Source organism: Myxocyprinus asiaticus, chromosome 11 (assembly GCF_019703515.2).
Source record: "Myxocyprinus asiaticus isolate MX2 ecotype Aquarium Trade chromosome 11, UBuf_Myxa_2, whole genome shotgun sequence".
NCBI lineage: Eukaryota > Metazoa > Chordata > Actinopteri > Cypriniformes > Catostomidae > Myxocyprinus > Myxocyprinus asiaticus.
In genome coordinates this window covers 20767994-20840082 of record NC_059354.1, presented here as the reverse complement: position 1 = coordinate 20840082, position 72089 = coordinate 20767994, and the positions used below count along the sequence as shown (strand labels likewise).

Below are 72089 nucleotides of genomic sequence, written 5' to 3'. Positions count from 1 at the left end.
ACAATTAAACAAACAATAATCAATCAACTGAATTACCAAATGTACTAAATAACATTCAATGACTGTCCAGATTCACAAATACCTTAAACTTTTCATTGTCGAATGAATTCAAAGTAGAGATGAATTGAAGATTATTGGGAAATCCACAAACAGAAGATATTCACAGTTCAAATAAGACTCTTGAGTTTTTGGCTCACCATCAAACTTTCCAGACAGTTCGTGCAGAAACATCCACGATGAAATGTTCTCTATCCTAGTTGAAAACGTGGTCCAACTCGAACAAACACATATATACAAAAACTGGCCTGCACAAAGCAGAAAAACATTCTCAGAAACATTTCAGACAATTATTTTACTTTTCTTAACTCCTAATACATTCATTAGTTTAGCTCTAAATGCTATGCCTTGTGGTAGCATTTACACAACACAGTTTCTCAACTAAGTTTACTCAAACAAGTTTACGTTTCTGATTCTCATTTATATTTAGATTAAAAGATTAAACTTACCAATTTCCTCGATAATTAACTAAACTTGTTATATTCTTCCAGGTTTTATCCAGATGAACAGTGAAATAAATAACTTCATCACTCAGCTTTATCTCGATTAGACATCAAGATTCACTCACAGGTAAGTATTTTTCTCTTTTTCTAGAGCTTTAATTTAAGATTAAACTAATCTTTTCTATTTTTAAGACTTTTGCTACTATAAATTCCTAACAGCGCAGTTGATCACCATCTCGTTGCTCTTCGCTTCTTCCTCTGTTCTGTGTTTGTCAGCGGCTACAGCAAGATTGGCTGATTGGATAAATCACATTTGCAGCGCTGATCCAGACTCTTATTGGTCAAGTTTATCTGCAATATGTTTTACATATATTTGCAAGTATTAATAATAAATATACAATTTTGCATATTTTTCTGACTCTTTGGTTTTCATTCTGTTTCTAGTTACTTGTCCTTAGTTTCTTCACATATTTTAGTTAAATATGCACTTTAGTTAGTTTTAAATTTATAACTTAGAATACAATTTACTCTGATTTTACATCTGGGTTACATATAGCAAACACAAATTGTTAACAATGGTGATTGTGTAATCAGTGAGTAGGCTAATGGCACGCCCCCTGTAACATGTCTGATGTAGCTGGATGAACCAAATTCTTAATTCAAAGGGGCATGGTGCCCTGTCAGGCTTGGGCATTTGCTGGATTTTTTCAAAACCTATGGGATTAAGAAAAATCTGATGTTTTGGCAAAAAGAGAGCAATAGCTCTGACAAAAATAGACTACAACTGTCATGCAAATGTAATTCTGAAGGCTTACTTGTGACAAAGGTTTTGGTTTCTTGGTTGCTATTCCTCCAATCATGATCATGTTAGTCATGATCAGTCATGGGAATTCAAAGGCAAAGTCAAACGCATAAACCAGAGAGCTGCACAGCTCATGATCTCCATCATAGATGTTTTTCTCTTTAGTAGATGTGAGGCAATTTTATCTGCTTCGGCATGCAAAAGTTTACAACCCATGGGTTGTAGCAGACTGCGTACCAGGTACATACACCTCTGCCAAAAATCCATCTGGTCTGTAAATTCGGTAACATATTGTAGAACATAAGAGGGTGGACTTGGACACTGGCTTGCAAGAGTGTCAACACCATAAGGAAGGTTTATTTGCATATAAATAGCTGAAATGGAGATATATTCACTAACAATAACTCCGACAGTCTGAAACGGGTCTGTGAGAATAGCATCAAAGTTGTAGTCTTGCAGTTTCTTCATCAAGTCTTTGTTGAAAAGCTGACCCTCTGCGTTCCTCACTATAAACTTTTGAAGAAGGCCCATTTGAGTGAAGAACCAACAGTTTCTTTGCTTCACAGTCTATACTTTTCAGTGGTCACACTCAAATTGATGCTTTTCAGCACAACACAAATCACACTCAGGAACACTCTGCTCTGTGCAGCTCTCTCTCTCTCTCTCTTTCTGTTGACTTGGCTGTCTTTTATCTCCCCCAACTCTCACTGTGAACATGGAAATGGTAATTAGTCACAATTAATCTCAGGTGGATGTCCTTACCACTTTCTCTCTCCCCAGATGGGCGTTAGACCACGCCCTCACCTCCACATACCCCTACTGCCTGACTCAGGCCAGGGAACCGTCCGGACTGCCCCCCCTTTTCTGGACAGGAAGTCCGCGACAGCCATCTGTGACCCTGGTCTGTGGACCACCTCGAACTTAAATGGCTGAAGTGCCAGATACCAACGGGTGATCCGGGTGTTGGCATCCTTCATGCGATGGAGCCATTGGAGTGGGCCGTGGTCCAAACACAGGGTGAATGCTCGTCCCTACAAATAGTAGCGGAGAGTGAGGACTGCCCACTTGATGGCCAAACACTCCTTCTCTATGGTGCTGTACTTCGTCTCTCTCATAGAGAGCTTTCGACTAATGTACAGCACCAGGCGCTCCTCCCCCTCCACCACTTGGGACTGAACAACACCCAGCCCCCTGTCTGATGCATCTGTCTGTAAAACAAAAGGGAGAAAGGAATGTCGCCGTTTGACCTCAAACGGCCCTTGCCACATTGCGAGTAATTTAGTGCTCGATGTGGGCAGTACTACAAGTACTTTATCTCCCGGTGCAAATTCCCATAACCGAGCTCCCCTGTTATACAGCCGGGACTGGCGTTCTTGTGCCTGTAGCAAATTTTCCTGTGATAGTCGCCCCAGTGGGTGGAGTTTTGCTCTCAGGTCAAGAACGTAATTAATTTAATTTTTGCTCTGTGAAGGTCCCTGCTCCAAATTTTCCTTCATGACGTCTAAGATGCCACGGAGCTTACGCACATATAGCAATTCAAATGGGAAAACCCCGTGGAGGCTTGCGGGACCTCTCGCACTGCAAATAACAGGGGTTAGAGCCACTTAACCCAATTCCGAGCATCTTCATGCACGAACTTATGAATCATATTTTGATGGTTGACCATCAATTACTTTTACTTGGTCAAACGTGTGCTTAAGAGTCTCGTCTCACGTCTGCTCCAAGGGGAAATCCCCAGCGAGAATTCCTCTAAGGTCTGCGGAAGCCGAGGCTTCCCCCTCCCTCACGTCATCCTGACACGGAGCTAACTTAGATGGCCCCAGCTTCACATTCTCCATCAGTGCATTGCACACCCCAGGCCATACCACTGTATTACAGGACCCAACCACACACAACCCCTTTAACAATTTGGGAAAAGCCAGCCAATTAGTACCTAAATTTAGTGGATGGGTGAGGCGGGAACTAACCACAGCCTCAGTGTTATGCTTTTGACCCTGAAATAGAATCGTGATGATCACTGCAGGATAATCGTAAATATCCCCGTGCACAGACCTCACCTTCACCTGATTATTTGTATCCAGTGCCTCATTTTGAACCAAGCATTGATGAATGGAGGTTTGGTTACAACCTGAATCCACCAAGGCTTGGTATGTACCCCCCCAATACTCACAGGTATTTGGTATGTCCCGTCTTGATCAGGGGCGGCCTGTGGAGTGTCAGGGACCTGGATCAACGTCCCCACCTCCATCATGGGGCACTGTATGCGGATGTGTCCTGGCTCCCCGCAACTCCAACAGACCAGCCCAAACCTCACGCCCACACCAGTGGTGGCAGCTTCCCCCACCTGAGAGGAAGAATGTGTACAGCTGGAGGAGAAAGAGACAGGAGTGTTAGTACACTCCTAAGGCTGGGGCACCAGTCTCGGGGGATTGTTCCACCTTTTCCAGGGTAATGGGATTGGTCAGAAAGAAGGAGGGGAGTGGGTAGGTGAGGGGGAGGGACCGGGACCACAGAGAGAGAGAGAGGGGGGCTCGCCAGCCCCCGGGTACACCGCTAAATGGTCCTCCACCAACTGCACTGTTTCATCCAGCGACGCCGGTCAATGGCACTGGACCCACTCCGCAGTTCCTTTCGGTAGTTTGGAGATTAATTGTTCCAGTACCATGAGATCGATGACACCCCCGACATCGCTGGGCTCCTTGGCCAGCACCCACCGCCAGCAGGCATCATGGAGCTGTTAAGCGAAGGCAAACGGGCGGCTGACTCTGCTCAGCATTAGGGTTTGGAACCGCTGGCAATGCTCTTCGGGACTGCGGCCGACCTGCTGCAGGATGGCTTTCTTCAGCTCAGGATACCTCAAGAGGTTGTCAACCGGGAGTTGTTGGGCCATGAGTTAGGCCTCCCCTGTCAGCAGCGGTAGGAGGTGGACTGCCCATTGTGCCTGTGGCCATTCCAGAGCTTGGGCCATGCGCTCGAAGAGCTCCAGAAAGGCCTCCGGCTCATTTTGCACCCCCATCTTCACCAAGCTCTGCAACGCCTGTCGGTCCTCTTCTTGGCCTCGAAGGAGCACCTCGAAGCGCTCCTTCCTCCTTATCCTGGGTTTTGGCACCAGTGTAACAGATGTTCTTATTTGGATCAAAAGGAGGAAGCAGGACACAGCAAGATCCAACTCAAAAGGGCTTCATTTCCCACAGCTTCACAGTCTATATATATTCCACTTTTCAGTGGTCACACTCAAATTTATTCTTTTCAGCACAATACAAATCGCACTTAGGAACATTCTGCTCAGTGCAGCTCTCTCTCTCTTTCAGTGGACTGAGCCGTCTTTTATCTCCCCCGACTCTCACTGTGAACTTGTAAATGGTAATTAGTCACAATTCATCTCAGGTGGATGTCCTTACCACTTTCTCCCCAGACGGGTGCTTGACCACGTCCTCACCTCCACAGTACCCCACCAGAATTACTGTATACAATTAGAGTTCTTAGATAAAAAAAAATTAATGAAAGATTTGCTAAAAATATAAATTACTAAAAATTGATCGTTTGATTGAAAATATTGTTTACAATTAAAGACATTTAATGTGTCCAGATATCTGTAGATCTTTGTAAAGAGATGACGTTTCAGAAATGTCTTAACTTGTTTCTTCTCTCAAAGACCTATGGAAAGGCTCAAAGAGGTCCCACCTCCTCGACCCACTTATACCAATGGATATAATCATCATCTAATTAACTTGCCATTTTCACAACTCCTTTAAGATTTCTCCAAATTTCCATCTCCATTATTCGTAAATATTCGTAAATATTTATAAATGATTCAAATCAGCTCAATGATAGTAAAAAGGCCTATTGGTTTTTACTTAAATATTGAATAGGCAGGTTGCAACCAAGGGTCATTCTACAGTGTATTAAGATCTCACAGAAACAACCTGTGTCAACAAGAGATGGCTAAACTGGATTCTTATCCCGGGTAGGATACTGGCCAGTCAAACTAGTAAATTTGCTGTTTCTCTTCGTATTTGAGGATGATGACAGACGGCAGCAGAAGCAAACAGATAGATATTAGAAAGACTTACCTTTCTTGGCATCCATTCCTCCAGCTGTGATCATGTTAAGCATCATTGGCCATGAACATTCAAAGGCAAAGTCATAACGAATAAACCAGAGAGCTGCATGGCTCAAAATCTCAATAGCTCGATAGCAATGGGTTGCAGCAGAGCCCTAACCAGGTTCACACTTCTTTGCCAAAAATGTATGTTGTCAGTATACTGAGTAAACAGTTGCGGAACATAAGAGGCTGGAACTGGACATTGACTGGCAAGAGTGTCAACACCACAAGGATGGTTAACTTGCATATAAATGGCTGGAATGAAGATATATTCTGCAACAACAACTCTGACAGGCTCAATGGGGTCTGTGAGAATAGCATCAAAGTTGTAGTTTTGTTTCATTATCAAGTCCTCATTGAAGAGCAAGTCAAGTAATTTTTATTTGTATAGCGCCTTTCACAACAAACATCGTTTCAAAGCAGCTTTACAGAAGATCAGGCATTAACAGAAGATAAAACTGTAATATCTATAATGTCTTAGAGTCGTCATTGTGTAGTTTGATAAAATACGATTGTGAATTGTTTAAAATAAGTAATTACATAATAATTGTATTTATAACCCCAGTGAGCAAGCCGAAGGTGACTGTGGCAAGGAACACAAAACTCCATAAGATGTTGGTTAATGGAGAAAAATAACCTTGGGAGAAACCAGACTCACTGTGGGTGCCAGTTCCCCTCTGGCTAACATCATGAATATAATGCCAATATTACTTATGTATAGTGCAAGTCATGGTTTAAAATTATTAAACTAAGTAAGTGTTAAGGGTCAGTGTTTAAAACAAAGATTTTGTATGAACTGTAAGATTAATGACTAATGTCTTTGAAGTCCATCCTGGTTTAACTGCAGAAGTTCACATAGATGTAATTGTCCTTGTTAGTTGGCTAATGAAGGGTTATGTTGGCAATTAATTGATAGTCTATGTATTCCATTTCTAGAGTGTAGTCCATCATTAGACCGAGGTGATGCAGGCAGAGATCAGTTAGGTGCATCGCAGTTCAACCTGGCCAGTAATTTCGGTGAGGTTTATCCTAAGTCCAAGGTTCAGGCTATGGCATTTTAAGTATCCCATGTCTTATGGTTGGAGTTGGCATCAGTTCATCCTCTGGAGTCCATCGTAATAGACTGAAGAGATGTTTGGCTGGCACCGGCTGATATTAGTCATCATCACACAGTGACACTTAGCAGTGGAGTCCAACACCTAGCAGGAATGAAGCTGGATCTGGCCGGTTCTGGTGACCTCAGGATAGGAGTCCTGAGGTTGAGACAGGGAAACAAATAAAATAATATTAGCGTAGATGCCATTCAATTTATTGCAGAGTTATAGATCATGATCACTGTTTCTGGTTCTGGCAGGCCTAATTAAAGCAGCCTAATTGTGAGTTGAAGGATAAATTAGGTGTATGCCTGGCTAAATAGATGAGTCTTTAGTCTAGACTTAAACTGAGTGAGTGTGTCTGCATTTCGAACAGTGTTAGGGAGACTATTCCATAGTTTAGGAGCCAAATATGAAAAGGATCTACCTCCTTTTGTGGATTTTGATATTTTAGGAACAATTAACAGGCCAGAATTTTGCGATCGTAATGAACGTGATGGAATATAGCATGGTAGAAGGTCACTTAAGTACTGTGGAGCTAGACCATTCAAAGCTTTGTTCGTAGTTAACAGAATTTTAAAATTAATATGATATTTAAGAGCAGTCCTTCAAAGTTCCGTTTTGAATGATCTTTGAGCATTTCCAAAGTGTAGATGAAAACTTGAAACCTAGCCAGATCTGTAGATACATCTACACTGAAAATGTTACTCAAATCTGCATTTAATCCCTCCTGTAGCTGGGCCTTGGTGTAGGGTACTGGATATGCCAGAGTGGTGGTATGTTCTGATGGACCCATGCTCAGACTTGCATCATGTTTCCTCTACACCTCCTGGTTTCCTCTACACCAAAGCTCCTCAACCATATGCTCCATCCCTGTCCAATGGCTGCCATCTGATGGAACAACCAACAACCTTCCAGCCTGAGCTGAGCCCAGGCAGAGAAGACACAACAGCATTGTAAAAGCAGCCATTCTAACAATTACATCATTCAAAATTAATAATTAAGAGCATACAGAATTAATTGGTTGTAGAGGCAACAGTTTGCAAGCTCTTGAATTTGCACTTCCCAGCAGAGGATTTTATCCTAAAAGGGAGTTGCTACAACCAACAAAGAAGGTAGGGCCTGAAACAATTAAGCTCCACTCTTCTGTGACAGACCACTCCCTCTGTATAACTGTAAACTCAATAGAAAAACAAACACTGCAAGAAAGAAAAAGGTTTGCATAGACATATATCTGTGGTTTGACAAAGATATCATAAATGATTAAAACTGGGTCATATGTGAAAAAAGAAGAATTTCACTGTATATGTGCAAATGTATAATGTGTGATAAATAAAGAAAATGAATGAATGAATGATGAAGTAATATATCAGCTGTAATAGTGACAGAACATAAAAAGTGAGGCCAGAGCTGGAAATGAAGAAAGAAGTTCAATAAAAGTGTAGAGCTCATTGACCTGAGTATAGATACTGATACTAAGATACAGCCCAGGTACAGATTAACTCTACTGATTTTTACAAAGGTGTTTGTACACATAAGCCTTTGCATTTTAAGTAACTATTTATGTTCTATTTATCTCACAAACCTTATGAATAAGGAATCTCTTAAAACGGTACATTGGTACAGTTATAAGTCACATTCCTTACATCAAAAGCTTTCATGTTTTTGTACATAAACTGGGACTAATAACACAGTAGGAGTGTAACAAACTTCATGCCAGGAGGGGACGGAGAACTGGTTTCTTCCACTCTCAGGTAAGGCTTTTAATTAATAAACTCCAGTGCTTTACAGCTTCACAATAACACATTAGCTTCACAACAGGTCACTTTGACTCTGACTCTCTCTGTCTTCTTGCCACTGGCATGGTCCCTTTTATACCGCTCTCCCCAAGCTCACTGCAATTGGAAACAGGTGTTAATCATTATCTGGCTCAGGTGTATGCACCTTACCATTTTCTCTCTCTCTGGATGAACGTTCGACCATGCCCCCACTGCCAGAGAGTGTTATTCTTTTGTACTTACAATGGCTTTTATTGAGCTTGTACTTACCCTTTGCAATTCAGTTCCAGTGCTGTTTCTATTTGTAAACCACTAGATGGCATTATGAGAAATCTGTTTAAGATGATTCTTGATTTTTTTAGTTTCACTTTTGCTGATTAATATCCAGAGCTCTTATGTGAATCATAATTTGCTAAACTAATTATCAGTCCTATTAAGTAGCAAGCCAAATTTAGATTAATGAACCATAAATCCAGTGGCGGCCCATGCATTTTAAGTCTTGGCCTTCAGTGCGATTCATGCCATTAAGAAAACACTGTTTCACAATTAATAAGACACCCTATGCCTATGGACATCATACATCACAGACAAATAATAATATCAATTGACAATTTTAAAACAAGTCCACGCACGAAAGCCAAAACCAAGAAGGTCTAACACCAGGAAAAAGCTATCTAATAATATTTGCAATCTAAATGTAGCTTGAATGATTTTTGCTTTTTGATTACTTTTCAAAACTTAAACTGACACTGAATGCTCCAGCCAGCCTAATTTACACATAGAAAATTCCTGATGTTGCTATAACAATGCAAAAAGCACTTACCAATTTACTTGAAGTGAAAATCAGCCCTCCTTTCCTGTTTACATCTCAAGTTTGTAAATCCATAAGGATCTCTTTCTCAATGTCGATAGCGGCAGTGATGACAGCTGACTCGTCAGCTAGATCTCGCGCTCTGCACTTTCATATTACGTACATCACTTAAAGCGTGACTGCGTCACTCAAGGCCAGCTAGAAGGCCTGGACTGGGACATATCCTAAAGACCACAACCACCAAGAACAAATAAATTAATCTGATTGGCTGATGAATCTGACAATCTGACTTCAGATGCCTATTCACTGCCGTGTTGAGGGATTCTGCAGAAATTCTGAAGGCCTGACAGGGTGGAGCTCAAACTCAAGCACTGCTTCAGCTAAAGCGCTCGGCTTTGGGCATGCAATTTGTGAACCAGTCGTCACACTTCGCTTGTAAGGATCAAGGAATAAATTCTGATTGGATAAACTATTCGTTGTTTGCTATTCGTTTTTAGATGAATTAGAATCTTATTTCTCATTGATTTTTTAAGTATGCATCAGTAACTGCTTTTTTGGCCAATATTGCCAACAACCTCTTGTGCTGTGGAAGAGGGGTTTTCAACTTCTTCCTTCATGTAGAAGTGCAAAAGATTGCCATATCAAGTCAACCAGAATGTTTGATTAATATAAATACTGTAAATTTGGCACCTTTCATACATCTCTCAGATTAACTATTTCCTTTAACACATCATTTGCAATGGTTTCCCATTTACCCTGGTACGCCAGCAATGCTGTTTACTCTGTAAAATGTGAAAAAGGTCCACTTAACAAAATTGTAAATGTAAAGAACGTTTTTTTTTTTTTTTTTTTTTAAAGCTTTGAATTGGAACACACATCAACTACAAGGTTAATATTTATCATTATATTCAAAGGGAACTCTTTTTACATGTAACAGTTTAAATAACCATTATTTATTAATTGAGTCTGTTTGCCAAGACCCCCATTACAGAGAGTGTGACTCTATGTAATTTATGTCAACTCTAAGTGACATCCTAGACCTCTCACACAATTTCAATCTGCACTAATTTATCTGTGACTCGCACAGCAGGTTTTTACAAAACACTCTGGCCAAGCCCAAGCAGAGATAAAATCAATCACATTTGCTTTACTTGCTATCTCTGTTAAGTGCATGGTCATGCTTGCATTGCAGTTGGGATCAAAACTCCGTAAATTGTTATGAAATATGGTTTTCTGACAAATAGCATGTATCCTTTATGCTCTAAACGCACAGGTACTGAAGGTGCTGTAGCCCCTATTGTATCTGTTAATATTCTTCTTCTTCTTCTTCTTCTTCTTCTTCTTCCTAATGGGAGGCTATGTCAGCCCATAAAACCGTATGCAGGAAAATAATTACATTTGGCACACTGATAGGGGTGGGCATGAATAGAAACTATACCAAATTTGGGGTCTCTAGGACATACTCTATAGTGCCACCACCATGTCAAAAATTCACTTTTCTTTGTGTGTATCTTTTGAACCGTATGTCCTAGAAACTAATTTTTGCATCTGATTACTCTCCTCTTGATGATTCAAATGAACCTCATACATTAAAACTCCACCCATTACAGTGGCCGCCATCTAGGACTATGATGTTTATTGTTTTTTCACTACCATTCTTTGAAATTTCGTCTGATTTGCCCACAAAATGGCTCAAAATAATCTCCAGACCAAGCCACACAGAATGAATAATACAGAATTGTGATTTTAGACTCTGCTGAAAAGTTATACAAAAACAAAATAAACTAGGTGGGCATGAAATAGGGTGTGAGGCTGTATCTCAACAGTGTTTTTTTCTATTGAAACAAAACTTGGTATGCTTCATCAAGACCATGACCTGAGGGTACATGCAAAGTTTGGAGACAGCGCCTCCTATTGGTCAAAAGGGTTGGGAGGGTTACTTTTGAAACATATTTCACTACAGATTACAGAATACATGCTGTAAAATGTAATTTGTAACGTATTCCGTTAGATTACTCAAGGTCAGTAATGTATTCTAAATACTTTGGATCACTTCTTCAGCACTGGTAGATTTTTTCACTTGTTTGACTATAAAAACTCTGCCAGTACAGTAAGACAAAATACACTTGTTAAAAATACATTCTCTGAAAAACCTAAATATCTTATGCAGTGTTGTTTCTGAAACAAGATCAATTAAATTGATCTTGTTTTAAGGATTTTGAGATATTTTTACAGGAAAACAATACAAAAATTGTTATCAAGAATATGATTTTTGCCTTAAGGTCTTACAAAAAAAAAAAAAAAGAAATTATGATCCAATGTGAATTTTCTTGATAAAATATGATTGTGTCTGGTAACATGTGCATGTAAAATGGCTAGAAATAGCATTTTAGCTAAGCGTAAATTTACACAAGGTTTATTTCTATTTCTTCTGCAGCAAACATACTTCAAATGTAATTCTCTGCTCGTATGAATGTAATACAACATAAGTAAGTGTTTCACTGCTGTTCAAATGCACTTTGGATCACATCATTTATATGTATAAATGTTTTCCATCTGAAATATTATATATGTATGTATACAGTGGCATGCAAAAGTTTGGGTACCCCTGGTCAAAATTTCTGGTGCTGTGAATAGTTAAGAGAGTAGAAGATGAAATGATCTCCAAAAGACATAAAGATGAAACATTATTTTCAACATTTTAAGCAATATTAGTGTATTATTTTTATTTTGTACAATTTTAGAGTGAAAAAAGGGAAAGGAGCACCATGCAAATGTTTGGGCACCCCAAGAGATTTGAGCTCTCAGATAACTTTTACCAAGGTCTCAGACCTTAATTAGCTTGTTAGGGCTATGGCTTGTTCACAATCATCGTTTGGAAAGGCCAAGTGATGCAAATTTCAAAGCTTTATACATACTCTGACTCCTTAAATCTTGTCCCAACAATCAGCAGCCATGGGCTCCTCTAAGCAGCTGCCTAGCACTCTGAAAATTAAAATAATTGATGCCCACAAAGCAGGAGAAGGCTATAAGCAGACAGCAAAGCATTTTCAGTTAGCCGTTTCCTCAGTTCATAATGTAATTAAGAAATGGCAGTTAACAGGAACGGTGGAGTTCAAGTTGAGGTCTGGAAGACCAAGAAATCTTTCCTCGTAGGATTGCTAGAAAGGCAAATCAAAACACCTGTTTGACTGCAAAAGACCTTAAGGAAGATTTAGCAGACTCTGGAGTAGTGGTGCACTGTTCTACTGTGCAGCGACACTGTGGCAGTGGGGGCGTGGTCAAGCGTCCATCCAGAGAGAGAGAAAGCGGTAAGGGCGCTTGCACTTGAGCTAAATTACTGTATGTCTAACACCTGACTCTAATTACAGTGAACATGGGGAGAGCGGCATAAAAGAGCCACACCGCCAGCAGACCAGAGAGAGAGAGTCTGGGTCTTGAAGCTCTTCGTGAAGCTAAAGTGTTATTGTGAAGCTAAAAGTTTTATTGTGAAGCTAGAATCTTACTGTGAAGCTAAAGAGTATTGTGAGAGCGTGAAGCTGACGTGTTGTGGCAACCCTGTAACTCCATTAAAGACCCTTACCTGAGTGAAAGAAACCTGGTTCCCCATGTCCTCCCTGGCAAAAACCTTTACACTGGTGCCAAAACCCGGGAATTGAGCCCAGGATGGAAGCGAATCGCCCAGTAGAGTCCCGCCAGCTGTCAGAGATCCTCCAATCCCTTGCTGGCCTTCACCAAGCACACCAACAATCCCTGCTTGAGCTCCGACAAGACCAAGAACATCCTTTTTTGAAATCCTACGAGCTCAAGCAGAGGACCAGCAGGTGATCCAGAGCCTCCTCAGCCAGGAGACCGCCCCAGCCGCGACCCCAGACACCACAACCCCCTTGCCCTCGCCCACGCTACAGAAGATGGGGGCGGCAGATGATCCTGAAGCATTCTTGGGTTTGTTTGAATGCACCGCGGAGATCTGGGCCTGGCCGCGCGGCCAGTGGGCGGCGAGGCTCATACATTACTGTCCGGGGAAGCCCAGCTCGCAGCTCAACATCTACCGGCAGCAAGTCTCCTGGCCTATGAAGATCTAAAAAAGGCCATCTTGCAACAGGTGGGCCGGAGCCTGGAAGAGAATTGCCAGCTCTTCCGGAGCATGGAGTTTGATAGGACTGACCGCCTATCAAACATTTGATAGGATGACCCGTTCGTCTTCGCCCAGCGGCTTTGAGACGCCTGCCGAAGATGGCTGCTGGTAGGGGACCGCGACTTCGAGGGAGTCATCAATCAGGTGGTACTGGAGTAGCTAACACATCGACTACCGAAAGGGACGGCGGAGTGGGTCCAGTGCCACCGCCCGGCGTCACTGGAGGAGGCTGTCCGGCTCGCGGAGGACCACTTGGCGGCATTCCCGAGGGCGGAAGACCCCTCCTACACTCTCTCTCCTCCCCCTGTCTCCTCCCCCTCCCCTCTTCCCCCTCACTCTGCTCTCTCTCCAGGGCCAGTTCCTGCCCCGCGCAGGCGAGGAGGACCGCCACCGAGACCAGTTCCCTGGGCGAGGGGAGCGCCCCCCTCGACTCCTATGATGCCCCGCTCTTCTCCCCCTCAGGTGGGGGCGTCTGCCGACGCAGGTGCAGGCGTAGCGCCTGGGCCAGCCTGCTGGAGTTGCAGAGACCCGGGACACTTCCGAGATCAGTGCCCTGTGATGGAGCTGGGGACAGTGGTTCGGGTCTCCGACATTCCGCAGGCTGCCCCTGACCGGGCCGGTGTGTACCGGATTCCGGAAAGGGTCAGGGGGGGTACTCAACAAGCATTGGTGGATACAGGTTGTAATCAAACCACTATCCACCAACGCTTGGTTCAACACGAGGCTTTGGACACAACTAAAATGGTGAGGGATAAGTGTGTGCATGGGGATATTCACAAGTACCCGATGGTGACCCTTGTGATTAAATTCTGGGGGAAAAAGCTGGAGGCCGCAGTTAGTTCCCGCCTCACCCATCCGCTGATTTTGGGGACTGATTGGCCTGATTTTAGAAATCTATTGGAAGGTATTTTCGTGGATAGGTCCTGCACTAAAGTAAGGAGATGTGAAATATGCGATGCTCTGGCAGGGGAGGCGGAGCCGGGGCCATCCTCGTCAGTTCCATGTCAGAATGACGAGAGGAAGGGAGAGGCTACAGCCCCTCCCATCCTCAGGGGATTTCCCAAAAAGGATTTCCCTTTGGAGCAATCACGAGACGAAACCCTCAAGCACGCCTTTGACCAAGTGAGAGTGGTCGATGGTCAACAACTCCAGACGAACATCGCACTTTCATATCCCTATTTTGCAATTATAAACGAGCGGTTGTATAGAGTGATGCAGGAAACAAAAGAAGATACAACCCAGCTCTTGATACCAAGGAGCCGTCGGGAAATGCTGTTCCAGGCGGCTCATTATAATCCCATGGCAGGTCACTTAGGGGAAAGAAAAACACGTAGCCATCTAATATCCCATTTTATTGGCCGGGCATTGGCGGCGATGTCCGCAGGTGGTGTGCGGCTTGCCACGAATGTCAGCTGGTAAATCTACCGGCCACCCCAAAAGCGCCATTGCGCCCCCTTCCGTTGATCGAGGTCCCCTTTGAGATAATTGGAATGGACCTCGTCGGGCCATTAGAGCAGTCAGCACACAGACATCGCTTTGTATTGGTCCTAGTGGACTATGCAACGCGATACCTGGAAGCAGTGCCTCTACGCAACATCTCAGCACGCAGTGTAGCGGAGGCGCTCTTCAAAATAATCTTCCGGGTGGGGATTCCGAAAGAAATCCTCACCTATCAAGGCACAACATTTTTGTCATGGACACTACGCAAGCTGTACGAGTTATTGGGCATTAAATTGGTTCGCACCAGCGTGTACCATCCACAAACAGATGGCCTGGTGGAACAATTTAATAAAACCCTTAAAAATATTATTCGTAAGTTTGTGCACGAGGATGCTAGAAATTGGGATAAGTGGCTCGACCCCCTGTTGTTTGCAGTACGGGAGGTCCCGCAAGCCCCGTGGTGTGCTTGATGTCTTGCGGGAAGCCTGGGAGGTGGGACCTTCAAATAGTAAGAATGAAATTCAGTACGTTCTTGATCTTACACAGGAGAATTTGCTCCAAGCTAAGGGAATTTGCACCGGATAAAGTGGGAATTTGCACCAGATAAAGTGCTTGTATTGCTTCCCACATCGAGCTCTAAATTACTCGCCAAGTGGCAAGGAACCTTTGAGGTCACACGACAGGTGGGGGAGCTCGATTATGAGGTTAAACGAACCGATAGAGGGGGCGCACGTCAAATATACCACCTCAACCTCCTGAAATTGTGGAGGGAGGTGGTCCCTGTGACATTGGTTACGGTAGTTCCGGAGAGGGCGGAGCTCGGGCCAGAGGTGAATTCAAAACATAATCATTTCACCCCGGTCACTTGCGGAGACCACCTCTCACCGAGTCAACTTGTAGAGGTTGCTAGGTTGCAACAGGAGTTCGCGGATGTGTTCTCCCCTCTACCAGGACGTATGAACCTCATCGAGACCAAGCCGGGGGTCGTGGTACGTTGCCGCCACTACCGATTACCCGAGCACAAAAAGAAAATTGTTCGGGAAGAGTTGGATGCAATGCTCAATATGGGGGTAATAGAAGAATCCCACAGCGATTCGTCCAGCCCGGATGTTCTAGTGCCTAAGAGCGACGGGTTTGTACGGTTCTGTGTGGATTATATAAAAGTCAACGCGGTGTCTAAATTTGATGCATACCCAATGCCTTGCGTTGATGAGTTGCTTGATCGGTTAGGCACTGCTCGATTTTATTCAACATTGGATTTGATGAAGGGTTATTGGCAGATCCCCTTGACATCAATTTCCCGTGAAAAACAGCCTTCTCCACACCGTTTGGATTACACCAATTTGTGACACTTCCGTTCGGCTTGTTTGTGGACCCGGCTACATTTCAGCGTCTCATGGACCGAATCCTCAGACCGCATTCAACTTACGCCGCTGCCTATTTAGATGACATCATCATTTACAGCAATGATTGGCAGCGGCACATGCAGCATTTGAGGGCGGTTCTGAGATCGCTGCGATGAGCGGGACTCACGGCAAACCCAAAGAAGTGCACGATTGGACGGGTGGATGTACGGTATCTGGGGTTCCACTTGGGCCACGGGCAGGTGCGTCCCCAAATTGATAAGACAGCGGCGATTGCGACCTGCCCGAGGCCCAAGACCAAAAAGGGGGTGAGACAGTTCCTGGGGCTGGCTGGCTATTATAGGAGATTCGTACCTATTTATTCGGACATCACCAGCCCGCTGACTGATCTCACTAAAAGGGAGCTCCAGACCCGGTCCAGTGGACGGAGCAGTGTCAGCAGGCGTTCACGCAAGTTAAAGCCGCACTTTGCGGGGGGCCGCTTTTACATTCACCCGATTTCTCTCTCCTTTTTGTCTTACAGACGGACGCTTCAGACAGGGGGTTGGGCGCCGTACTCTCGCAGGTGGTGGAGGGGGAGGAGCGCCTGCTGCTGTACATTAGCCGCAAGCTCTCATTAAGGGAAACTAAGTACAGCACCGTGGAAAAAGAATGTCTTGCCATCAAGTGGGCAGTCCTCACTCTCCGATACTACCTGTTGGGGCAGGCCTTCACCCTCTGTTCGGATCACACCCCACTCCAATGGCTTCACCGCATGAAAGACATCAATGCGCGGATCACCCTTTGGTATCAAGCTCTTCAGCCATTTAAGTTCAAGGTGGTCCACAGACCAGGGGCGCAGATGGCTGCCAGCGAATTCCTTTCCAGAAATTGGGGGGGGAGTGGTAGGCAGGCCGGATGCCTCCCCGGCCTGAGTCGGGCGGCGGGGATATGTGGCAGTGGGGGCATGGTCAAGTGTCCGTCCAGAGAGAGAGAAAGCGGTAAGGGCGATTGAACCTGAGCTAAATTATGTCTAACACATGTCTCTAATTACAGTGAGCATGGGGAGAGCGGCATAAAAGAGCCACACCACCAGCAGACCAGAGAGAGAGAGTCTGGGTCTTGAAGCTCTTCATGAAGCTAAAGTGTTATTGTGAAGCTAAAAGTGTTATTGTGAAGCTAGAATCTTACTGTGAAGCTAAAGAGTATTGTGAGAGCGTGAAGCTGACATGTTGTGGCAACTGTAACTCCATTAAAGACCCTTACTTGAGTGAAAGAAACCTGGTTCCCCGTGTCCTCCCTGGCAAAAACCTTTACAAACACCTGCACAAATATGACCTTCATGGAAGAGTCATGAGAAGAAAACATTTCCTGCATCCTCACCACAAATTTCAGCATCAGAAGTTTGCAAATGAACATCTAAACAAGCCTGATGCATTTTGGAAACAAGTCCTGCGGACTGATGAATTTAAAATATAACTTTTCGCAATGAGCAAAGGTACACTATATTGCCAAAAGTATTCGCTCACCCATCCAAATAATTGAATTCAGGTGTTCCAATCACTTCCATGGCCACAGGTATATAAAATGAAGCACCTAGGCATGCAGACTGCTTCTACAAACATTTGTGAAAGAATGGGCCGCTCTCAGGAGCTCAGTGAATTCCAGCGTGGTACTGTGATAGGATGCCACCTGTGCAACAAGTCCAGTTGTGAAATTTCCTCGCTACTAAATATTCCACAGTCAACTGTCAGTGGTATTATAACAAAGTGGAAGCGATTGGGAATGACAGCAACTCAGCCACGAAGTGGTAGGCCACGTAAAATGACAGAGCGGGGTCAGCGGATGCTGAGGCGCATAGTGCGCAGAGGTCGCCAACTTTCTGCAGAGTCAGTCGCTACAGACCTCCAAAGTTCATGTGGCCTTCAGATTAGCTCAAGAACAGTGCGTAGAGAGCTTCATGGAATGGGTTTCCATGGCCGAGCAGCTGCATCCAAGCCATACATCACCAAGTGCAATGTAAAGCGTCGGATGCAGTGGTGTAAAGCACGCCGCCACTGGACTCTAGAGCAGTGGAGATGCGTTCTCTGGAGTGACGAATCACGCTTCTCCATCTGGCAATCTGATGGACGAGTCTGGGTTTGGCGGTTGCCAGGAGAACGGTACTTGTCTGACTGCATTGTGCCAACTGTGAAGTTTGGTGGAGGGGGGATTATGGTGTGGGGTTGTTTTTCAGGAGCTGGGCTTGGCCCCTTAGTTCCAGTGAAAGGAACTCTGAATGCTTCAGCATACCAAGAGATTTTGGACAATTCCATGCTCCCAACTTTGTGGGAACAGTTTGGGGATGGCCCCTTCCTGTTCCAACATGACTGCGCACCAGTGCACAAAGCAAGGTCCATAAAGACATGCATGAGCGAGTTTGGTGTGGAAGAACTTGACTGGCCTGTACAGAGTCCTGACCTCAACCCGATAGAGCACCTTTGGGATGAATTAGAGCAAAGACTGCGAGCCAGACCTTCTCGTCCAACATCAGTGTCTGACCTCACAAATGCGCTTCTGGAAGAATGGTCAAAAATTCCCATAAACACACTCCTAAACCTTGTGGAAAGCCTTCCCAGAAGAGTTGAAGCTGTTATAGCTGCAAAGGGTGGGCCAACGTCATAATAAACCCTATGGATTAAGAATGGGATGTCACTTAAGTTCATATGCGTCTAAAGGCAGGTGAGCGAATACTTTTGGCAATATAGTGTATGTTTGGAGAAAAAAGGGTGCAGAATTTCATGAAAAGAACACCTCTCCAAATGTTAAGCACAGGGGTGGATCGATCATGCTTTGGGCTAGTGTTGATGCCAGTAGCACAGGGGAACATTTCACTGGTAGAGGAAATAATGGATTAAATTAAATACCAGCAAATTCTGGAAGCAAATATCACACCATCTGTAAAAAATGCTGAAGATGAAAAGAGGTTTTCTTCTAAAACAGGATAATGATCCTAAACACACCTCAAAATCCACAATGGACTACCTCAAGAGGCGCAAGCTGAAGGTTTTGCCATGGCCCTCACAGTTCCCCTACCTAAACATCATCAAAAATCTGTGGATAGACCTCAAAAGAGCAGTGCATGCAAGATGGCCCAAGAACTAGAAGACTTTTGCAAGGAAGAATGGGCGAAAATCCCCCAAACAAAAATTGAAAGACACTTAGCTGGCTACAAAAAGCTTTTACAAGCTGTGATACTTGCCAGGGGGTGTTACAAAGTACTGACCATGCAGGGTGCCCAAACTTTTGCTTCGGGCCCTTTTCCTTTTTTGTTATTTTGAAACTGTAAAAGATGAATATAAAAAAGTAAAATTGCTTAAAATATTAAAGAAATGTGTCATCTTTAACTTTAAGCCTTTTGGAAATCAGGCCATCTTTTGGTCGCTTAGCTATTCACAGCAACAGAAATTTTGATCAGGGGTGCCCAAACATTTGCATGCCACTGTATATACTAAATATTAAATGAAACAAATGACAATAAAATGCAAAGTAATCTCTTCAGTAATCAAAATACTTTTTGAATGTAACTGTATTCTAATTACTAATGATTTAAATTGTAACTGTAGTGGAATACAGTTACTTATATTTTGTATTTTAAATACGTAATCCTGTTACATGTATTTCATTATTCCCCAACCCTGTGGGTCAAAAGATGTGAAAAAGTGCTCTTTTTGCCCATAACTTTTAAACATTATGTCCTAATATCATGAGGTTGGTGTCTATGGATGGTGTCTACGGTTATGAGGATTTCAATAATACTAAATTTTCCCATATCAGCCATACTGTCCGTCCACCAAATTGGATTTTATTAAAAAGTGATTTATCTTTTAAAAGCATTGTCAGATTAAAAATAAATTTTGTATGCATCAAGGACATTATGTCCTGAAGATAACTGAGCAATTTGGAGACAGCACCATCTATAGTTCAAAATATAACCTACACTAGCGTGCTGACTCTAAACTCTGGATGTCTGTTTGCTATGGCTAAGCCATGACACTCAAGTGGCTTAGAGTGTTGAATACTTTACTATAATTACAAAGGTTATGGGTTCAATCCCTGCCTCTGCAAGTCATGTGGTAAAACTTCTATAGTTCTGGTGATTTTGTATTGTGCTTACTGGGTTGCTGGTGTTTTCCCACAATCAAATACTGAATTTGATTTCTGTTGAAAAGTTATATCGATACAAAAATGATCATTGAGACTGTTGTGCTTGGCAGTGATTAATTCTCCACTTGATATGTCCCTTTGGTTACTAACAATGTTGGGGCTCTGTGGTGCAGTGGAAAGCATACCGACTAGGAAGGCATAGGTTTGAATCTATTCTGAGGTGATTTGGAACATTGTGTGTGTTTGATCAGTGTTGTGCAGTTGGTGCTTGGCCCTGTAATTACTGCTTGCAGCTATATTTTTTATTTTATTTTGTTTACAGATACACAAAATGCTGTGTATAATTTTGTACAGCTTACAAAATGGTGCATAATATATTTAAGCATTTTGTTTCATGCAATTGTTAATTGCTGTGTGCATCATATTGCCACATGGTGCAATTGACACATTTATCCAAGAGTTGTCCTAGAGACTCACTGTTGTACTGCTCATGGTTATCCTGCATATACTGTATCTCCAGTACTGCATACACAGAGGGCACATCTCATTGCATGCTTGCAATTTTTTGCTCTGTCCACAGTTGAATATTTCTGGGTTTGGATATAGCATTCATTTATGTGCATTCTGTATGATGTTGTGGCTGTTTAGCACTACATTTTTACCTTGCAATGAACATTAATAAAGTCAGAGTCTTTACTATCTTTATCAGAAATACTATTAATTTATACAGGGATCATAAAGTAGAACATAAAGTCGACCCTTTGCTAGACTAGGCTTACTATAATCACTTGAGTCCTCAGATGGTTGGAACCTGATATTTTGAGGGTTTATTTTAGACACGTGGTGGTGCTATTGACACATTTATCTTCGCGCATTCGCGGAGTACACTGCATTGGTGTTGCACTGCTCAGTTTAATTGAATTTATACTCCAGTAATGCAAACACGTAGGACATCTCATTGCTTAATTTTGTGTGTGCAGCTGTAATTTTATGTTCTTTTTTATGTTGCTGCTGTTTTGCACTACATTTCTGATAGGCATCAATAAATAATGTGCCTCTCTCCAATGCTATTATTGTCTAATACTATAGTTCTCATATATTAGAATATATAAATAAAATGGGCACATATTAAACAAGACTAGGCTATAGGTTTACTATATTTGCATGGACTGCCTGAGCAAGGCACCACTTTGCTCGTTACTTTATCAAAAAAAAAAAAAAAAAAAAACAACAACAACAAAAAAAAAACATAAATATTTGTATTTTCTTTTCCTTTCTTTCTACCTTTCTGAATATCTTTACTTATTATCGAGTGACAAACAAATCTAACTTAACAATTAATGAATTAGTTATGTTGTCGGTATTTATTTCTTTTTTTGCTACTAAACATCTGAAGTAAAAAAAAAAAAAAAAAAAAAAGCAGACACAGGTCTACAATGGGTTAAAACTTTACGTCTAGCAAAATACTGAGTCCCTCACAGGCGCTAAATCTGAAGAGCACTTCAAAGAGGGATTCTCACATCACCACACACACACACACACACACACACACATCACTCACTCACTCTCTCTCTCTCTCGCAAATCACACTACAGACGAACAAGCTAAGATGTTAAGCTTTTTGTAAAAGATTTACTCTACCTGGGGGCTGTAGGGAACTTTAATCAGAACAAACTGCGATAAGAAGAAGACACAAGGAGGAACGAGGAGCCGCATCAATCACGCGACATGCTGCGAAGCTTCGTTTCTTCACACTGGTTGGACTCGGCGCGTTTCGTGAGGCATCTCTGAGTCACTCGGACACTACTTTCCAGTTCAACCTATTCTTAAAACTCGGCTTTCCTGTACTGAAATCAACATTTATCAATATCACTGACGCCTGTGAGACCGCCATAAAACCTGCTGGTTACCATCACTTTTCAAGTTGATCAACACCTTTTGCCAAGGGTAAGCAAAGACTTTAGTTTATCTGTTAATGATGTTATTCAACACTTCAGACAATAGTCTTTTGATAAATGCATTTATTTTCGTTTTATTTTCTAATTCGGATAGTTGAGCGCAATGGCACCTTCTTGTCCTAATCCCTATGAACTGGATATTTCCCTCTCCCACCTTAAGTAAGAGCTGAAGACAATTTTCTGAGGTCAAGATGCAAATTCTTTCAGCTGTTTTGCTTCTGTTCTGTTTGCACAAGGTGAGTCCTATCCTTCCATTTTCAGATGTATGAAAAATGTTTCCAGTTATGTGTAAACTTTTAGCAATTTGAAACAATCAAGCATGTATTGTACAGAACATCATTCTAATAGTTTAGCATTTTTAACCCCATTTTCGTTAGTTTAACTATAGTAGCTGCATCATTCTGATGGATTATTGACTATTTATGAATAGCCTTTCTTATATTTGCTTGCAACTTTTTATTTATCTTGTGCACAGTGCCATTAACTGCATTGACATTAAGGAAGACGTAGGTGTGGTAGAACAGTGTACTTTTAATAAAACACTAAAGATTATAATTACCAGGACATAGATCATAGATCTTATTTTTATTAAACTATGTAATGGAGACAAAACATTGTTGAATTGTTTACACATAAAATGCAATACATTTTCTTAACAGCAAATTAAACATCACAAACATTTACAAGTAATAGTGACAAAAAAAAACAAAAACTTCTCTCTAAAATGTTGCATTTCTCAGAACCACACTATTTAGAAAATGTATGCTGTTTTTGTTGCTAAAATAAATTTATGTCAGATATTGCAAGAAATATGCTTCATTAGATGCACAATTTGCAAGTGGGGATGGATAGCAGGAGAAACAAAAGTATAATATTGGTAAAAAGCTCTATTCAGTCTAGATTCCATGTAAATGTATTAAATCTATTTTATTTATAATGATAAAGAATTGATGGATTAATATTTTTAATGTGTAATATTTATTTAGATTTTGGCAGTTTTATTTCTTTAAGTATTAAATTGTTCTTGGATAGGTAGTCAGATACACTACAACAATTCTAAATCGCTTCTAAATCAATGTCATAGAACTACATACAAACATAATTTTGAGTAAGATTGATTAATGAAGGAGTCCAATCTTGCACACAATACATTTGTGATTTTTAAGTCCTTCAGCGTTGCACTCTTGAGAAACAGTACCTGTGGGAATAGCATTCTGTCAATGACATTCTCACCTTTGTACTATCCTCCAAAGGCATTCTCCCAATGGATTAGAGTCCCTACAGAGTCTCTCTCTCTCTCTCTCTCTCTCTCTCTCTCACACACACACACACACACACACAAGAAAACGCACACACAGTGATTCAAATACTGGAGAAGTTGCCCAGCATCTGTGCTGCTCTCTGGGGACAGATAAGAGGGTCAGAGCCTTCACACAAATAACTATTCATTCCATGACATCTGCTGCATTCCACCTCTGATAGCAGGACGGAGAACAATGTGATCAGCACTAAATCCACTGGAGAACTATCCCATGACTCCATTGTTTAAACACATTTTCTTTCATTTCTCATCTTTTTGGATAATTATTGTTCTCTGCATGGCTGAAGTCCAGTGCAGTTGGCCTTTGCTGCCAGAGAGCTGCTCTCTTTCACACCCCTTCTGTCACTCGCCATTGTGCTTTGCACTTGTTCATGCAGCAGGAGAGAATAATGGCCATCAATCTATGCTAAAGGTTTTACAGAGTGCCTCTCTATTGATTAAAAGAAGAGATGAAGAAGCAATTGACTTGACACTATACAAGAAACTCAAATAATGTCAATCAACAGACCTAAGTCAGGATTGATGCTAAAACAACACTGTGAGGGATAGATGTACAGTCCGTTCAACAGGTCTTAAGGTCCAGTGTCACGTCTGCTTTTCACTATCAATGTTTTCCAGAGTTTTTTGTCAACTGGAAATTTTCAGTGTTGCGTCAACTGAAGAGTACAGGAAAACTAATTGAACAGATTGTACTGTTCCTGCACAAGTCTGTCCCACACAGCCTCATTTTCATTTGCATAAAACTGAACATGGTGTTCACCCAAAGTTCAAGAATGCCAATGGCTATTTAAAGAGAACCTTTGCTAATTTCTGTTATTTTGAGTCCTCACAGTTATTTAATTTGAAAGTCTTCCTCAGAAGAAATCTTTACTCAGAGGGCACATTTGAATACAGACTTAAATGGTTTATGGAGAGCAAATTTAAAACCAGAATAATAATTCGCAGTGAATTCCCTATCGCGAGGTTGTCTAATGCTCCTGCTCTCTTTGTGCGCAATTAGGTTTGATTTTATTATTTATTTAATGGAGGAAAACTAGCAGTGGAGAATTTGCTAAAATTTACAGTGCTAGGATTAGGAGCCACACTTTAATCTTATGCCTCTGATAATGCCGCATGGCCTGATTGATTAGTTTTTCAGGAAGCTTATGTCAGAAAAACTAATCCGTTTTTGGATTGTGCCAGCCGTGTATTTTCCGCTCTGGAGCTGTATCATGGAGGCGAATTACAGAGCTGCTGGGCTGTGATAAGGCCCTCGTCTCTTTCACAAACCCGTCCCTCCGGACAATAAAAATGCTTTTTATATTCTTCAGAACCTGCTGCAGCCCGAGTCTTCACATCAACCCCTCTCTGGATTTGCCATATGAGGGGGGAACGTACATTGGGTGATCAGAATTGGGCTGAGGACACCAAATGAGAGGAAAAAAAGGAGTGCCAGAATGGACTCGTGAAATGTGTTTGTAGGTCCAGTAACCTAGAAATTCCTGTGAGAGAGATTGCATGAGGTTTTTCTCTGAGTGGGTCTGTAAATATGAGCTTTTTGCTCTAGACTGGCATTATCAGTGCAGGGCTTATACACCAGTGATGTGTATCTGTGCCTATATTGGGGTTATTGTTGCTTTCCAGAAGCCTGACCTCAGTAATCCCTCAAAAACAATATTGTCTGCTACAAGAGTGGACATTGGCTATAGTATGAGGCTTCTGTTTCTCATGCTTGTTAATTTTATGTGGGAAAAAAAAAAAGGTTTGGTTGGGAGTGTATATCTCACCACTCACAACATTATTATTAATATTTTTGCTTTAGTGATTAATTGATAATAGAGTTAGCATGAAGCGCAATTTTGGCCCTTGGGCCAGAAAATAATTAGTTTATTAGTTTTAATTCATTTATTTTGGAATCAGTAAAAAAAAAAAAAAAAAAAAAAAAAATGTAAATAGTAAGTAACTGCAGATTGTTACTCTGAAATAAGGTTTAATATTTTATGAGCCCAAACTCTGTTTGTTTCACACACAGACAACACACTGAGTAATTTGAGTCAAAGTTTATCTTTTTTTTAATTAAAAAATGTTTTTTGGATGTAATGCTATAGTATAAAATCAATGCTTTTTCACTGGTATGTAAGAAAATGGGCTGTAGAAACAGTCATTTCAGAATGTTTCAGGACTCAAGGATAAGTCTGTATATTTCAAGCTTAATATCATGATCGATGTGTTATGGCCTGGTGTGCATGACAGAGGCTGACATTTTTGTAGGTAATTTATGAGCTGTGGTCATGTACTTTTCAACCTGAGGTCATTTATTTATTTTACTCATTTGAGTTGTCAAAGTCTTACATTCAAGTCTACTGTGTCAGTAACAAATGTCAACTAAAACATTTATGTTGCTGCATAACATAAATATACTGTACTTAAAGGGATAGTTCACCCAAAAATTTATGTCTAGGCATTTTTAACTTACTCGCTTGTCCTTCCAAAAGGGGTAATTTTAAGAATGTTGATGCCTCTTTCTTTCTTTTTTTTTTCATAAAATGAATGTAAATGGTGACTGAGTCATTCTAGTGCCTAACATATCCTTATTGTTTTCCATGGAAGAAAGTCAGTGAGTAAATGATGACAGAAAACTTAAAAAAAAACTTACATTTGTGGGTGAATTAACACTTTAATTCAGTTTTAGTAATAGTTTTGAGATTTAATCATTGATCATTGAATCATTGTTTAATTCAGTTCAATTCAATCAAGTAGTTTTCACAATTCATATGGTTCCAAAGCAGCTTTAAGAATAAGTGCTTTACAAAATACCCAGTATGCAACTAAAAAAAAACAACAGAAGATTAAATTGTACAAATGTCATAATCGTCATCATAATATTTTCCTCACCTATCCCTCAGTTCTTAATTAATCCCTTTCTCTCTCATTATGTCACTCTGGTGTAGTGTTGTCTGTCCTTCTTCTCTGAAGAACCGATCATCTCTACGAGAAACCAGCAAAGTATTTTTATTTTATTTTTTTGCTGCTGCTTCATTGTCTTCAAAAGATACTGATAAGTCTAAAAACAGATAGAACTCATTCCAAATCAAAGTGCAGGGACATCTGTACTGTCAGTTCTAACACTGCCCTGCAGAGGTAAGTCTGGCTACATTTGGCCTTACAAGCGTGGTTTTCACTATTTATGTTTGTATGATCTTCATCCAAAGCAAGGAGTGAAATTAAGCACGTGTACAAAGCACCCTTTCAAACAGAACATCAGAAGTGTTCTCAATCAGAAAGTCTAAAGTGTCACACCTTTTTTTTCTTTTCTAGAGAGTTTTTTTTTTTTTCATGCATGTAGATATTTTCTCTCCTGTGTTGTTTTTGCATGCTTCTTGTGATCATCGCTGTTATTCTTGCTGAGGAAATGTCAAACAAATTTGGAGGAACAAAGATCAGATGGGTATAATGGGATTGTGGAGGTGTTGATGGGATGATAGCTCCACCAGCAGAGTGTGGAACAAAGAACCATACTGACAGGTATTAAAGGAGAAAAGAATCCCTCCTCACCTAAAGGTCCTCCTTGGCCTTATTAACAGATTATGATGTGTAATGAAATACAAAAACACCTTGTCTAACTTCCTTTATGTTGGCCTTTGATGCTTTTTCACATATTGTTTCGCAAGCTGCTTCACAACAGCCTGATCCTACAAATCTGAAAAAAGTATATTTGGTCAGTACTGTAGTTTATAATTTAGAAGGCATTTTAATACTTGAGACATACTTAAAATGTATGAATGCTATTGCATTAGAACAAAAAATATCAAAGCAAATGGCAATAATTTTAAAGAATGATATAACAACCTTTCAATCACAAAAAAAGACGTTTGTTAGGTTTTAAGTGATAAAACATTACAGTAGATATAGTGTTCAAAATAAAGACAAAAAGTGGTTTGGACACATTCTGATTTTCAAACATTAGTTAAAACATGCCAAAAGTCACACCTTGAGGGAAACTGACTTACATCCACTAAAAAGCACCTTGAGTGTAATTGGTTAAAAATAATTGTAAAAATAGTTCCAAAAAGGTCTATTGTACTCTGTTTGTAAAAGCTAATCAGTTTGTGATATCTAGTGAAATTGACTAAGATAATTTAAGCTTAAAAATATATATTTGTTTTGGCCACTATACTGTATCTAGACTTTTTGACACTTATATAAATAAGTATTTAAAATATAGATATACAGTTCAAAATGTAGACAACAGGTATTTGGACTTTGGTTTTTAAACGTTATTTGAGGGGAACCGAATTCATACATCCACTAAAAAGGACTGTGTTGTACAAACAGGCACAGACAGAATCTGCGTCCCCAGAACTCTGCAGAAACTTGACTATGTTTTAATTCCTTCCAAATAATTCTGCAGATTTTCCCACAAAATCAGCATAGAAAATGTGAAAAAGTCTGCAGGCTGGCAGATTCCATCTGAGCCAAGTAATCACAAAAATGCCATAGAAAAGTGTTCGTATAGGCCACTTGGTTTGATACTTCGTTATCTGATGCAATGAAATCCATACATTTTATATCAATGTCCAAATACTTTTTCAAATACTATTTAAACATTTTTGAGAATTAAAATAAAAAAAAAAAAATTGAGCATGCATTTCATTTGCCTTACATCACTTTAATTGCTAATCACTGAAAGAGACTGTACCTCCAAGACAGTGAGCAGCTATTGGCTACAATTCTGACCAGATGATTTGAGGGGCTGGTGACTGAGGCAGCCATGCATGAGTGTTTGGTGCTGTAAGGGTCAGGTGTTAATGACAGGGGGGATTATATGGCATTAGACATGCAAAACAGCATATAGTGCAGAGATCAGTACTGACAGAGGGTGAAGATTTCTCCCTGTAATCCTCTCAGCTGAACACCTGTCATTTGTTAGCAGGCCAGCCCTTGATTAAGAGTGATGACTTTCGGGTGTGAGGCTGTTTCAACCATCAGGGTAGCAATCTATTCTGCAGCCGTGTGTAGACTCAGGCCCCACCTGCCTCCTCTAGGCCTTTGGGGCCTTTCTCTTGAAACTGCTCTTTGTGTGAATCATTACAAATGAAATGCCCTGTAACACCACAGAGGAGAAACAGTGGGGGTACTGTATAAAAAGACACAGAGAGAAAGTGGGGAAGACAGACTCTTTGTGGTAGGGTTCACAAAGCAGACTTTTGAGAGGGATGGTGGACTAGACTGGTCTATTGAAGAGGCTGCTGCTGCTTCTCTCACTTAAAAATCATGCCATGCTCTGTACTGTTTAACAAGCAATTGCAGTCATGTTGAATTAAGGGTGACTTGGCTGGAATAATAATAATAATAATAAAAAAAACACTCTTACTGTATATGTGCATAGTACAATAGATTTAAAATTCCTGACAGACAGTGGGTGTGGTGTCAGACCTTTGAGAGGTGTTTATTTTAAATTAACATAAACATATATATATATATATATATATATATATATATATACTGTACAGTATATTAAAAAAATTAAGCATCCAAGAGGAATCTAAAACATTATTACATATACTGAATGTAGACAAATGCAATTAGTTTATGTTTATATTTACACTTGGGTGCAATTTTCTGCTGTAAATAGCATCTACCTTATAATTTTGGCCTGAACAATTGTGTTGTTTGTTTATAAAAGAGATGCTGGATGCTGGTGCGCAGCACAGATCTGATCATTATTTTTATTTAATTTTCTGTTATGTCAGGAACGATATTTGAACAATGTAGTGAAACATATTTACTTGGTAAAATAAAGTTTTAAAGGGACTTTTTGTCCTTAATATTTGTAACATGTAATAAGTATATCCATAATTAATTTGTACTGGCTGAAAAACGTTGTAATAAGTACAAGTTTTGCTGTATTTTGTTTGAGAAGAAAGTCAGAGAGTACTAGGTTTAGGTGATCTGAGAAGCTCGTCCCTCTTGAAGCTATGGCAAATGCACATAGTGGGAAATGCACATACTCTTGACACATTAGAAGGCATTCAGGTTTAAGTCTGTGTCATGTCCCAATCCCGTTCCCACATCTCTTACTTTAGACATTCCCCTTGTCTTGCGCATTAAAGGCAAAAGCCACAACAACAACAAAAATAAATAATAATAATAAAAAAGAAAAGAAAAAGAATGTAGAATTGAAAATGGTAGTAAATTCTTCAAAATTAGCTACTAATTACAACTGCACTTCCATGTTGAGCAAACAATATCTGGGGCTGAAAAAAGAGAGACAGAACAAGAAAGAAATGGAAAGAAAATGACAAGAAGGTGCAAACAGATTCACACCCTGGGGCTGGAGAGCCATCACAGCCATCAGAGGTGTGGTACTGCCAGATGAAGCAAACGCATTTTAACAGCATCCTCATCCATGATCCGCCACTGAGATGTCCCTGACTTCTTAATAACTTTCTTGAGGGCTAGTTCTGGTCACCACAGCAATTACCTTTATGTCAAGCCATAAAAGATATGTCCACCCCAGGGACTGGCAGACAGCTTGCTCCATAATGCTCATTACAGATGAACGTCAAGACTGATTCAACTCTCACTTTGTGGATGTCATATTATGATGCTGTCAGTTCGAAAATGGGCTAGCTTTTGTTATCGGTGACTGACATTTTGTACAATACATTATAAATTATAAATATAAAAAATGCCAAGAGATATTTATCAGAGATTTATACAAGTTGGTTAGACCTTAAATATTTTTTTGTTTTGTTTTGTTTTATTCAGGTCTAACTGTTACATTGAATATTATGAGGGAACTCGGCGCAGTACCAATATGTTTTATTGTACAAAAGTAACAGTAAAACACATCATGGGAAAAATTATGTATTATTTAAAATATAGGTTCTGCCTTTCATTTTTGCTGACTTTAATTTTAAAAAGCATTGTACAACAGCATTGTTTAATAAAATGAATACAGTGATGAGAATCATCATTGAAAATAATGGGAAAAGTAAAACATCTGAACACGTTAGGGCAATGAGAACCGGGGGAAAAGATGTATTTAAATTTCCCGAAAATAATCTCACAATGCAAAAAAAAATCTTAATGGTTTTAAATATAGGCTTCATTTTCATTATGCAAAATAAAATTGTATACTTTTTTTTTATTATTATTGATTTAGGGTTAAATATGATCAGGACATTTTCTTGACAGGTTTCGTAAAAATCACTTGTAGATACACAGTTCAAAGGGAAGACAAAAATTTATTTTGACACGTTGTGGTTATGAAATGTTAGTGCAGCATGTCTATAGTTAATGTGATGAATTTGTGGCTATTCTGCTAGGACACATGTGTGATTCAGGGTGAAATTGTTTTCATACATCCAGTAAAAATAACTTTGGGACCATAGTTAAAAGTAACTGCAGATTTATTTAAGTTTGGCTCATTTGTTTGCATATGCAACTTGGGTTGAGATTTTGCTATCTAATACATGACTTTATAAATTCTGCTTTGGAATGAAGAAAATGAAAAGCTGTACATTCGTCTATTACTCTGCCTCCAGGATAGTACTTTAGTTAAAGTCTTAATTAATGTCCTTAGAATTCCCCCTAGCAAACACTGCATGATTTACCTATGCCAAAGTCAAAGCTTCAGTCCTCCCCTTGAGTTAGACATCAAACATATCACCAAATATGTGTAGAATTACTGCTACTCTATTTGTAAGAAACTGAGAGAGGGAGTGAGGGATAGAGGGAAAGGATTGGGACTGATTGTCAGCAGAACCTTTTGTTTTTTCTCTCCAGGCAGTAAAGCATTTTATTTTGCATGTGATCCCTCCACTTGTCACAGCAATTTCCCCAGTTATTCATCATCCCTTAACTGCTTCAACATTAGCATTATCATCTCCTTCCTGCTTTACCTGAAGTTGTCTCTCGCCACATTTTTTCTAAATGTGAGCAGTATTCATCTTCTCGTCAAGTCATTGAAAGTCTGCCAAACGAAACATGAAGCGACAACCAAGAGCTAGACCGAGATACTGTATGTGCACTCTGTTGTACCAAACATTGTACAGACCAGTAGGAATCGAAAGTGAATAAATGTATTTCAAGGCTGTCAAATATCTCTATTTCTCTTCTCACAAAATCTTTTTTTCCGCATTGCCACAGAGTTTTATCTACTCTCTCTGGCAATGGTTTATTCAGTGGATTCTCAGAGGCAAACACACCCTCGTAACGATACGTTCATATAGGCACTTTTTTGCCTGCATCACCAATACGTCACACATGGTTTGTATTTTTCTGGTGCCGTATTCAAGTCTTTTTGGAGAATTCCATTACCCAAGGATACATTTTAAAATGAAATGAACTGAAAGTTCTATCAACATTTACTCGTTGCTTTATTATTAAATTTTTTTCATGTTTGCCAAAGGGAGTTTACAGAACGTTCGAGCTGCGGCTAAAAAATAAGAAAAGCATCATAATGATCATAAAATAATCCTATATTTGTGCGCTGTATTCGGGGTCATCCGAGGCTGTGTGATAGTTTTGCTTGAGAAACAGATCTAAAGTTTCAATCTTCCTGGAATGAATCATTGTGACTACTTTTATATTGTTGAGAATTGGTTAGGTTTAGGCATAGGGATGGGGCTAGGTGCTCAAAAATATCTATTTAATATTGTAATGTAACTTAAATATTGTGACTGTAAATGTATCTGCTTGCTACATGTTATAAGTTGTTGAAAAGTGGTTCAGTTTAGGATTTGGGTTAGAGCAGTAGTTCTCAACCTTTTTGACTCCAAGCCCCCCTATTGTCGGAGAAAATATTCAAAGGCCCCCTATGTATGCTAGTAGATATTTATCTATCTATTATAAGATATTTCCTCTGATACTTAATATAATGATGACAAAGCTTGTTTTTTTTAATGTAAGAAACTACTAGCATCAATAGATTAAAACAATGAATCATGATAAATTCTGTAATTACAGAAATGTCTAGAACTGTCTTCATAAAAAGCAAGCTGTTCAAGGGAGTTAATACATTTATTATCATTTTTAGTAAGTTGAATTAAAATAATTAAATACAAATGATAATAATCTACCTTATTTTAAATTATTTTAAGAGATCTTGAGGCCCCCTAGTGGGTCTCGACCTCCTGGTTGAGAACCATTGGGTTAGAGGACCTAAAATATCGACATGTATAATGTAACTAAACTAATATATTTCTAATAAAACAAATTATGGTGAAACATGCAATAATATCCGAAGATTGCTGAGTCTGGGGTGAAATCATCCGAACTGAGGAGAGACCATTCTGTCCATGACGGTTTCCTGATGCAGGCAAAAACTCACTATGGTGAAGCCTCGCTTATGTGATTGCCCTGTCAGAGGTAGTTACTGACCAATATAATGATATATTGGCAATTGTGAGATTTTCCTCTTTAGCCGATGACCATGACTGCCTTGCCAGTCAACAAAAGTGTTTGCTCATCCTGTCAGTTTAAAAATCTACCAGCTGCCAATGTCAATGGATAATAATGCACAGTTTCTGTTATTAATAATAAGTACATTTTGTTTAACAGTGTTTAATTACAGTGTATATGTGTACAGTGCTACAATTAAACAATAGCTTATATAACATGTATATCGGACACCGGCCACCCCACTCTCTTTTTATCAGTACCGACATTGGCCATTGAAAAACCCATATCAGTCAGCCACTACTCAGATGCTGGACAATGGCATCTGCTGCTTTCATTGCAACCCATACTTCTTATAAACATTTACAATGCATACTCTCTCTCTCTCTCTCTCTCTCTCTCTCTCTCTCTGTTTTTACATGAAGGTATTGTCTTAATTAAACTTTGTGAAGAATGATAGATGAACAGCTCCCTCAATCCATGGGAGACACATTGATTTCACATTATGCAAGGAACTTTCAAGTAACTGGGCTATTATTGGCTGTTTGCATCATTTATAATGGTGCATGATGTTGTTGAGGTGTTACACCATGTGACAACATTTTACACCCATTTAAAGGCTTGCACAGAAAATCATAAATGTTTACATGATTTGATATATAAAAGATATTAGATAAAGCACAGGTGCTAAAATACTGATGCACCATGTCTTAATAAGCTGTAGACTCTATTAGAGGAAATTGTCTTCATGATTGTAGTTCTTTGCTGACAGAGTTCTTATATGCTGCTGTTAAGCTTACAGCAAAATTAGTAATTATAGAGAAAATACAGGGTTGCTCATCTGTGTGATTTCAAACAGCCCTACTTTCACATCTGCTTCAGCAAATGATCCTCTCAGCAGTGCCTCAGGATGGCAGCCTGCGCTAATTACCAGCAAAACTAGTTTGCCTTATTTCTACAAATTATTAAGACTTTATCTTAAGTGGACCAGAACACAATCCTGGAGCAAAAAGGTTATTTGGCACATGGGATCAGCAATGCAGTGTATTGCAGGAATAATTGTGTTTTTTAAAAAAACCTTAGCAGATCCATTTAATATTTTTAAGATCTAAAAGGTACATTATATTATATGACTTTAATACCAAGAGAACTGTAATTCATGATGGTCAATAACAATATGTTACTAATTCGATATTAGAATTTTGAATGACTTCATTGTATGATGTGAATAGATTTGCTCTCAAGAGCGATTGTAGTAGTACTGTAAAAAAAATTGTCCAATTGCTCAGATTAACACCATTCTTTTTTATTCTAACCTCAATTTGAAGAAAAAGGAAAATATCTTAACCTAATATGATTATCCAGTGTAAACTTTTGTTGCTCAGAAGTAGCTCTTTCACAGCTCAAGAGACTTCCTTGGGTTTTTATTTATGTTTTAAGTATCAACTTTGTCTTAGCTGCTGCTTCTACTGTATGATTCCTTAGGAGTAATAAAAATAGACACAAATGAAACAAAAAAATTACACATTACGAAGAGTAGAGAGCTATACAATCAATGTGGATAGCATAGTTTTGATAATTTGATTATAAATGTTCATTTCATTTTGACATCTCTGACTTTTGACTGCAGACTTTGGTATCTTGGCAAGTCTCAGCACAGTTTGTGACATTGTTGAGATATCTTTTGAAACACTAGAGGAATGTTAGATTGGGGTCTTTTTCTCAAGAGAAAAATGTGAGAAGCAGGAGACTTTCAATGTACTCTGCATTTAATCTCATTGCTGTTTGGGAGAAATATCTCTTGAGATATCATTTGAGATTCTTCTTTCCTCTGAGTACAAAAATTCTCATGTTTGTGTGTTTGTATTTCCTCTGTTCTGTTGGAAGGTCATATGCAGAAGAGTACATATTCCAGAGGTGGGGCTTGTAGACTGGGGGGAGGCTGATAATGAGGAGAACCTCCCCCCCAAAGGTGCCAGCCCTCGTGTCCTCAACCCCCTGCGCCTCTTCGCCCGGGGATCTCCTGGGTTCAAGAGCAACATGAGGGAGATAACATATTTGGAAAACCTAGAGGACTCCTGGGACTGGTTATCTAACCAGACAGATGTGAGAGAGACGCAGAGCAGGACTAAACGCAGACCTATTGTGAAAACAGGCAAGTTTAAAAAAATGTTTGGCTGGGGCGACTTCAACTCCAACATCAAGACTGTGAAATTGAATCTGCTCATTACAGGGAAAATAGTGGACCATGGAAATGGCACGTTCAGTGTTTACTTCCGACACAATTCCACAGGCCTGGGAAACGTGTCTGTCAGTCTAGTGCCACCCTCTAAGGTGGTAGAGTTCGAGATGGCTCAGCAGTCCACTCTGGAGACCAAAGACTCTAAATCTTTCAACTGCCGTATCGAGTACCAGAAAACGGACCGCAGCAAAAAGACTTCACATTGCAGCTTTGGCCCGTCCAATGTGTGTTACCAAGAGTCGACCCAGAGTCACGTCTCCTGGCTCTGCTCGAAGCCCTTCAAAGTCATATGCATCTACATAGCCTTCTACAGTGTTGACTATAAACTGGTGCAGAAAATCTGCCCAGATTACAATTATCACAGTGACACACCGTACGCTTCCACGGGTTAAAGTCCAGTCAAGTCAGGTTTGAATCCTCGACATTGATATTCAAGAGAATTTAAACATGGTCAACCACAATGGTACCTTGCAGCATTGAACCTTATTTTCACCATGTGTTCCATCTGATTTTGAAGCAATTAGAATAAATCCAGATGTTTTGCATTAGGCTAAACTACAGGCATGTGCTTCAACTTCTGTCTTTCTTGAAACAGCAGTCACAACATTTTAATGGCAAACTATTTTAATTCTTTTGGTTTTGGTTTAACCTATCTGTTACCGTTAAAAATACAGTGTGGCTGTTACATGCTTCTATGTAAATCACCACTGAAGAGTCACAATTTGAACATTTCCTCCCCAACAATTGATCTTGAATCAGAAACCAACCTATTACTGTAACATATACAAAATTTGTTATTTAGGATTTCATGAAGTTTCAGGCTAAAAAACAGGAAGGTTTGAAGGTGCATTCAGAATTTGTTTTCTTTTTACTAAGTACTAAACTTCTAAACAGAAGCAAATAGTAATAGTAGAATAGTACATGTACATTTACGCTTATATTTATTCATTTAGCTTTTATCCAGAATGACTTACAAATAGGAACATAAGCAAATTGTCATACAAAAGTCAACAATATCTGCAGGATCACATTGCCAAGTTCCAAGAGTACCTAGAGCAGTATAGAAGCTATCGCAAAAGAAAGAGACAGACAAGGAATTTTATTATTATTATTATTATTATTATTATTATTATTAAATAATTACATAGTAAGTGCCATTAGTGTAGACTAGTTAAGTGCTCATGGAAGAGATGTGTTTTCAGTATTTTTGAAGAATAGATTTAAAATGATGTCCACTCACATGAGATGAAGACTCTAGTCATATCAGTTTTAGAGAAAAAGTTGCTTTATTCAACAAATGGTGCTGGTCACACATTCATAAGCACCGCCATGTTAAGATCACATGACAAGCCGAGTATTACCTAGATAATTATTATCTCGATAATCCCGTTATTGGATGCTTTCACTCACGGAATAAATTAATCATGGTTGACTGAGCGCATTTTTTTTTTCTGTTTTAGCACGATGCGGCATCTACACCACCATGTGTCAGCCTATTGTAAACTTGAATTTTATTGTGCATCTTTAAACACAACACATCCCACGGTCCCTGTTTATAAATTTTTTCAGTTGGCGCTGAGATTGGACTGTGGAGAGTTTTTCAAAAATGCTATGTCAAACAAATAAATCACACACCTATAGAGGATTGAATATACTGTACGTGAAACACCTGTTTTCATAGCGAGGTTTATGTGTAGGTAAGTTTGTGTGTTTTATTGGCCTCTCGTTTAGCACAAAATTGTGAAAACTATTTTCATGTGGAGAGCTTATGAAGTTGTCAGGATTAGTGCAATCGGGTTAAATCATTCAGCAAAGACATCTCGTACAAATTACTTTTAGTCATTTCGCATTTCACAAAAGCTCTATGTATAAATTGAGATTTGTGTATAATTTCAAAGAGTCATTTGTGATGTCTCAGGAGAGCACAATTAATTGGACAGGTGGATTTAGTGAAACTGGCAGCCGGTTAACAACCCTTTGTCATGGTCCTGCCACAGAGATCCACATTTTCAGGCTCTAATTAACATTAATTATAGTGGGAAATTGCACTTACAAACCATGACAGAGGGACTGAAGCCAAAAAACTGAAATTTAGTCATGTCGCAAACCTCTATTCATGCCAGTGACTTTGGGCTGTAATCAAACTCTTTCCTGTCCTTTTAAGAGATACTGTATTTGTCCTATATTCGAGAAGAGAAAATGTATCTGAATAAAAACATTTTTTTTTTTTTTGCTCTGTTGCACGGTTGCCAATTTATGCCAAGCACATGAGGTGGAAATATTGAGGGTAATTTAATAGGTTATTTGAGTCTACCTTGTACTGATTCTTTTTTTCATTTAAAAGACTATGTAGAGATCAATTGAAGAAATGCTTTGTGTAATTTTTGTTTATATTCTAGTCTAAATGTCAGTGTGACAATGAACCACTCAAAATGCCATAGTCTTATAACCAGAACTGGAATTCTCAGGTTCCATATGCATATGCCAAATAGTTAATGGCAATTCATTTAATTCTTCCTTCATCACGGGCTAGTGGTCTGGATCACAGTTATGCTCGAAGTGAAGAATGAGATGGATAATTAATTGTACTGATATGACTCTGCGCCGTTGTCTTGCCTCACGTACATTAACACCAAGACCATGTTGATATAAAGATAGCTGTTTATAATTGTATTTAGTTTATAACTGTGTGCAATTTGGCGAATAGTGTATAAATATGACAATATAAAGGTGTGTGTATTTTGCCTTTGAAGGATAAATTTGTTTATTTTATCTCTTAATACAGTAAGAAATCTTTTCCTACTTTATGTGTTGGACTGGTATCTGAAATGGATGTAGATTTTAGTCATCTTGCTTGTCACAGCTTTATTTTTCCGAACTGCAAATTGTATGCTTTATGTTTGTCCTCGATATTTCTGTAAAATACAAGAAAAGAAAAAAGCATGAGGAAAATACCTGAGCTGTCAGCCTTTATTTTAAGTTTTAACCCTCTATGGTGCACATGCTCTAACAATGAAATACTTCCCCATTCCATCCATCCATCTATCTATCATCCATCCATCCGTCCATCCAAATGGGAGCATTTCTTTTTTCTTTGATCATTTTACATTGTGGTACAGAATTGCCATTTGTCAAGTATGGCAATTCAACACCATAACTTAATATGCTAAAAAAAAAAAAAAAATCGCGGGGATTCCAAGTAGGTTTAAATCATCAAATAGCCTGTAAAATTTTTCACTTCTCTCAAATTTCATGACTATACTTTTATACTCTTGCATCTCCTACGAACTCAAAATGAGTGAATTGTTTTTATTTATCATTAAATATTGTTCTAAAGCTCCCAGCTCATACTCTCACAATAGAGCAATTTTTGAATCACTTTAGCACGTCTTTCCTGAGTATGACCCCTGGTCTTCGAGAGCAAATCAAATGCCATGTGGCCCAAATATTATTTGTTACTCTAAAGTCTACCCTTTAAATTCTAACACTGCAATATATACAATGAATATGGTAACACTGTAGAGGGTTCATTTATTGCTTTTATTCAATATGACTGTCGCAAAGTTAACCATGAAGAAAACTCAGACAGTATGTGAGATCAGAAGTGAAACGTGCATATCATCCATCATTTTGGCCACATAAAACCGTGATTCTTCAATCAGTAAAAGGATAATTTGCAAAATCATATTTGAGTACTGTAATGTATGCTTCATTTTATCAAGCTCTAATACATGATCATAACTCAATAAAACATTAATGATGTATAGAATTGTTTTATTTTAGAATATATGCACATTCTAAAGATGAAATCTTCTAAATTCCACTTCCTTCTTAACCTTTTTTCTTTCATAAAAGGTGGATTTTCATGTTTTTTAATGTATTTCTTTGAACATAAATGCCCTCCTACTTTCGAAAACAACAAAAGACAAAACTGAATTATCCCATGATAGAACAACTATATGAAGCTTCAATGCCTCATTAGCTCAGTGGGACACTTAAAAATCATCTTGCAGACAGACAGGTTTTCTAATAGTGAGATGTTATCACAGAGTTCCCTAGGTGCCGTGGAAAATGGTCGGCATGAAGCGGCATGTTGGCGCGGAAAAGATCTGTGTTTGATAGCTCAGATTACGGACTGCATGCTGTACACTTTAATTAGCCCTGATTTCCCCATCATGGAGGGTTGCAAAACTGCTGCAGAGACCAAAATAGTCATGGCAGCACAGCTTACACTATCAGTTATTATCTGCAGTTTCAGAGACAGGAACAACTGTAGTAATACTGTGGCATATTTAATAAAATACAAAAAAATTACTACATAAAGCAAAATGTAATCTGAAAATCAGCTCAATGGTTTTTGTCTTTATATTTGGATACTGTACCTACTTACCGTTGCATTACCTCTTTTCACCTTTTTGAAATGTGTTACGCACAAACACACAATCAAAATGTTTGTCATTTAGCAGATTGCATTTCAATATGAAATTGGAAGAATGTTTGAGCTTCCTACTCCACGGTTTTGCTGAATTGCTTTGATAAAATGAGCTCCATAGAGATCATGAAACTACATTGCCTTTAATAAAGAATTTCTTTATATAAATACTGAATTAAGGACACATCATGGCTATTTAAAAGGCAACAAGCCGAAATGAGACAATATTCTGTACACATGAATGTCAGTCAGAAGCAATTCAAACTGGCTGCCAATCTAAGGTACATGAGTGAAATGACTTAATTGACTTACACAACACATTGAATGCTGAAAAACTTTTTTAATGAGTTAATGCAGGCATTGTGGCAGACATTAAAAGACGGAACAAATTCCAGAATCTTCACAAAGCATGTCCTTTCACAGAACAAGTCTAGCGTGACACAATGTAAAGATTTCTCCGAAATAGTATGTCAGTTCAACTGTACCACCACGGGAAAATAATCTGCAATAGATACTGTATGACAACTGATCTATTTATTTCTCACACATCCACCAATCCAATAATATGACACAGTAATAATGCCACACTCTGATGCTCAGCATCCAAATATTTCCTGATTACAGAGGACAATGTGTTGGAAGATGGATTGTCTTGACTAAACTTCAATCAGTTTACACAAATGCAATTTTGGGCCAACATTTCACCTTACTAATAACAGACAACTTCAAACTACTTGTCTGTGTAGACCAATTCCAGGAAAGCAACACTACTGAGTTTAAAAATGCATTCGCTCGAAAAATTGTGTAATCGAATACTAGATGACACTTTGAATGTTCTTCATAGCTCATGGGGCGTGACACAAACAAAAATTCCATTTGTTACACACATCAATACAAATATTTGAAATGCATATAACTTTCCCACAATATGGAATAGTACTAGTATTTTTTACTCCCCACATCATTAAACTGTGTCTTTACATAGAAATCGTGCCATCAATATGGGGCATAGCAATCTTTTTATAAAGTGTAAAGAAATTTCCTTGCACTCATCATGTTAACATTTATTTAATGCCTAGTTGTACAACTAAACTTTAGGAATATATTTTATTTCCCATAGAGCAAACTCTTGAAATATTCCTAGAGAATTCCATATCGAACCAGCAAGACTTTGGGAACTAGTGCAACAGGGAAGAGGCCTGGTCTCATGGGACAAGGCAGGCACAGAGTAGAACTGAAAGAATTCAAATACTCCACACAAGAGTCATGGCAGATAGTTTAAGGCTGTTTGAAGAGATAGAAAGATTTGCGAAATAAAGATCAGATGCCAAACCTGTCGCTTGAGAATGGTGAACAGTTTTTGCTGATATTTAGAAGCCAGCCTGTCCCAGTCACATGCTGTTGGGCTGAAGGACGATGGGATAGAGTCAAAACTCTGCAGTTTTCTGGCTTCTGCCCCAGGACAGGCCCCAGAGTGCAGCAGTAACATTGTCAGGACTGTTTTAGGCGCTTCCTTGGCAGGCCAAAGGGGGGGCACTGTGCTGACGCGAGTGCACGGAAAGCCTCCGCCACTAAGTGAGGATGAGACTGGATCATTGACTTCCAGCCTGCGGTCTCCATTATGTCTGTGGCATGACTGTCGGGAGAGGGTGAATACATTTCAGTATTAACACAAGACACATTAAAAATCGATAACAGTCCTGTGGATTAATCTAGTCTAATGGAGTTAAAAAATAGGAGATTAAAGGTAAAAGAGGCAAAGTGATTAAAGCAATGGTGCAGTGGAGACGATACAGATGGGAAATTTGTAGAAACATTTGTCGTAGTGCGAGACAAGGGAGGAACTCTTTCTGTTTATTAATATAAAAGGAATGAAAAAGTCCTTTTCCTCTGAATAAACATGCACTAATGCAATATCTCCTCCACGTCTAAAGAGTATGAACAGCAAGGCGAAAGGGAACTATAATAGAGACATTTTGATATGTTTATAATGCAGAAATGTTCCCTTCCTTGATGTCTCAGACAGTCCGAGTCTATTAATAACCGGTATCAGGAGTTGTGGAGGCAGTGAGCACCAGCAAAGCAGCTCGGGCTGCCCAGAGCGTAAAACAATGCATTCTAATGCATCTAAGAGAGCAGATAAGAGCTTGGTATTAATCTTGTGTCACATATATCAGCTAATTACATACTTGCTATTCCAGTTTTTCCCATCTTTACAGCCCAGCTGTCGGAGGACACTGCACCTATGGATGAGATAGAAGAAAAACACTTTAATTCTCAGGCTGGTAAACAGCCATGGCAGCAGGAATTTATCAAAAAGAGTTTCTTTGGTGGCGCTTGCCTGTTGATAAAATCTATGGCCTGTGCTTTGAGCTGCTCGGCGCTGTGCAAGTCGGCCAGGATGAGGGTGTCTGCCACGTTCTCCACCGAGAGACTGTTGCAAAGGGCTTCCTCACACATGACCTTTAAACGCTCTAGAGCGTACTGCCAGAACAACACACACACACAAGGCTCTAATACAGAACAAAATTCAAAGGTTTTTGATGTTGTTTAAAGCACTACTTTATCTTGTTCACATCTCTTAAACTGTCATTGATTGTCAATATAAACAAATATAACTATGGTCGCACCTTTCAACAAGATTGTACGTAAAAAAAAAAGTCATTGTGTTACGGTATCATCAAATGCGAACAATGTCAAATTACTTACAGTATCAATCTTAGTAAATGGTAATTTATAAATATACTACGGTTCATTGTTAATGTTAGTTCTCAATGTGTAAATGTACAATATGTCCAAAAGATTGTGAACACCCCCTTGTATGTATAATATACATACACATACATACAGTGCATCCGGAAAGTATTCACAGCGCTTCACTTTTTCCACATTTTGTTTTGTTACAGCCTTATTCCAAAATGGATTAAATTCATTATTTTCCTCAAAATTCTACAAACAATACCCCATAATGACAACGTGAAAGAAGTTTGTTTGAAATTTAGCAAATTTCAAACAAATGCACTGTACATACACTGTATATATACAGTGTATATATTTCTTAATGGCAAAAATCTTTCATTTCAACAAGACATTAACAAATATTTTAAAAAAGCAAATGTGCGCATATTTCAAACTATACATATGGCAAAAAATGTATTTGCACAAAACTCGCAGACTTACTTTATCAGCTGCTGCTAATAAACTATCTGCCATTTTCTCTAAATTTGGTGCTTTCCCTGTGTATATGAAGCCCATCATTTCTTTAAAAACCTCTGGTTCTACATCACTGATGTCCACCCGGTTCTGCGAGATGACAAAGAAGCTTATGAATTCATAAATAACATCAAAGAATTTGAAACAATATTGTAATATGAGAACATCAAATGCATACCTTTTTACTCTCTTCCATTTCATGTTCAAACATGGCATTAAAGACAGGTGATCTCGCTGCCAAGAAAGCAATAAATCTGTCAGTCACATTATATGAGAATCTCTCGATGTATGGCAACAGTAATGTTGAATGACACAAGTGTCCAGTTTACATTAGATTATTCCTGACCAGTGAGTCAGTCTACAGAGTCAAAAAGGAAATAAAGAGCCAAAAGTCACACTCGCGACCCCAATCGTCCTTTGAGAACATTAGAGGTGCATCAGAGAGTGGATTTGCAGTGATGAATCTAGATCTGTCATATTGAAGAATTACAACCTCAGAAAGTAAAAAAAATTACCATCAAGGTTACACATACTGTCTGCACACACACACACCAACCCACCCTCAGAAGGGTGGGTGCTGAGCTAGCACTGCTAGGATGAGGGTGGAACATGGAACTGGTGTCATCAGCAGGGCTGGGGGTCTGGATTAGACTCACCTGCCAGGATGGATTTGTGGGCTTTGAACTCCTGCCCCCCCACAAAAAGACTGCAGTCTGTGAATCGTGAGCACTCCCACAAATTACCCAGGTCATCGGACAGCTGGCATTCCGGAACCTTCAGCATGTTCATGTTGGATTGTCCGGAGATGTTCACAGAATCCTGGACAACACTTACCTAATAAACACACATTATGAGTAAAATTGTACAGTTAGGTCCAGCCATGCAATCTGATTGGAATCATCTGAATCGTGCTAGGATTAGGATTTTTCTACACGTAACTGTATCATTCCATGCATTGCCTGGACACTGTTACTTTGAGGCATGTAGACGAATCACTTGCAAAAACAAATTTTTTGGTGTAAATGATTGTACAGTTGAAGTCAGAAGTTTACAAACACTTAGGTTGAAGAAATTAAAACTAATTTAACCACTCCACAGATTTTATATTAGCAAACTACAGTTTTGGCAAGTCGTTTAGGACATCTACTTTGTGCATGACATGAATAATTTTCCAACAATTGCTTAGAGACAGATTGTTTCACTTTTAATAAACTATATCACAATTCCAGTGGGTCACAAGTTTACATACACTAAGTTAACTGTGCCTTTAAGCAGCCTGGAAAATTCCAGAAAATTGTGTTAAGCCTTTAAGCAATTAGCCAATTAGCCTCTGATAGGCTAACTGGCAAATTGGAGTCAATTGGAGGTGTACCTATGGATGTATTTTAAGGCCTACCTTCAAACTCAGTGGCTCTTTGATTGACATCATAGCAAAATCAAAAGAAATTAGCCAAGTCCTCAGAAAAAAAAACAATTTGTAGAGTCTGCTTCAACCTTGGGAGCAATTTCCAAACGCCTTAAAGTACCACGTTCATCTGTACAAATAATAGTACGCAAGTATAAACACCATGGGACCTCACAGCCATCATACCACTCAAGAAGGAGACACATTCTGTCTCCTAGAGATGAATGTAGCTTGGTGTGAAAAGTGCAAATCAATCTCAGAACAACAGCAAAAGGACCTTGAGAAGATGCTGGAAGAAAGAGGTAGACCAGTATCTATATCCACAGTAAACCAAGTCCTATATCAAAATAACCTGAAAGGCTGCTCCACCAGGAAGAAGCCACTGCTCCAAAACTGCCATAAAAAAGCCAGACTACAGTTTGCAAGTGCACATGGGGACAAGGATCTTACTTTTTGGAGAAATGTCCTTTAGTCTGATGAAACAAAAACTGTTTGGCCATAATGACCATTGTTATGTTTCGAGGAAAAAGGGTGAGGCTTGCAAGCCGATGAACACCATCCCAACCTTGAAGCATAGGGGTAGCAGCATCACGTGCACTTCACAAAATAGACTGCATGATGAGGAAGGAAAAATATGTGGATATATTGAAGCAACATCTCAAGACATCAGCCAGGAAGTTAAAGCTCGGTTGCAAATGGGTCTTCCAAATGGACAATGACCTCAAGCATACCTCCAAAGTTGTGGCAAAATGGCTTAAGGACAACAAAGTCTAGATATTTGAGTGGCCATCACAAAGCCCTGACCTCAGTCCGACAGAAAATGTGTGGGCAGAACTGAAAAAGCGTGTGCGAGCAAGGAGGCCTACAAACCTGACTCAGTTACACCAGTTCTGTCTGGAGGAATGGGCAAAAATTCCAGCAACTTATTAGAAGCTTGTGGAAGGCTACCCAAAACATTTGACCCAAGTTGAACAATTTAAAGGCAATGCTACCAAACACTTACAAAGTGTATGTAAATTTCTGACCCACTGGGAATGTGATAAAGAAATAAAAGCTGAAATAAGTAATTCTCACTACTATTATTCTGACATTTCACATTCTTAAAATAGTGATCCTGACTGACCTAAGACAGGGAAAGTTTTCTATGATTAAATGTCAGGAATTGTGAAAAACTGAGTTTAAATGTATTTGGCTAAGGTGTATGTAAACTTCTAACTTCAACTGTAGATATTAAAAGCTCTACAAAAACTGTATATAAAAGCAAGAAGGCACTTGAGGTTGGTTGTGTGTTCTGGTGAATCTGCTAGAATCACAGCCATGTTGTCATCCGTGCTAACACATGAACACACAAAATGAAAGTTCTGCTAGCATTTACTGAAATTCAAGATGTTATTCAGTGATAATCCTGCCCTCCGCTGTAGCTCTCAAATGTTATTCACAATTCTGCACAATCCAACTTGGTGCATCACAATTGGTTGCGATAACATGCATTTGCTTGCACATACTGACATGGCATACTTTAATGTAAACTCAGCAAAAAAAGAAACTTCCCTTTTTCAGGACACTGTATTTTAAAGATAATTTTATAAAAATCCAAATAACGTTACAGATCTTTATTTTAAAGGGTTTAAACAATGTTTTCCATGCTTGTTCAATGAACCATAAACAATTAATGAACATACACCTGTGGAATGGTCGTTAAGACACTAACAGCTTACAGATGGTAGGCAATTAAGGTCACAGTTATAAAAATTTAGGACACTAAAGAGACCTTTCTACTGTCTCTGAAAAACACCAAAAGAAAGATGCCCCGGGTCCCTGCTCATCTGGGTGAACGTGCCTTAGGTATGCTGCATGAAGGCATGAGGACTGCAGATGTGGCCAGGGCAATAAATTGCAATGTCCGTACTGTGAGACTGTGAGCCTAAAGCTGCATTCACACTGCCAGCAACATGCAGCGACAAAACGACCTCATCTCATCTGATTCATTTTTATTGGATTTTCTCCCCTTTTTCTCCCAGTTTGGAATGCCCAATTCCCAATGTGCTTTTTAAGTCCTCGTGGTCGCATAGTGATTCGCCTCAGTCCGGGTGGCGGAGGACGAATCCCAGCCGCCTCCGCATCCGAGATCGTCAACCCGTGCATCTTATCACATGGCTGGTTGAGTGCGTTGCCACGAAGACATAGCGCGTGTGGAGGCTTCACACCATCCCGCATCGTGGCATCCACGCTCAACTCACCACGCGGCCCACCGAGAACGAACCACATTACAGTGATCACGAGGAGGTTACCCCATGTGACTCTACCCTTCCTAGCAACCGAGCCAATTTGGTTGCTTAGGAGACCTGGCTGGAGTCATTCAGTATGCCCTGGGATTCGAACTAGTGAACTCCAGGGGTGGTAGCCAGCGTCTTTACCACTGAGCTACCCAGGCCCCCGCATCTCATTCATTTTCAATGAGAGCTGGCGACTTCCGGCGACACGAGCGACGGCGACCGGATGTGGGCGTGTCCAGCGACATGACAAAGTTGAGAAATGTTTAACTTTATGCAAACGAAGAGCAACTTTTGGGAGACGACAGCGAATACGAGAGAAGACGGTAGAGCTCACGTGATCCTTCTCTCTCTCAGCTCCTGCAGTGACAGAAAGATAGAGGAAAGGCTAATCCTTGCTGTTAGCAATTTACCAGTGTTACATGATGTCTCTGCCCGTGTACAAGAAAAATTATGCATGGATTCCAAGTAGGTTTAAATCATCAAATAGCCTGTAAAATTTACTATTAAATAATTTGCTTTGAAAATGTGTTACATGTATGACAGCAAACGAAACCATATAAATGATCAGATATAGTGAATTAACGTACCATATTAATAACCTTACTAATATTTTAATAATAATATTAATTGTAAAGAAACAGTGCTGTTTAGACTCTCTATACACACCACTAGCGACCTAACCGCCAGCCACTGGCAACATGCAGCGACAAAGTCGCTGGCGGTGTGAACGCAGCTTAAGACAGCGCTACAGGGAGACAGGAAGCACAGCTGATCATCCTTGCAGTGGCAGACCACATGTAACAACACCTGCACAGGATCGGTACATCCGAATATCACACCTGCAGGACAGGTACAGGATGGCAACAACATCTGCCCGAGTTACACCAGGAACGCACAATCCCTCCATCAGTGCTCACACTGTCCGCAATAGGCTGAGAGAGGCTGGACTGAGGGCTTTTAGGCCTGTTGTAAGGCAGGTCCTTACCAAACCCACCTTTGCTGGTGCTCTTCACTGACGAGTCGCAGTTTTGTCTCACCAGGGGTGATGGTCGGACTCGCGGTTATCGTCGAAGGAATGAGTGTTACATCGATGCCTGTACTCTGGAGCAGGATCAATTTGGAGGTGGAGGATCTGTCATGGTCTGGGGCGGTTTGTCACAACATCATCAGACAGAGCTTGTTGTCATTGCAGGCAATCTAAATGTTGTGTGTTACAGGGAAGACATTCTCCTCCCTCATGTGGTACCCTTCCTGCAGGCTCATCCTGACATGACCCTCCAGCATGACAATGCCACCAGCCATACTGCTCGTTCTGTGCGTGATTTCCTGCGAGACAGGAATGCCAGTGTTCTGCCATGGCCAGCGAAGAGCCCGGATCTCAATACCATTGAGCACATCTGGGACCTGTTGGATTGGAGGGTGAGGGCTAGGGCCATTCCCCCCAGAAATGTCCGGGAACTTGCAAGTGCCTTGGTGGAAGAGTGGGGCGGTTCCCGCCGCCTCCTTGCCCATCCTTATACTGTTACATTGAGTAATCGAGTACTCGTTCTGCACCAGCTACTCGAGTATTAAAAACACTAATATAGTATATCGCAAATTGATTTCCTTTGCACATCTGCCAGCAGTTTCCCTTTGAATCTCTCACCAACTAACTTTCACCAAGAATTTTTCAAAATGTGTAATAAAAATATGATAGCCTTAATCTAGACACAGTTTATATATGTGCATTACCCTCATGCCATCAGCATTAGTTTCTATGTAAGTCATGAATGCTATGTTGCTCGGAACTGCACCCAAGACTTTCACCCACTGTTGCACTTGTGTATATGGTTGAGTGACTATAAAGTGATTTGAAGTTCCAGGTGAGTGCAAATGATTTTGCTATTATTTTTTAATCTTTTTTGTTTTCTATTTTTATAAATGCATATTGTCAATTTGATTTTTTTCCCCCAAAAGAAAGGGATAGTTTGTTGGTTTTCTTATTTTGAAAGCGTTCTTGGTAACATTTGTGAATAAAAAAACAATACATAAATTCACGTACGTAAATTACACGTGTTATTTTTAACTTGTATGTTAATTTGCGAGTAATCGGTTACTCGATATTTGTGGGTTAGAGTACTTGACTACAAAATTATTTGAAAATGCCCATTCCCTTGTCTGAATCATGTAAAGAAAGTGAATGAAACAGCAAATGGAGAATTGGGCAGGCCCTTTTAATCAAGAACTAACTGCCACAATTTATACTTTCTCTGTATAAAAAGTAGGCAAACTCATTTAGAAAGCTAGCAATCTGAATAAAAAGCATAACTGCAGCTAAAAGACATACAGTTGACAAAACCCTTCTGCAGTTGTTTAATAGTTTTTCTGGCAATACTCATCTAAAAAAAAAAAAAAAAAAAGTCAAATTAATGAGAGACATAATATCTCCAATTTGCATTCAGTTTCAACTTCGCCTTGTGATATTGGTTATTTCCCTGCAAATATTAAACCGTGCAGAGGATCTCACCAGGCATTCCAGCTATTTTTCAAGCAAGACTCGTAACTGTGTTACAGTAAATTCATTTGACAACCCATTTCATTTGCTGCTCTAGGTGATGTCTCTATGCTGCTACATTCTGATGAGAAGGGCGATCTGTCAAACGGCTACTAGCATATTCATACAAATGGCTTAGAGTGCGTTACGTGCAGGAAATTCAATCTGTGATCTACTTCGGGAGAAAATTCTAAAGTAACTCATTTTTACGGTCTCACATTTCCATTTTCTATGAAAAATCAAAGATAAATCAGCCCAATGAGCATGTCAGCATAAACACAAGACAGTCGTAACTTTAGATCAACAAATAGCTATAGATATTTGCTTCGATTTAAATAGAAATTACAAAAGATGTCATCAAGATCCTGAAAATGTGCACATAAGAAAACAATTCAAAACGTTAAATGTCCAGTGCCTATTTTAATAGCACTCTTTAATTGCATAACACCTAAAAACACCTTTAAAGGAAATTATGCATTTTTAAGTGATTTATCAGGTGGAGCTGGACAGAAACACTGAATACATTATGAAGTAAATGCACACTTGCCTCACAAAATAACGTGAGCTTATCATCTGGTAGCAGCCCATTTGCTTCATCAAGAAGAAAATCTCTCCTAATAAACTTCTTAAAGCCCCAGTCTTTGCCTTGGACGAACCGATAGGCTCTTTGGCTTTCTGCATTGGAAAGAGAGGGGAGCACAAGTTAGCCGATACAGAATTAATCTGATGTTCAGGACACTTGACACTACAAACCTAAATATCATTTAAAACAACTGGATTTTCCCTAATGCAAAAATTAATTGAAAACATAAAAGCCTTTTTGCATATTTTTAAATAAGGGCCTTACCCATAGCTTTTGTCTCCTCTCTTTTAGCGTTCAGTAAAGAAAATTTGAACTTGGCTCTGACTTCACTTTTTGGACAACTAACTAGTAGCAAATATAGTGATAGATAATCTTTACTTTCATCATCAAGCCCCTTCGGATTGACCCGCAGACACCTGAAGATATACAAAGGTGCCAAGAGATGTTTTAGGAGAAGGATAAACAGAAATGAAATAGCATTAGAATTTGCACATGAATATATTCCTCACCATTTCATCTTATCATTAGGCCCTGAGGAGAAGGTAGAGCTCTTCAATACTTCACCCATTTCTTCTCGACAGAAACTAAAGTTGTTTATGGTCCACATGTAGGAAAATTTCACAACCTTGACCTACAAAATCAAAGATTACCATCAGTGAAGACTTATATCTGTCAACAAGCATATCAATGTGCATTCATTCATAGCCGACAATGCAATGATTGCTATGAGAACACATGCACTTCCTGTAGCTATCAACTCTCATTTTACAAGCATCTGACTCACTTCTTTTCAAGCAACACAATATTTCCTTTTGAACAGCATCATACAAATTTGGGTTACATTAGCCTGAGGTGAAGTCTCAGTTGTCTCAGTATCATTTTACTGTGTTTGATAAACCAGCATGACCACATTATGATGACTGCTTGATTTGAAGCTCGTTTCATTATCGCTTGCACAATACAGAGTTATCCTATCTACTTTAAAGCACCAATTCCCCTTTATTAGATCAATCTGTGCACAGCACTATAACAAGCGAGAGATCAAAACATATGTATTTACTCAAACTACACTTGTCACTCCATAAAGCTAAATTAAAGGGACAGTCCAACCAAAAATGAATAATCTATTATCATTTACTCGCCCTTACCTAGTTCCAAACCTGTATGACTTGCTTTCATAAATACAAAAGGAAATGTTAAAGGAATAGTTCACACAAAAATAAAAATTCTCTCATTTACTCACCCTCATGCCATCCCAGGTGTGTATGACTTTTTTCTTCAACAGAACATAATTTTTTATTTCACCTCTGTAGGTCCATAAAATGCAGGTAAATGTTGACAAGAACTTTGAAGCTACAAAAAGCACATAAAGGCAGCATAAAAGCAATTCATCCGACTCCAGCTATTTAATTCATGTTTTCAGAAGCGATATAATGGGTGAGTGAGAAACAGATTAATATTTAAGTCCTTTTTTTTATTATAAATCTGCACTTTCACATACTTCTGTTTTTTTAATGAATCACATTCTTCGTGCACATCGCTACATACTGGTCAAAGCTGGTCAAAAGTGGAGATTTATAGTAAAAAAGGACTTCAGTATTGATCTGTTTCTCTCCCACACCTATCATATCACTTCTGAAGAAATGGATTTAACCGATGCAGTCGAATGGATTACTTTTATGCTGACTTCATGTGCTTTTGGAGCTTCAAAGTTTGGCCACCATTAACTTGCATTGTATTTTCATTTTTGAGTAAACTATTCTTTTAAGCAGAATGTTAGCCTAAGTTGCCATTCACATTCATTGTATGGATAAAAAAAAATGAATGGGGACTGAAGCTAAAATTCTACATAACATTTCCTTTTGTACTCAACAAAAGAAAGTCATTTGGTTTTGGAACAACATGAAGGTTAACAATTACAGAATTTTCATCTTTGGGTGAGCTAACCCTTAATGCCCAGGGATCCTTTGTTTTTGTGTGTTCTGGATCGCCTCGCGCCTGTTCGACCGTGTTGCCTTTGTGAGTATACTCTTCTGACCAAGAACAACTACGAACGTGCTTGACACATGCCCACTACAACTTCTTTGTGATACTCTTTTAGTAGAGTCAATGGCCAGCGCATGCGCCGATGATGCACACAGACGATGACCACAGACGATGACCACAGACGATGACCACAGACGATGACCAAGTGCGCGAGTCAAGAAAATCTGGCCGGTGCATGGTCAGGCCACGTGGACTGGATTATGATGAAATTTTCATCACGCATAATGTGCGCGGAGCATAAGGGCCTTTATAAGGGCCTTTACTCACCCTTATGCCATCTAAGATGTGTATGACTTTCTAACTTCTACAGAACACAAGCAAATATTTTTTGAAGAATATCTCAGCACTGTAGGTCCATACAATGCAAATGAATGATGGCCAGAACTTTTAAGCTCCAAAAAACAGATCGTCAGCATTAACATAATCCATCACACTCCATGTCTCTTAAGTGGCCCAGTTGGTTTTGGGTGAGAACATGCCAAAATGTAACTCCTTTTTCACTGTACTTCTAAGCTTGATTACACTTCCTAGAGCACCATCTAGTGCTCTGCACGTGCATCAAGCACAAGGAAGTGTAATCGAGCTTGAAATCATGATCGTGCTAGTAGACTGCAATGGCAAGATGTACAGTGAAAAAGGAATTACATTTTGGTCTGTTCTCACCCAAAACAAACTGGATCGCTTCAGAAGACATTGATTAATCCACTGGAGTCGTATGGATAACTTTTATGCTGTCTTTATATCCTTTTTGGAGCTTCAAAGGCCTGACACCCATTCACTTGCATTGTATGGATCTACAGAGCTGAGGTATTCTTCTAAAAATCTTCGTTTGAGCTCAGCAGATGAAAAAGTCATACATCTAGGATGGTATGAGGGTGAGTAAATGATGAGAGAATGTTCATTTTTGGGTGAACTATGCCTTTAAGAGTCATGTCACACAGATTAAATTGTTGAGTGTTTTCCAAAATAATGCAGCCCTAGTTTAGCAAACATCTGTACATGTCCACTTGTGTAATGAAGAGAGGAAGCTGCAGTCTCACTTGGGTATAGCACCAGCTCTCGGCCACAGGGCCACCGGACATCTCCCCTGGAGGGGGAGGGGTTGGTACCCCTGACATCGTCAGCTCACTTCCCACTACAAGAAGCGCTGACGGTCCCAAAGCTTTCACCACTTGACCTTTATGGAAACACAGAGCAAAAGCATCATTTAAGAAATATAAATGCCAGCAATTTCTGCCTCTACTCCTGACCTGAAAATATCAAATCCTTGACTCTGCCATCAGCAAGCCATTTTGTGGTCAAATGAGAGTCATGGCTAACCTCCGACTCAGGGCACAGAATCTATCAAAACACTTTAAGGTGTCAAAGTGGAGGAAGAAAATGAAAGAATGTAAGCCTTGTGAAACCTATGACATCGAAACGATGCAATATCAAAATCCAGGTAAGAGCACCACAGAAATGTTTTATATCCGTGAAAACCCCTGAAAATGCATACAAGGTACTACCACTCTAAATATAGCTGTTCCTGATGATGACAGAAACATCATATTCAGTTAAGTTCAATGTAGTGATTTGATGGCTTGTTGGCACAGGCCTGATAGGCAGGCATGAACATGCCCTTGTTGACAAGGTATTGTCAAGGGAACATAAGTAGTATTTTGATAAACCAACAGTTTCTCCGTTCAAAAGACAAAGCTATCACCTGACTATATTTCACTGTTGATCAAACTATTTCAGCTTAGTAGAACAAACAAGTAGTGCATACCCCCTCTAACTCACCTAAACTTTAGTAAATGTCTTATATTTCATTTCTTGATGCCATTTTCATGTATCAGGTAAATACTGAAGAAACAAGCTTGTGCTTTACTGTGATATTACAGCATGTTCCACGGGCTTCTCATCCCAACCTGTAAATATAAATAGATATCTTTCATATAATACAATTTACAAGCAATCAAAATTGCTATTCCAGACCTCTTATAAGTGTTTAGCAGTAACAGTAAATTATAATAGGGTCAGTACATACTGAATCATTATGTTTTGATTCCCCCCCCCCCAAAAAAAGATTTAAAAATCTAAATACAGAACACATTACCATTACAAACATTCTATTTTCTAACATAATTACAAACACCCAATATTTACAAATATACCCAAAATTCACATTAACGTGTTTTGTGAATAACAAAACCTCAGCTCAACTGTTTACAAACATCATTAGGATATTTACAGAGTTCAGTGGGTTCAAATCCGGATTGACTGCTCGTGGATTAAGTTGACAACCAATTTAACTGCAGCCACTGAAATGAAACTACTTAGTATATGGGCCTGAGCATTAAATACAAACAGTTATCGTGTTGATGATGTGTATTAGTTTAAATCTGATTGTTTTGGGCTTGGTCAACATGGCAAGAAACAGATTAGCTAAACACCAAACATTAATCTGACTACAACAATGATAAAGAACCACTTCTATTGTTTGGTTCATATTGACTGCATATCAATAAATGAAACTACAGCATATTAGTAAAATAATCTAGTCTTTTATGGACAAAAGGAATAAAATCTTTTGTTTCAGCTAATCAGATTCTTGTCGGCTAGTTGGCTATGTGGTTAGCAAGCTAAATACAACATTGATAAAAGTGGATCAGTTAAACCACAAACCTTTCCTCGCCATTCTGTCAATACAGTTAAATTCAAGGGTCGGACGCTCCTTCGGGATATGGTATGTTTTTAATCGTCTCTATTTAAGATTTATGTGTATTTGTGTCTTTTCAAAAGCAGCCCATCACAGTAGCTTGCAGTCTGCTGCTTTTCCTTCCAGTGAAGGAAGAGAAAGCACAGGAGTGTAAGCAGCGATGGACGTGCTGAAGTCATAAGAGTGGCAGTGGGGTTCCGCCGACAGGGGGCGCAATCCGGCCCAAACAATACAAACGCCGCAAAAAGTATATACAAATATATAAATCTAATATATATTCCCCATTCCACTAAATATACTAGAAGTGTGTGTCATATATTTTCAAATATATGCAATTGACACACATCGTATACATACATCGTAGAAATATCTCACAGCGCTTACCGATTGTCAATTTCGATTGGTTGAAAATCACAAGTGTTCAGAAAAGTAACACATCCTCTAATCGATGTTGAGCGAACATGCCTCGACAGTGCGTTTCTCTGGCACGTATTTGTGTTGTCAACCCAGTTTACTTTTAGTAGTTTGACTTTTATTTACCAAATAAATGACTTCATATATATACAGTTGTTTATGCACCTTCAATACACTTATCTGTTTAAAAGCAAAGCAATCTTTAACTAAGCACAACTGAGTGCTAAGTTCTCCTTTGCCAGTACTTCTGTTCAAATGACTCTTCCCTCATGATGTCCTCCACAGTGCTCTGATGACATTCTGACAAACATAAAGGAGCTTTGGGTAAGCCACACTGAAACAATGTGCTGTGATTATACCCTGGAGGCATGTGATAACTAATTCCCATTTACATCAGCATGAAAGTGTCTTGCTGTTCAAAAGGAACACCATTTTCACATGGGTCCCATAGTTCACAAAGCAAGTGAACATGGTTAACATGCCTTGATCACGAGGATCTTTGTTTACTGTGAATAGTAAAGAACCATTTACATTTTGAGAGAGAACCAAAAGTGAGAGACGTATGTGCTCCATTTCATCACAATTTGGGCAAAGTAATCATATTACCACCAGATGACTGCAAATAAGCCTATAGATTCCACGTTATGCTGTTTCATGAGAAAACCGTTACAACTATAGAACAAATTAGCCCTTACATTACCAGTGAACATGCTGTTATATAAAAATGGAACCTTAACAAATGCTCACTTTATGAACTTCATAAATGAGTTTTATTATGAGTTCAAAACATTCTCAGGTGATGGAACATAATAAAGCTGTTTGCATTCATCCACACCTTCAGAATTACAGTTACTTACTTCATATCCACAAATTCTGTAATGTTGCAAAAACTAAAACAAGTGTAAATCATAGCAATAGAAACAAAGAATAATGTCCTAATTGCACTAATCATCTATTCTCTTTTCAACAGTGTGAAATGAAGATTGTCTCTTCTTGCTGACAAGGGCCAAGTTCACAGTGGATGTGAACAGTTAAATGATCATCATTAATGATCATACAGTTTGACAGGCATTGAAATGTCTCATTTCATGTCTCATTCTTAGATGTAGCTTTAAACTTGTGCTGTAGTAAATACAGTTAAAGACAAAGGAAGTAATCTGGATACTAGAGCTGCTAACAAAAAGCTTTAACATCAATGGGTTTGAACGGACCTTTCAGTGTGCTTCACCACAAAAATGTAATTATATCAATGATCTTTGAATAAACATTTCAATTTTACACAAATCTGATATACAGTAGCTGAAATAATTTAAATTAGTGATCAGTTTGTGTAAATGTACATCATCTTTTGTTTTCTTCTGGTGCTAACATTCAAGGAGAGGCAAATGAGTGACGAATATTAAACCAGTTGCATATTAAACAGCAAATTATGTACAGTAAGTGACACAACATACTGTAGTTTAATTCACTAGTAGGCCTATGCAAGACAGACCAATCATACTTTAAAAATCTAAAGCTATATAACATGACACAACTAAATAAAAAGCTAATCTAACATATGTGCCACATCCAAATTGGACACCAGTGCTTTCATGATATTACTATTATTATTTTTGATGTGTAAAAAAAACAAACAAAAAAAAAAACTGAGAGGTTGGATGGCAAGACATAAGTAATTATTACCATGGAAATAAGACTACTCTGACCAGCTAACCCAGGACTGACCTAATCCGACCACTGGCGGACATTAGATGATGACAGCCAAATACAGACTTTTCATCTCTTTTGCTAAGCTCACAGAATGAACATTGATGAATGCCTTTCTCTCTCTGCCTTTTTTTATTTTTTCACTCTAGTAATCAGATCTATTATTTATTTTTGTCCAATCAAATGCTCTCTAGAATGAGAATGTACCTTTCCCTAATACCATTTACAACCGACTGGCAGCAAAACATGGCTGTGACATAACAAAAGCCTATAGACCTTATTCACCATAGTGCCAACTTTGATTTTTAATGGGAATGGAAACGAGGCTGTGAGGGATAGACTTACAATCTGTTCAATGGCACACACTGTATAAAGCTGTATAATGCTTCTAGATCCCATCTGATTTTCCAAAACTGATCTTGTCTGGAGTTTTTTGTCTATTGAATGTTCTTGGAAAGTTTTTTTTTCAATGTCATGTCCACTGAACAAAAACATTTTAAACTGCAGTACAAGCCCATTGAAGAGACTGCACATCTATCCCTCACAGCCTTGTTGTCATTCCCATAAAAATGTAAAGATGGCACTGCTGTGAATAAGGTCTATTGGCTGTCTTACAAAAAGGTGAGAAACCTTTGTCCTGTTAAAACTTTTTGTTTCAAGAGGAAATGCATCAACACAAGACAGAAGACTGCACTCATCTAGAGTTCCCTATCTGTCACTCACTCGACGTTGTGTCGCTGTAGTGACACTATGGGTCGCTCTTGGGAGCCCCAAACACCTCTGATCATTGAGAAAAGGCCAATGGGAATTGGCGAATGGAATTTGCATGCCACTCCCCCGGACATACGGGTATAAAAGGAGCTGGCTCGCAACCACTCATTCAGATTTTGCATTGGATTGAATTCATTCATTGAATTCCACTGCAGTTCCATTCACCTCTGCGTATACTGTTGGATATACAGTGCATTTCAGCAGTTTCTCCCCCTTGTGCATAAATAATTAATTAATTGAATTAATTTTTTTTAGTTATATTTATTTATCACACATTATACATTTGCACATATACAGTGAAATTCTTTTTTCACATATCCCAGCTAAGCTGGGGTCAGAGTGCAGAGTCAGCCATGATACAGCACCCCTGGAGCAGATAGGGTCAAGGGCCCAACAGTGGCATCTTGGCAGTGCTGGGGCTTGAACCCCTAACCTTCTGATCAGTAACCCAGAGCCTTAACCACTGAGCCACCAGGTAGTTTGATGTCTCATTTGGGGCTCGAGAGCAGGATGAGCTCTCGATCGCAGCATCGGAGAGCGGGCTGATCCAGTCGGACGCAGAGGACTCAACTTCGTGTGTGGTCGCCCAGTCTGAGGCCGACGCGGAGCTGGCGGCCATGCTTGTCCGGGCTGCTGCGAGCGTTGGGCTTGAGTGGAACCCTCCACCCTGCCCTGAGCCCTCATGGCTTGATGATTGGTTCCTGGGCTCAGAGCGCTGCTCACGGCCCCGCCCCGCGCCCCGCCCCGGTTCCATTGTTCCCGGAGGTGCATAAGGAGCTCACGAAGTCGTGGCAGGCAACTTTTACTGCCCGGACCCGACCTCTGAGCCTCTCCGCTCTCACTGCCCTTGACGGTGGGGCGGCCAGAGGGTACACAGTGATTCCACTGGTGGACAAGGCGGTTACGGTGCACCTGTGCCTGCAAAACGCCGCCACCTGGCGGAATGGCCCGAGACTCCCGTCCAAGGCTTGTAAGTCCACGTCGTCCTTGGTGACCAAGGCATGCAGTGCCGTTGGACAGGCCACTTCCGCCCTGCATGCCATGGCCCTCCTGCAAGTGCACCAGGCCAAGTCACTGAATGAGCTGCACGAGGGTAGTCCCAACCCGGGAGTGATGCAGGAGCTGCTCTCAGAGACCGATCTCACCCTACGGGCGACAAAGGTCACGGCGCAGGCTCTCGGGCAGGCGATGTCCACCTTGGTGGTCCAGGAGCAACACCTGTGGTTTAACCTGGTCGAGATGAAGGATGCCGACAAGGTACGCCCACAACGCCCCCATATCCCAGGCTGGCCTGTTTGGCGACACCGTTGAGGACTTTGCCCAGCAGTTCTCAGCGGTCAAGAAGCAGACGGAGGATATCCAACACATCCTGCCCCAGTGTGGCTCAAGGTCCCGCACCCCATCTGCTTGTCGCCAAGGGTGTCCCCCTGCGGTGATGACACCGGATTTGCCACAGCCCGGGCCGACTGCCCGGCCCTGGCGTAGAGCCCCCCGCAGGAAGCTGACGCCCCTGTCTCATGGTCTGAGCCTCCCCGCTCTCACTACCCTTGACGTTGGGGCGGCCAGGGGGTACACGCCGATTCCCCTGGTGGACAAGGCGGTTGTGGTGCACCTGTGCCCGCAAAACGCCGCCACCTGGCGGAATCGCCTGAGACTCCCGTCCAAGGCCTGTAAGTCCATGTCATCCTTGGTGACCAAGGCTTGCAGTGCCGCTGGACAGGCCGCCTCCGACCTGCATGCCTTGGCCCTCCTGCAAGTGCACCAGGCCAAGTCGCTGAAAGAGCTGCACGAGGGTAGTCCCAACCCGGGAGTGATGCAGGAGCTGCACTCGGCGACCGATCTCAGACCACTTCGTCCCCTGGTGGAGGGCCGGGGGTAGAATCTTCCCTGCCTTTGCATGCCCAGCTGCGGCACACACACACCCATGCTCAGGCGGTTGTGACGAGTCACGAGGACATTCACCCTCCTCCCCTGTCGCTGACCAGTCCTATGGTGGGCACAGGGAGAAAGTTAGGTGCTTTGACCTTTCTCTCAGCACAGTCATGACCTCGGGATGCGAGGCTCCTCGACGTGGCAACTCCTGCTCCGCCCTGCCATGAGGCCCCACCCTCAGGTACGTCAGACGCGATTGACCACTTGGTGCCCCTCGCTCGGAGCTTGGAGACGTGGCTAATGCTCTCCAATCCATTGCGTTGTCTGGCCAGGACGATCCGACTCGGCTATGTGATTCAGTTCGCCAGGCGCCCACCCGGGTCATACTGCCAGTCGGTAAGTCCATGTGACGTATTTCCACACAATTACCTCCCCTCTGGGCAGGGTGTGGTCCCCGCGGTGTCTTTCCCCTTGGGAAAGGACCCCCCCACCCGACGTAGACGCTTATGGTCCCAGCTGAACGATTTCCACTTTTTGAGGAGAAAAAGAAGAGAAGAGGCCACGGCTGGTGCGGCCTGTCCCCATTATGGGCAGTCGGCTTGTCCCCGAGGTGCGGGGAACCATACGACGCTAGCGGAGCGTAGGAGGAGGTTACATGAGGGCCGGGTGTGCTTGCTATGAGGCACGCAGTGGCTTGCCCGCACCTGCACCACCAATCCACGTAACACAGTTCAGCTAGTTGTGGCATTTTGTTTAGGGGCCCCTAGTGTCACTACATCGACACAATGTTGAGTGAGTGACAGATAGGGAACTTCTTGGTTACTGTCGTAACCTCCGTTCCATGATGGAGGGAACGAGTCGTTGTGTCCCTCTTGCCACAATACTGAACTACCCGCTGAAATGGCCGGGACCCTGTCTCGGCTCCTCAGCGCAAAACCTGAATGAGTGGTTGCGAGCCAGCTCCTTTTATACCAATATGTCCAGGGGAGTGGCATGCAGATTCCACTTTTTGATATTTCATTGTCCCCAACTTCAACAATGTCCCTTTGAAAGTCGCATATTATTTGAATTTAATAATAAGGAGTTTCAAAAGTACATTTCAATTTGTGAAAATTACGTGACCATTGCAAAATGTTTTGCCAAACGTAATTGCATGCTTATTACATGTTTGGCTGCAGTTTCCCAGTGAAATGTCCTGCAGGGGCACCAAAAGCTAGTGAAATGGTGTAATAATGAGACAAGGTTTTTAAGGTAAATATTAGATGGAGGTTTTAATGAGTAAAAAGTAACTCCTTAACCTAAAACTTGAACCTAAACCTAACCAATAGTGATCAAAATTCAAATGAAATCTAGACACAAAACATACACCCTTACCCTTAACCAGTGCCTAAGCCTAACCAGTAGTGTCCAAGAACAAAATGAAAACCACATTTTTTGAAGCAACCTCGTCATTTCGTGTTTCATCAGTTCAATTACACTCTTGTCTCACGTGTCAGCTTACGTGCTTTACTGGTCTCGAACCATGGGCTTTAGAGTCCAATGTCCAGCACTCTCATGTGAACTACCACAGAAGATAATCACATTTGAATAAGTGTGTAAATATAGGTGAGTCTATAATACAAGCATTAAAATGTATGGTTTTTCAAATGATACGTTATAGTGAGTGTTCCGATATCATAACATAGTAGTGTTTGAGTAAATGATAGAATAGAAATAATAGAATTTGACATGTAAAAGTACGTTTGCAAAAATTTTGTTATAGTAGTATTCATTCTATGAGACTAGGCTGAACAGTTCAATCTTGGTTAGAGACCCCTTGAAAATGGGCATGTAAAGGGGACTCTGAAGCACCTTGTAACAGTATAAGGATGGGCAAGGAGGAGGCGGTAACCGGCTGAACAGTCAACGTAAAATATAATGATATAAATGAACTTAAAACAACATAAAACATAAACGAACAGACACACATGCAGCGCGGCTGAGTGCGTCTCTCTCTCTCTCTTGAACTGGCATCTCCGGCTCCCCTTTATCTCGCTCTCCCGCTGATCAGCTGATTCAGCGGGAGCCGTGCATCATCACGGCCCGGCCATGCCCTCCTCCTTGTCACACTCCTCCCCACCCAATTCTGACCAGGGAACCACCGAACTGGCCTACTTTCCCCCCATCTCTGGAGGGGAGACGCTGCCCTTCCAACCATTCTGTCAGCCGGTGGTCCACCCTGCCTCCTATGAACCTGGGGGAGAGATGAGGGGAGGCATGGGGAGAGGGAAAGGGCTAGCGGAGAGAGAGGAGAGAGAGACAAGAACTTGCTCACCGGCTCCCAGATGTGCTGTTGCCCGGTCTACAAGCGTTCCTCCGCCCTGGACGAAACCACTCCTCCCCTTCTTCAGTGGATGGCAGCAGTTCCTCTGGCTCTCTGTGGCAAGCAGCGACCCCTCCGTCCCCAGGCAGACGGCTGCGGCTGCTCCCCTGGTGGATGGCAACAGCGAGGACTCCACGACAACTCATCCCTCCTGGGTTTCAGCACCACTGTAACAGTTCAAGGATGGGCAAGGAGGAGGCGGGAATCGGCTGAACAGTAAAAATAAAGTTTAATGATAAAACTCAATATGAAACAAATATAAACAAACACAGACACACATGCAATGCGGCCTTGTGTGTCTTTCTCTCTCTTGAACTGGCATCTCTGGCTCCCCTTTATCTCGCTCTCCCTCTGATCAGCTGATTCAGCACTGGCCTTGCATCATCACGGCACAGACATGCCCTCCTCCTCATCACACACCCCCATTTTCACTCACAGTCACCAAAATTGGTACATATATAGTTCTCATAATGCCGAACATCTTTCATAATCACAGTCATTAGCTCTGGCCAGCAGGAAGTTGGCCATTTTGTTTTTGCTGAAAATCGCAGGCTCTGAACTTTTAAATACTTCTCCTAGGGGATTCATGTGACTGGCACCAAATTTGTGCAACATCATGCCAAGAAATTGTAGATGCAAAATTTTTGATAATTTATATTTTATAAATGAATAAATATCCAGATTTTTGATATTTTGAACAGTGGCGAAGCAATAAATTTATGGCGAAAAAAGGAAAACAGGAAGTGCCTTATATCTTCTGTGTGCTTTTTGTGATTTTGATGAAAATTCAGCTGTATGTTTGGCAATGGGGGCTGATCACATTTATGTGGCTATTATGGGTCACAGTCATAGCGCCACCAACTGGCAGCAGGAACTATGGCACTTTTAACAGACTTTGAAATAGCCCTCTTATGTTTACATTAATTGCTTCAAAATTCTTTAGAATAATGTGAAGACACTGCTGATGTAAATTTGTAAAGGGATATTTGATATCTTAAATACTGTTGCCATGCAACGCATTTATTGTGATAACTTCTTTCTTCTTATATTTGAGTGATTTTGAAGCACTTAGCATGCTTAAAATTTCATACATTTTTGCACACACATCAGAATCGTCGGCCATTAGGGCTGGGCAAAAGTTGACATATGGGCGTGGCTGGGGAGCTCTGTAGTGCCACCTTTTGACAAAAGTGGTGGGGTCAGTTTCTCTATGGTCACCAAACTTGCTACATATATTGTTCTCATCAAGCTGGACAACTTTCAAAATTACAGTCATTAGCTCTGCCCAACAGGAAGTTGGCCATTTTGGATTGAATGTGCAGTTTTTGAAAATTGCAGGCCCTGAACTTTTGAATACTCCTCCTAGGGGATTCATGTGACTGGCACCAAACTTGGGCAATATTATGCCAAGACATTGAAGATGCTAAATCGCGAACAGATTTTTGATATATTGAAAAGTGTTGCCATGGCGATGCAATAAATTAAGGGCACACATATGAAACAGGAAGTTTCTTATATATTCTGTGTGCATTGTATGATTTTGATGAAAATTCAGTTGTATGTTTGGTAATGGGGGCTGATCACATTTATGCAGCTATTATGGGTCATGGTCATAGTGCCATCAACTGGCAGCATGAAGTAAGGCAATTTTAACTTTTAAATTTTTAAATAGACTTTTAAATAGCCCTCTTGTGTTTACATGAATTGCTTCAAAATTCTTTAGAATGTCAAAACACTGCTGCCGTGAGGGATATTTGATACCTTAAATACTGTTGCCATGGCAATTTATTGTGCAAGTGAAAGCAGTTTTTAAAGTGAAATAAAAAAGCTATAGAAGTCTAAGTTTATTGTAATGTACATGAAAATGTACTGTTCAAACTTTTTATTTTTTATATCAATAAAATATAATAAAAATATTAACTGAAATGTAAAATTAACAATTAATTTGTTCAGACGCAATACCAGAAATGTCCAGTAGAGGACAGCCAAGCTCCATTGTTGTCCAAAATACCACTTCTCAGTCCCTCCAGGATTTTGCCGGTCGTGTCTAGAAGGGATCCCTCTTTCGAACGTTACGTATAGTCTAAGTGTGTGTAACTATGTTAATCAGTTAACTATGTTTATCAAAAGAACGACATATAAAGTTAAAGATCCGTTTAGGATGGCTAGCAAAATAACAAGGGCTTGCTCATGGCCTGCTTTTAATTTTAAACAACATAAACGTTAATTATACAGTATTAAAAAGATAGCAACATATGTGCCGTAGTGATGTACTTGAGGAATTGAGAATGGACTGTGAGCGCTCCTCGTTGCTGCGATTTCCGCAGTTTGCGTTCTTTCCAGTCAAATCCCATAGAAAAATGCAAACAAATGTGTCCCCACTCAAGATATTCATCCACTGAGGTGTGGATGCAATCTTTGTAAAATAAAATATAACGTTTCATATGGGCAGATTAGATCCCTAAACCTCTTATGCAATGGGCAAATTAATTATCACTAGACTACCCAGTCAGACTCCTTTTGATGTACATCTCCACTGACTTACAATATCTCATGACCGACAATAGCACACATAGAGATGAAGTTATCAAATTTATTATGTTAAATATTTATTTTAGAACTTGAATTGATCATCAAGAATGACTTTTTATCAAAGCAGATTGTAACAAGTTCTTCGTTCGTGCAAATGGAGGAGTCAGGAGACAGCAAAGCATGTTCAAGGTCAGTCTTTTAATCCTCAATTTCTCACACACACACAATTGACGGTAACCATCGATACAGATTAAATAACAACTAAGAATATTCGTGGCCGTCTCTGGACTTGTCGATCACTCTCTCTCCCTCTCTGATGCTCTGGCGTGCCTTTTAAGTCTCCCTCCGCCATCACTATAATGAGAGACAGGTGTTAGAGATAGTTATGAGCCAGGTGACGAGCCTTACCGCTCTCCCTCTCCCGCAGACTGACACATGACCACGCCCCCCATGCCACATGCCCCTGACACAGGCCGGGGCAACATCTGGCCTGCTCACTCCCCCCCCATCCCTGGAGAGAAAGTCAGCCACAACCATCTGTGCCCCCGGTCTGTGGATCACCTTGAACTTAAAGGGCTGGAGAGCCAGATACCAACGGGTGATCCGCGCGTTAGTATCCTTCATGCGGTGGAGCCACTGCAGAGGAGCATGATCAGAACAGAGGGCAAAGGCCTGCCCCAGCAGGTAGTAGCGGAGGGTCAGAACAGCCCGCTTAATTGCTAGACACTCCTTCTCGATGGTACTATATTTTGTCTCCCTGAAGGAGAGCTTGCGACTAATAAAAAGCATTGGCCGTTCCTCCCCCCCATCTCCTGCGAGAGCACCACGCCCAGCCCCCTGTCAGATGCATCAGTCTGCAAAATAAAGGGGAGAGAGAAGTCAGGTGCATGTAAAAGCGGCCCCCCACACAGTGCAGATTTTACCTTAATGAAGGCCTGTTGGCACGACTCTGTCCACTGGACCAGATCGGGAGCCCCCTTTTTAGTAAGGTCAGTCAGCGGGCTGGTGACATCAGAATAACTAGGCACAAACTTTCGGTAGTAGCCAGCCAGCCCCAAAAACTGCCTTACCCTCTATTTTGGTCTTGGGCACCGGACAGGCTGTGATCGCTGCAGTTTTATCAACCTGTGGACGCACCTGCCCGTGACCCAAGTGGAACCCCAGATACCTAACTTCCACCCGCCCAATTGCATAGTTCTTCGGGTTGGGCGTGAGTCCCGCCTGTCTCAGTGTTCTCAGGACAGCCCTCAGATGTTGCATATGCCGCTGCCAATCATTACTGTAAATGATGATGTCGTCCAGATATGTGATGGCATATGCCGTGTGCTGTCTGAGGATCTTGTCCATAAGGCGCTGAAACGTGGCCAGGGCTCCGAACAAACCGAATGGAAGTGTCACAAATTGGTGTAATCCAAACGGTGTGGAAAAAGCCATCTTTTCTCAGGACATTGGAGTTAAAGGGATCTGCCAATAACCCTTTGTTAAGTCCAGCGTCGAATAAAATTGAGCCGCGCCCAACCGATCGAGTAACCAATTCGTGGCATTGGATAAGTGTCAAATTTGGACACCGCATTCACTTTCCGGTAGTCGACACAGAAGCGGACCGAGCCGTCGCTCTTCGGTACCAGAACTACCGGGCTGGCCCAATTGCTGTGCGACTCTTGTATTACGCCCATTTCGAGCATTGCCTCTAATTCTTCCTGAACAATATTCTTCTTGTGTTCAGGAAGATGATGGGGCAGCTACGAACCCCCGGGGTGGTCTCGATATGGTGCTCTATGAGGTTCATGCGACCGGGTAGGGGTGAAAACACATCTGCAAATTCCGCTTGCAACCTGGAAATCTCTGTAAGCTGTGACAATGAGAGGTGGTCTCCGCAAGGGACCGGGGTGAATGAACATGATTTGGGAAATACCTCCGGCCCGAGTTCCACCCTCTCTTGAACTACCGTCGCCAAGGCTACAGGTACCGCCTGCTAACTGCATATTCAGTTATTATGCACTAAAATATTTACATGTAATTGCATTTACAATGTAATTAACACAATTACAGAGGTATATAATGATGATTTGTGAATTGTCACTGCAAAACTGTAAGGTTCTGTAACGTTGGCAATGACGATGATGAAGACGATGACGACAAAGTACAGATGAACCCAAGTGCAGTTTATTTACATAAGTGATATCCAAAAACCCTAACTATCAATGTGAACAAAATACAAAACATGAACTTGACCATAACATGACTTGACATAAACTTGACTAGACTTGACTTGAATTGACTACGCTACACAAACACAATACCTGACAAATGACAATGGTAAACACGAGGGCTTAAATACATGGACAAGGGGTAAAACAAAGATGCGGGAACCAATGAACAAACAGAACTGATAACAAGATAATCAAATAATAAACCAATGAAAACAAGACACATGAACCTGGAGGGAAACATGAAATCACATGACATGGGAACACATGACATGAAAAACATGGACAAAACACATCAAACATGACATAATTTCCAAAGTTCTGTAGGGAGCTGGGGGGGGGGGTCTTGAGGCATGGCTTGGAATGGCATGGCGTGGGGCATGGCCTATTGAGACAGGGCGTGGGGCATGGGACCAGGGCAGAATCAATGGAAGATGGGGCCCTGAGAGGCTCGAGGGGTGGAGCTGTGGAAGGTGGGGCTGTGAGAGACTTGAGGGGTGAAGACTGAGGTGGAGCCGGTGGGACTGAGGACCAAAGTGGAGCCGTAGGGAAGGAGGTCCCCGGAGGAGCTGACGGATCGGAGGGACGAGGCATAGCCAGAGGATCAGAGAGCTAAGGCGGAGCCAGGTGACTGACTGACCAAGGCGGAGCTGGAGGGACGAGGTACCCCGGTAAAGCCAACAGGCTTAAGGACCGCAGTGGAGCCGAGGGAACGTAGAGCCGAGGTGATGTCAAGGGATCGACAGGCCAAGGTGGAGTCCAGGGCTCGGAGGGTCCAGGCGGGGTCGGATGGGTCAAAAGTTCCCCTTGCCTGATCATGAGGAAGCGTCCATAGGGTGGGTACAAGAGCGGGAACCATCTCCAGGTCCAACTGCTCAGATGTTGCCATGACATGTCATGGAGCAGACTCAGGCGTGGCTTTGACATGGCATGGAGCAGGCTCAGGCGTGGCTGTGACATGGCATGGAACAGGCTGAGGTGTTGCTGTGACATGGCAGGGAGCAGGCTGAGGCATTGCTGTGACATGGCATGGAGCAGGCTGAGGATCCGGGGTAAAAGATGACACTAGCTCAGCGACCATGACGAGGAACTCTGGCTCGGTGGCCATGACGTGGAACTCTGGCTCGGTGGCCATGACGTGGAACTCTGGCTCGGCGGCCTTGAAGTGGAACTCTGGCTCGGCGGCCATGACATGGAACTCTGGCTCGGCGGCCATGACGTGGGATGCTTGCTCCGCGGCCATGTCGTGGGATGCTTGCTCGTCGACCATGACGTGGGACTGTGGCTCAGCATCCGCCTCCACCACAGTGAACATAGAACCAATAATCTGCAGGGCAAGGTCGATATACTGAGCCAGGCCGTAAGTACTCCGACCGCCAGGCATCAGGGAGGAAACTGGCTCACTCAAACCTGCCCGGAAAATGTCCTTGAGGGCTATTTCATTAAAGTCCACCCGGCAGGCCAGAGCGCAGAAGTCCTCCACATAATCCTCTAGGGGACAACTCCTCTGACATAGGCGTAGGAGTTGGACCGCTGGGTTCATTGTTGGGTGAGGTATTCTGTAAGGTTCTGTAATGTTGGCAATGACAATGATGAATACGATGACGACGGAGTACAGATGAACCCAAGTGTAGTTTATTTACATAAGTGATATCCAAAAATCCTAACTATCAACGTGAACAAAATACAAAACATGAACTTGACTATAACATGACATGACTTGACTTGACTACGCTACACAAACACAATACCTGACCAATGACAATGGTAAACATGAGGGCATAAATACATGGACAAGGGGTAAAACAAAGATGAGGGAACCAATGAACAGACAGAACTGATAACTAGATAATCAAACAATAAACCACTGAAAACAAGACACATGAACCTGGAGGGAAACATGAAATCACATGACAAGGGAACACATCACATAAAACAGGAACTAGATTTTCAAAATAAAAGACATGAAAAACATGAACAACCACATCAAACATTACAAAAACAACCCCAAAAAATCAGTAAATTGCATCGCAACTTGAGAAAAGCCATAGCAAATTCAGTCATTTTGTAATCCCAGCTAGCCAAATTACGTGGCCATTTCCTAAATGCACCATAATTTGATGACCAAACTTTTGTCATGCCAATGTAACTGATTATGTTGTGACAACTGGAAAAGTGAAATTCCTGGATTTGTTGCCACAACGTAACTTTGGAACGGTGCCAGTCCATAATGACGACATTGTGGCAACATCGCTGTGGGCTGGCTTTTACCTAACACTGTGTAACAAAATGGTAGATCTCAAGAGTCTTATATAATTATGTAATTATAATTATAATTATAATATAATAATAATAATAATTAATTATAATAATTAATAATTTAAAAATTAATAAAAATTACAAGCTGTAATGAAATGTCCTGCTCAAGTCTTGCTTGTGAAGGTGGTTCGGGCTGATCAGCTTGTTCTTCCAAACTTTCATTATCGGACTGGTACAGCAAAAACGACGTCACTGTTACCATAGTTACAGTAATGTTTACAGCTGTTAAGAAAGCCTGAAAATCAGTTATGGTAAGTGGCATTACATTTCTGGCTTTTCAGAAAGGGGGGCTTTAAAGAGACAGGACATAAATCAGAGCATTTGAGCCAGAGGATGAAAATAGGTTTAGCAGAAATGTACAGTTTGAGAAAAATAATGTGTTTTTGAACAATAAAGCATGTAAACCTATTCTAGTAGACCCCCAAAATAAAATCATGAACCTGTAAATTAGCATAATATGGGCTCTTTAAACAGTTGTTCGTATGAATAATGAATGCAGACTCAAAGTTAATATACTTCATTTATTTTGACAGTGAACAGAGAAAATATGCAACAATAAAATAAATTGAAACATATTGTCACAGAATTGCAACAAAATTACAAGCCTAAATGACTTCTGTGCTCATATTAAAATCTACTTAGACTATCTTAACACCTAATGCCTTGAATTGCATTTGTTAATTTAATTTAAAGACATTTTAAGGATAAATAAAAATCTTAAATGACTTCATTATAATACAATATTTAGATCTACATATTTTTTCAATAAATAATTATATTAAATTATAACAAAAATGTAAAATTAATCAGTTAGAAATATATATATATATATATATATATATATATATATATATATATATATATATATATATACAGTATATATATATATATATATATATATAGTTAGATAGATTCTCTGAATTCTCTGAACTTTTAAATACTCCTAGGTGATTCATGAGACTGTCACCACATTTAGACAGTATTATGCCAAGACATCGAAGATGCTAAATTGTTAACAGATTTTTAAATATTGAACGGTGTTGCCATGGCGATGTGCTAAATTAATGGCAAAAATAGGGAAACAGGAAGTGTTTCATATCTTCTACGTGCATTGTGAGATTTAGATCAAAACTGAGTTTTAGGTTTTTTCTTGGGGGCTAATCACATTGATGTGGCTATTTTGGGTCACAGTAATAGTGCCACCAACTGGTAGCAGGTAGTGTGGCACTTACAATAGACTTTAAAATAGTCCTCTTACATTTACACAAATCACTTCAAAATTGTTTAGACACTGCTGATGGAAAAATTTTAAGGGATGCTTGATAGCTTTAATAGTGTTTCATGGCAACTGATTAAATTACATGAAGTTGTAGTCAAACTGGAATGGTGGCATATACACTATCTATTACACATTGTATGTTTAGGGTCAAAGTTTACATTAATGTTGAGTTGTTGCTGTGTCCACATGCATTGTTTTTCCGAAAGCCACCGAGTGGAAATGGACCCATGGTGCTTGGGCCTGGCATCGCTGCTTGCAGCTATATTTCTTCTTCTTCTTTTCAAGGTTTTCGGCACTTTTGGGGTACATAACATGCGTGAAAACTCTTTACATTTTGCACACACATCAGAGTCGTGGCTGGGCAAAGTTGCAGGCGGTGTGTGCGGGGGGGGGGTATGGCATGGTGGGGGGGTTCTGTAGTTAAAAAATGGGAAACAAGATGTGTCTCCTATCTTCTGCATAATCTGATTTACATCAAAATTTAGTCAAATGTTTGGCCTTGCAGGCTGATTACATTGATGGGGCTATTGTGGGTCACGGTTGTAGTGCCACCAATTGGCGTAAGGAAGTGTGGCACTTTTGACAGACTTTGAAATATCCCTCTTATGTTTACCTGGATTGCTTCAAATTTTTTTGAATAATGTCAAGACAATACTGAATAAAATTGTAAAGGGATATTTGATATCTTAAATACTGTTGCCATGGCAGTGCAAGTGAAATTGTGCAAGTGAAAACGTCTTGGTTACTGATGTAACCTCTGTTCCCTGATGGAGGGAACGAGACATTGTGTTGATGTAGTGACACTAGAGGTTCGATCTTGAGAGCCCCAATTTCCTTTGCTTAAAATAGAAAAGGCCAATGAAAATTGGTGAGTGGAATTTGCATGCCATTCTCCGCCCCGGACATACGGGTATAAAAGGAGATGGCGTGCACCACTCATTCAGATTTATGCTGAGGAGCCGATAAAGAGTCCCAGCCATGTCAGCGGCCGGTTCAGCGCCGCGGCAGGAGGGACACAATGTCTTGTTCCCTCCATCAGGGAACAGAGGTTACATCAGTAACCAAGACATTCCCTGTCTGTCACTCACTCGATGTTGTGTCGATGTAGTGACACTAGGGGTTCCTATAGGTAACGCCGCAGGCGCTGAACCGTGTCATGAGGTATGGAAGAGTGGACATGGGCATGCTGCTGCGTGCCTCACAGCGAGCGCTCAACCACGTCGTGACCTTCCAGCGAGTTAGGTAAGGTGTCTCCCTAGTCCCATTAAGGGGGGAGGAGGCACTTACCCAAGTAGGCTACCGGCGGTGCCTTTCCTGGTTTGCTATTCAGCAATTTCCCACCGAGCACTTTCTAGAATAACGCTGGGAAGTGCTCTTCCCTCTCCAGGAAGGAGAGCACTACGGAGACCACATCCTACCAGAGGGAGGTTAACATGTAGAGAATACCTCACATGGACTTACCAACGGAGAAGTTCACATATAGAATGATACCACTGGAGGACCCTATCTACAGAGAAGGTACGTAGCCACAGTGGCAGAGGCAGAGAAAGCTCTGGCAAGGGGAAACACAGGGTTCACCTAAGGGGAATCCGAACAGTGGAAACTCATCACACGGGATTACCAAGGGGGAATCACCATGCATGGAGCACTGAGCCCGAGCACACGGGCTCACCTGAAAAAGGGCATGCCACGAGTACTGGGTCTGGTGTCGTTACTCCTCTGCCGAGTTCGTCACCGAACAGTACTTAAGAATTAAAGAGGCATCCGGGGTTCACCGGATACAGGGAACTGTTGTGGACAAAAAGGCACACATTATCACCTTTGAAAAAGGGGAAAGGTACACCCAACCGGCCACCTGGTCTAACTGCTGTTACCGCATAACACTCAGGTCGAAACCGGGTCTATGTGTAGGTTATAAAACCTTGCAAAGGTATTGGGTGTAGACCAACCCACAGCTCTGCATATGTCTGCTAGATAGGTCCCCCTTGCCAGTGCCCAGGTGGATGCAACACCTTTAGTGGAGTGTGCCTGGACTCCCAAGGGGCACGGCAAGTCCTGAGATTGGTATGCAAGAGAAATGGCATCCACAATCCAATGGGCTAGCCTCTACTTGGAGACAGATTTCCCCTTCTGCTGGCCAGGTCTTCCTCCTCAGAAAGGGAGTGCTTGCAGTTTCACCACCTGGTCTCAAAAAGGAGTGATGGAAACTTTGGGCACATATCAGGGCCGGGGTCTCAAGATCACATGAGAGTGTGCCGGCCCGAATTCCAGGCATTCGCTGATAACAGAGAGCGCCTGCAGGTCCCCCACCCTCTTGATGGAAGTGAGCGCCACCAGGAGGGCCGTCTTCAGAGACAAAATACTGAGCTAGGCCT

The 72089-nt window shown here is 40.9% G+C and overlaps 2 protein-coding genes and 1 pseudogene across 4 annotated transcripts; 1 reads left to right on the top strand and 2 right to left on the bottom strand.

The window, feature by feature from the left end:
* Window positions 1-1154: 1154 nt before the first annotated feature.
* Window positions 1155-11681, bottom strand: LOC127447793 (UDP-glucuronosyltransferase 1A5-like; annotated as a pseudogene).
* Window positions 11682-21805: 10124 nt separating this feature from the next.
* On the top strand, window positions 21806-38803 carry LOC127447890 (neurexophilin-2-like). The gene is made up of 3 exons (XM_051710062.1): window positions 21806-22104; window positions 22210-22351; window positions 34708-38803. Exons 2-3 carry the CDS (start codon window positions 22307-22309, stop codon window positions 35452-35454), a joined length of 792 nt encoding a protein of 263 aa, XP_051566022.1. The 5' UTR covers window positions 21806-22104; window positions 22210-22306; the 3' UTR covers window positions 35455-38803.
* A 1018-nt stretch (window positions 38804-39821) lies between these two features.
* Window positions 39822-54369, bottom strand: LOC127447878 (speckle-type POZ protein-like A). Of its 3 annotated transcripts, none has more exons than XM_051710041.1 (12): window positions 54215-54369; window positions 53330-53457; window positions 52591-52727; window positions 50014-50135; window positions 49769-49920; window positions 49469-49596; window positions 43364-43541; window positions 42886-42941; window positions 42675-42797; window positions 41836-41978; window positions 41684-41737; window positions 39822-41130 (listed from the first exon to the last, which is right to left on the bottom strand). In XM_051710041.1, exons 3-12 carry the CDS (start codon window positions 52666-52668, stop codon window positions 40986-40988), a joined length of 1179 nt encoding a protein of 392 aa, XP_051566001.1. In that variant the 5' UTR covers window positions 52669-52727; window positions 53330-53457; window positions 54215-54369; the 3' UTR covers window positions 39822-40985. The 3 variants fall into 3 exon arrangements, with proteins under 3 accessions (XP_051566001.1, XP_051566002.1, XP_051566000.1); XM_051710042.1 differs by having other exon boundaries at window positions 53418-53457; XM_051710040.1 differs by lacking the exon at window positions 53330-53457.
* Window positions 54370-72089: the final 17720 nt, after the last annotated feature.

Bases quoted from the DNA above. Each gene is read 5' to 3' on its own strand.
- LOC127447890 (XM_051710062.1), top strand. From the start codon at position 22,307: ATGCAAATTCTTTCAGCTGTTTTGCTTCTGTTCTGTTTGCACAAG. The intron at 22,352-34,707 runs GTGAGTCCTATC...TTCTGTTGGAAG, and splicing joins TTCTGTTCTGTTTGCACAAG to GTCATATGCAGAAGAGTACA.
- LOC127447878 (XM_051710040.1), bottom strand. The intron at 49,597-49,768 runs GTAAGGCCCTTA...TTTCCAATGCAG, and splicing joins AGAGGAGACAAAAGCTATGG to AAAGCCAAAGAGCCTATCGG. The intron at 41,979-42,674 runs GTAAGTCTGCGA...TTGTTCTGGCAG, and splicing joins TATTAGCAGCAGCTGATAAA to TACGCTCTAGAGCGTTTAAA.